The sequence below is a fragment of the Diorhabda sublineata genome, chromosome 4, assembly GCF_026230105.1.
Source record: "Diorhabda sublineata isolate icDioSubl1.1 chromosome 4, icDioSubl1.1, whole genome shotgun sequence".
NCBI lineage: Eukaryota > Metazoa > Arthropoda > Insecta > Coleoptera > Chrysomelidae > Diorhabda > Diorhabda sublineata.
The window spans coordinates 31,980,076-32,041,023 of NC_079477.1; the positions used below are offsets into that span (position 1 = coordinate 31,980,076).

The window sequence follows — 60,948 nt, forward strand, 5'->3', positions numbered from 1 at the left end:
TATTAATATATAGGTAAATCATGGATACAATTTTTTCTAGGATTTTCATTTCAAATCTATGTAGTCATTAAATCATTTTTTGTTCATTAGAATGGTTAGGCGTTAACAATTCACTAAATCAATGTATAAGTATATGCCTGATTTGGTTTATAAAATATTCTAATATGGTGGAATTGACATTGATGTCAGACCTCCTATGTTCTAGAAATTATAATGCATTTTTTTTATTTTGAATTTTCAATTGATCATCCTATAGTTTTGTTTCACAAATGTTTAACAAATGTTGAATATTTATTCATGTCAATTTTTCTACACCCAATAATTACTACAATTTCCTAATCAAAGATTCCTGGTGTCCCGGAAAATGTTCCTCATTTATTTGTCAAATATTATACGAGGTAGTGAAAATAAGGACATTTGCGTACATTAAGAGAAAATGCAGCGAAAATCAGCTCAACTAGTTAAATCAATGATGATTTTCCCGTGTATTTATGGTCGATTTTCATAAAAATTAGGTTCTCCGTTTTTTCACGAATAAGTAGAAAAATATGCACTTAATCGGTAAACCAAAATTGTACCTTATAAAAAAAAACAAAATCGTGTATTTACCATTTATGCAGACCCAATAAAAATGAAATTATTGCTTGTAGAAAGTTGATTGGTATTTTCAAACGCCAAAATGGAAAATTTCTACGCACAATAACAGAAAAACAATGCATTTTTCGTTGAAAATATATAGAAAGTCCTTAAAAAACCTTTATTTTCAATTTTTAATTTTTAAAAAAAGTTCCTAGCATTAAAACTAAGCTACGGAGAAGATAATGTCGATTCCTATTTTTGTTACATAATCTCTTTCGCCCCATTTGAAAAAAATCGTTAACACTTTACAATTCGCTTTATTCATGTTCTAATAATATGCTCTGAGCGTTTGATCCGCTTAAAGAAATTATTTTTTTAAAAAATTGGGCTTGAAGTGAGAAAATTATTTCCGTAATTTAAAGAAAAATCGTCTTTTCTTCCGAATAACTCAAAAGCTTTTAATGTTACACCAAATTTTGTGGAGAAGAAAATTGTTTCTTTTTCTTTTCTGAAAATTTTGGTATTTTTTTTTGTAGGATAAAAATTGAGTAAGATATGGCCATTTAAAGTTTGCGTGCGTTCATGCAAAGTTCCTTTTTTGAGCCTTTTTAGCATTAACCTCTTCAAAAATAAGATTTGAAAAAAAATGTTGGATGAGCTTATAGCTCTTTAAAAAACCTACAAAATGATTTTTTGAGGAATTTGATTGCTTAACAAGTAAGAGAGTTATGGGGAAAGAACCAGAACCATTTTTGTAGAAGTTATAACATGTATATTGATAAATTGATGAATACACATACTGGCTATAGTTGGACTTTCACTTATATAAGGAACCAGGAGCAACATTTGAATGTGCCCGTAAGCATGAAAATAAATTCAAATATTGCTCCGTGTATAGTTATTCCAATATCAATTGCAGAAGACAGTTATGCAAGGAACCATCAATATTTCATAAGCACGCATAACAAATTAAGAAATGGAAAATAATGTTCAGTAAACATCTAACAAACCATCAGTCCACGTGGACTCATCATCTCCACTGTTTACCAATGAAAACATCAAATCGTGAACATAAATGCATTTCTATTAGCCGAAGCTGTCGGAAGGCGTATATACATAATTTCTTTGAAATATTCCTGCTAGACAGTCCGCGATAAGCAGTGGCGTGATTGGGGGAGATTTATTTAATTCATAGATCAAACAAAATTGTCAGCAAGGGTTTTTATAATCTGCAATTGATATTGGAAGAATCAAAGGTGGTTTTAAACGTGGTCGAGAAGCTTGGATGACGAAAAAGTTTCACACGTACGAAGATATCTGTCACAAGGGGTGGTTGTTAACGGCCGAAACTGATTAATGTATGATAAATTATAATAAAAATTGACAATTGACGTTTATTTATCTGATAAAAATATGATTTAAATTGATTACATGCTTCAATCTAATTTAAAATTTTTTTTCTTGAATAGAGGTTGTTTTCACCGCTTTTTTACCGTCATTGATTGGACTAAACGGAGAGATTTACCGGCGAATAATTTTATTGAATTTTATTTCTTAGTAACAGTTAATCGTCGAAATCGAACCCTGTATCACCTTCTTGGCATAAATAAGAGTCCTCCGACAAGGTTTAAGAATAAGCAACTCTTTTCATGGTCAATTTTCAAATTGACGTTGATAGAAATACTTCTATCAACGTTAATTTGAATATTGAATTGTATGAGTTTGAAAATTTATACTATCAAAAATCACCAAAAATCTTGATTAATTATTTCCCAGACAATGAATACATAAATATTCGAATGCTCAGAAAATATATTAAAGTTAGTCCACTTTGTTGTTTCATTGACACGTTCCCAATAAGAACTCTGTATCGAAGTCTTTGCCAGCTATATTATGGGCAGTTTCTTATTGGAAACACCAAAGTGGACTAACTTTAATATATTTTCTGAGCATTCGAATATTTATGTATTCATTGTCTGGGAAATAATTAATCAAGATTTTTGGTGATTTTTGATAGTATAAATTTTCAAACTCATACAATTCAATATTCAAATTAACGTTGATAGAAGTATTTCTATCAACGTCAATTTGAAAATTGACCATGAAAAGAGTTGCTTATTCTTAAACCTTGTCGGAGGACTCTTATTTATGCCAAGAAGGTGATACAGGGTTCGATTTCGACGATTAACTGTTACTAAGAAATAAAATTCAATAAAATTATTCGCCGGTAAATCTCTCCGTTTAGTCCAATCAATGACGGTAAAAAAGCGGTGAAAACAACCTCTATTCAAGAAAAAAAATTTTAAATTAGATTGAAGCATGTAATCAATTTAAATCATATTTTTATCAGATAAATAAACGTCAATTGTCAATTTTTATTATAATTTATCATACATTAATCAGTTTCGGCCGTTAACAACCACCCCTTGTGACAGATATCTTCGTACGTGTGAAACTTTTTCGTCATCCAAGCTTCTCGACCACGTTTAAAACCACCTTTGATTCTTCCAATATCAATTGCAGATTATAAAAACCCTTGCTGACAATTTTGTTTGATCTATGAATTAAATAAATCTCCCCCAATCACGCCACTGCTTATCGCGGACTGTCTAGCAGGAATATTTCAAAGAAATTATGTATATACGCCTTCCGACAGCTTCGGCTAATAGAAATGCATTTATGTTCACGATTTGATGTTTTCATTGGTAAACAGTGGAGATGATGAGTCCACGTGGACTGATGGTTTGTTAGATGTTTACTGAACATTATTTTCCATTTCTTAATTTGTTATGCGTGCTTATGAAATATTGATGGTTCCTTGCATAACTGTCTTCTGCAATTGATATTGGAATAACTATACACGGAGCAATATTTGAATTTATTTTCATGCTTACGGGCACATTCAAATGTTGCTCCTGGTTCCTTATATAAGTGAAAGTCCAACTATAGCCAGTATGTGTATTCATCAATTTATCAATATACATGTTATAACTTCTACAAAAATGGTTCTGGTTCTTTCCCCATAACTCTCTTACTTGTTAAGCAATCAAATTCCTCAAAAAATCATTTTGTAGGTTTTTTAAAGAGCTATAAGCTCATCCAACATTTTTTTTCAAATCTTATTTTTGAAGAGGTTAATGCTAAAAAGGCTCAAAAAAGGAACTTTGCATGAACGCACGCAAACTTTAAATGGCCATATCTTACTCAATTTTTATCCTACAAAAAAAAATACCAAAATTTTCAGAAAAGAAAAAGAAACAATTTTCTTCTCCACAAAATTTGGTGTAACATTAAAAGCTTTTGAGTTATTCGGAAGAAAAGACGATTTTTCTTTAAATTACGGAAATAATTTTCTCACTTCAAGCCCAATTTTTTAAAAAAATAATTTCTTTAAGCGGATCAAACGCTCAGAGCATATTATTAGAACATGAATAAAGCGAATTGTAAAGTGTTAACGATTTTTTTCAAATGGGGCGAAAGAGATTATGTAACAAAAATAGGAATCGACATTATCTTCTCCGTAGCTTAGTTTTAATGCTAGGAACTTTTTTTAAAAATTAAAAATTGAAAATAAAGGTTTTTTAAGGACTTTCTATATATTTTCAACGAAAAATGCATTGTTTTTCTGTTATTGTGCGTAGAAATTTTCCATTTTGGCGTTTGAAAATACCAATCAACTTTCTACAAGCAATAATTTCATTTTTATTGGGTCTGCATAAATGGTAAATACACGATTTTGTTTTTTTTTATAAGGTACAATTTTGGTTTACCGATTAAGTGCATATTTTTCTACTTATTCGTGAAAAAACGGAGAACCTAATTTTTATGAAAATCGACCATAAATACACGGGAAAATCATCATTGATTTAACTAGTTGAGCTGATTTTCGCTGCATTTTCTCTTAATGTACGCAAATGTCCTTATTTTCACTACCTCGTATAATATTTGACAAATAAATGAGGAACATTTTCCGGGACACCAGGAATCTTTGATTAGGAAATTGTAGTAATTATTGGGTGTAGAAAAATTGACATGAATAAATATTCAACATTTGTTAAACATTTGTGAAACAAAACTATAGGATGATCAATTGAAAATTCAAAATAAAAAAAATGCATTATAATTTCTAGAACATAGGAGGTCTGACATCAATGTCAATTCCACCATATTAGAATATTTTATAAACCAAATCAGGCATATACTTATACATTGATTTAGTGAATTGTTAACGCCTAACCATTCTAATGAACAAAAAATGATTTAATGACTACATAGATTTGAAATGAAAATCCTAGAAAAAATTGTATCCATGATTTACCTATATATTAATACAAGGGAAGCCTTTTGCATTCACAAATATTTCTACCGATACCCATTCTCACCATGACCGATAGTAGAACTTTTAATTTGAACTTAAAGTTTGGATAAATTATAGAAAAAAGGTGAAGAAATTACATTGATTGAAATCCAAATCTTGTAATGAATATTTTATTATTATTAAATATACTTTTAATATATAGTTGTTTGTAATGCACGTTTTTCATATAAATTTTAATTTTTCTCATTTTTGTTTTATTTTCTTCTCATAATTTGATTTAGCGATTTTTTCGTACATATAAAGTTGTGGTAGTTGCTTATCACTTATAATTTTCTAGTTATTTTTCAACTTCTTCAACGGAAGCAAGTTCTTCTACTGATTGGAATTCTTGATTTGTTATGTTTACGCCTGTGGTTTCTTTTTATAAAAGTCATGAATTTGTCAATGACCATCTTAGAGACTTTGATGTAATTTGTAGCCATTTGCTTTGTTACATCTACGCCAAATGTTGTGCTATTGTAAAGACTAATTTTCTCTCTCTGTGTTATTATATTTTTCCATTTCTATGGAATCATGAATCCAGCTGTGAATCAGAAATTGGTCCAACTTTGGATACCGTCAAAGTGCAATTATCGGCAATTCTCTTTTGTTTGATCGGACTGCGCCTACAATTACAGTTGTTGACTAAAAAACAACACTTAGTATGTGTTGTGTGAATATACTTTCTTTTTAAAAATAATAGTTCATAAATAGTGATGTAAGCTTCTGGCAAATTTAAATGTTTAAAAGGAATTTGGACCGAGCTTTACCTCAAATTGGTTTATTACATTCTTTATTCGATTTTCGCGCATTTTGACCTTTATTGTGGACAACTTGATAACAAATATAACATGATTCCACAACTATTTTTCTTCGAGTGGAACCTATCTCTTGAGAATAATCACCTGGCTTACTTGATATTCTTTGTTGATCTGTTTGTAGGATTTATTGATTTTTCGATCGCAATCCGAGTGGTAAAACTTCTCGTAAGTTGAATCGATTATTCACATAATTATTAACTTGATAGTCGCCAAATCATTCTACGCTAATTTGTCTTTGAGATCACATACATCAATGGCTTTTTTTGTTGGTGTAAAAATCAATCAACTAACTGAATGTCTCTGTACTTCCATGTGTACAGATTTTTGCCTAATAATATTTCGAATTGGTTTGATAATGGTGCTCCAGATCAAACAGGGCTATCTAAACAGTGAATGTTGTGACAATTAACTAGTTGGAACGCTTCAAACGATTCATCATCATCCACCAGAGTAGTATAAAAATTATCCATTGAAATACCTCTTCCGACAAAATATTTTACCATTTATTTCAGTGTTGTGATTTGCCGGTGTAAATATGACCTTCCAATGGATTTGATTACTTCAAATCCATATATTACTGTTTTTGATGGTACCTACTGGGATAATTGGCATTATTTCTATATATTATATTTTTATGGCAGTCTCCATATTTGTTGTTGTAATTATTGAAATAGCTCTCAAATGCTCTTCTGTGAGCTGAGAAGCTTATATATTTTTTCTTTAATTTAGAATTGAGTAATTAACTATGAAGAAAATCTTTTCAATTCGTCAAAATCAGATGGTAAAGCTTGACAGAAAGAGAGTGATTTTACCATTATGGAATTTAGCCGTGACATTATCTTCAGTAGCGAAATCTTCACCATATAACTCATTCAAAGATCTATATTTTTTCTTCACCATTAATCTATAAAGTTTTGTAATTATTGTTAGTACTGACATGAGGGTTTAATTGTAATCTATATACTATTAAAATTATTTTACAGCCTAGATGAAGAAGGAACTGAATGTATTTATGATAAAATAATGCATAAAAGTTACAATATTCTGTTTTGAAGAAAATGTAAAAACACGTCGAACAGATTATTCCACTGGAAGCTACGTTTTTCTCACAATTTGACAAAGCTTGTTTTACTGCATTTAAATAGAGGATGTATGAGAAGAGAAAACGATAAAATAAATATTTTTAATTTTAGTAACAACTGAACAGTCTATTAAACCAAAACTATTTCTAACAGGAATTGTTCAAACTGTATCCCGTTGACTATCTGACATCTCGCAAACGTGCGACCATAATCTGGTAGTGCACCATCTTGTTCAAACTAAATACTGGGAAGTTTTCCTTATTATATAGATCCAAAAATGCCACAAATAGGTCCGTAATCTCTGCCATGCACAGATATCCCAAATATCGCTCAACTGTTGAATTACCGTAAAAGAAATAAGGATCAAAAGTACATCATCTATCCTGATCATCTCATGAGAGTTTTTGAACAAGTTGAGCTTTGTAAGAGTGCAATTTTTGTTTCTTCATTAACTACCAATGACTGACTAACGTTTTTTTGTTAGGTAATTTCAGTTGTAGTTGCGTGAGGTTTGTTTTCTAATGACTGTAGAATATCTAACTTTGCATCGTCGCTTATTTCTTGTCTTCCAGATTTTGGAGCATCCCTCGCTCTTTTCGTTTCACTAAATTTTCCAGCAATTCTATTTATTGTGCTTCTAGCAGTTAGGGGATGAAGAAGACGTAGTGATAAAATTGTAATGTCGCTAATTGTAAAACTGACACTGACAAAATAGTTGAAAAAATTAATAAAAACAGGTGCTCTTACTAGGACCCTCGTTAAGGTGGCCCCCTGATTTATATTTTAAAATTTCGTTAATACTAATCGTTAGAGAATCGTTATAGAGGATAAGATAGAAAAGAAAAATTGTGAGAGAATAATTAGTTTTAATTTATTGTGTGAAGTGTGAAATGGACTTTAATGGATTTTTATTTTTTTTAACGCTAGAACATCTTTAGAGAGAGTAGGAGTGGAAAGCTCTAAGCTCCAATATAATAAAATCCAAACTATTTTGGGATTGCCTAGAAAAATCGAACAAACTAGGCGAGAAAAATAAAATTACCCTACAATGGATTCCGGGACACACCGGAGCGAAGGGAAATGAAATAGCTGATAAGCTTCCTAAAATGGGGGCGGACAAGCCCTTCATGGGATCCAAACCAAACTCTTCTGGTGGTATCAGCTACAGAACAATGGAAAAAGCACTGGAAAATAAGGTAGATAGGAGCAAAACCAATTATTGGAACGTCTGAGACAGGCAAAGACTCTTCAGGGAAACTATAATAAAAATAAATCTGCTGAATGTGTCAACCTAAGAAAGAACAATCTACGAATACTAAAAGGAGTTGTATCTGGCCTCTGTTGCCTCAGCAACAACACCTGAAGACGCTAGACCTAGCAGATAATTTGGCGTGCAGGTTTTATTGTACAGAGGATGAAACCTCCTAGCAGATAATTTGGCGTGCAGGTTTTATTGTACAGAGGATGAAACCTCCATCCACAGTCTCTTAAAGTGTGAAAAACTAAGGAGCTCCAGAGGACTACACATGGGAGCGCTTGAAATAGAAGACGAAGATCTCTGGCAATTAAAGCCATCTCACATTCTATACTATTTAGAGGAGTGGGATTGATGGATCAGCTGTAAACACTGGTTTTCTTGTATCTTAACAAGAAAAGGGAACACAATAGATCGTTTGGGTCGCAGTGTATACGAGTCTCCACATCTATATTGGTTCAAATATTACGATTATTTAATATTAATTGGAATAATCAGTCTCTGTAATTTTTCTTTTCTATCTTACTCTCTGTAACGATTCTTTAACGAGTTAAAAAAATAAAACGTCCAAGAGCATTTTTACGGCATCAGGTAATTACACACAATAAAATAAAAACGTTTTTATATAAAAACTAATTACTCTCTAACAATATTTCTTTTCTCTCTTGTCCTCTCTAACAATTCTCTAATGATTATCTAACGATTGGGATTAGGGAAATTTTTAAATAATTAAATCAGGGGACCAACTCCACGGAGGTCTTACTAGGTAGTTTTACGTTTCAATTCAATTTTTTAATTTGTTTTTTATTCAATCTCTCAGTTTTTCTTGTGTCGTGTTTTGTGATTTATTTAGAAATGAACGTATATTTTGTGAATTTTGTGCATTACTTTATCATAGTCTATATAGTCCAGGAAAAATCAGCTCATGAGCATCGAAAAATATTCCACCTCAATTTTATATATTGCCATGGGGCAACCCCGTCCCATATTGTTTATACAATTGCAAAAAATTAGTATTTTTCAACCGGATAAGTTTTTTCATATTCTTTATTGAAATACAAATAAAAGAGGTTCTATGACTTTTTATGATAAGGTTAATATTTTCAGAGATATGAATTTTTAAAAGTTCCAATAATCTCAAATTCAAGTTTTTTTGACCCATGAGAAATATATTTAAACAATTTCGGCTTACGGGGTTGCCCCAAGACAACATACATTTATATCATCAGAAGGGCAATTTGAAGGGGACCGCATGAAAAAATTGAGGTGGAATAGTTTTCTGTACTAATGCGCTGTTTCCTCCTGGACTAATAGGTATTATGTCGAATATTTTAAAATTTACTAATCGAAATTATTTTTTGTTGGTAATACAATGTGATATATATAATAATAATTGTGATTATTTGACGTTTTTTAGATGATAGTGGATATATTTGATGTATAGCGTGAGTTATTATATTCCTAGAAAACAAACAGTTATTTCGAAAAAAAATTATACTCAAATTTTGAATTTATTTTATAAGCTGAAAACATTTAATAAAAACTTTTTCATTTTATTGATCATAATGTGTATGTTAATAGAAAATTTGCTCAACAAAGTTTTATTTACTGTACCAGGTGTTTCGTTATTGAATAAATTTTTTTTCATCGAAATTGTATTATTTGGGAAAACATTGTAACTTAAGTCGAACAAACTAAAAATCAAATAATCATAAACTACGATTGATTATTATGTTTTTCTCTATTCAATACATCTTATTTCATATACAGGGTGTGCCACGACGAGTTAAAACTATCTGTATATGGCAAAATACTTATAGTAAAATAATGAAAATTTCTACGCTTGGGATTTCGGATACGATCTTTTTAACTAACAACTTAACAATTTACGTAATATGAAGATACAGGTAGTGCTATTTGAAAAATGTGTTAATAAGTTATTCTGGAGTAACGGTAGATATATTCGCCTAAGTTGTTTGAAAAATTTTCGATCGAAATTTCTTAGTAAGCCAAACAGAAATCACAATATTGAAAAACTAGACGAATTCCTGTCTCCTTATATTAAATTCGAAAAACATATTAACCGCTGACTACCGTTATATGGTCGCTATTATATCCTGTGGTTTTCTCAAAAACTAAGATAATATTCAAATAATCATTTCCAGATACAGTTTTGCCAGTGGTCTAATCAACTTAAAGATTCATTCATCACGTTTTTAATAAAATGCTTTAATTTCTCGATTAAAATACGATAAATACATTTAAAAAAGTGTGTCATTATATTTAATATTAAGAATGTCATTATTAGAAAAAATTCGAATGTTGAATAAGGAACAGTTAATAATAGTAATTAGAGAGGTAAGTTTAATAACAGTTAAGTAGTTATAAAAGTAGAAATATTGAGTACAATCTGTTTTATTAAGCTATTTGATATTATATTAACATAAAAAGAGGACTGATAATATTGCGTGTACTATATGAAAGTTTATAATTCCAATAGTCCGAGAGCCGACCGCTGAAAATGGCACTTGATCGTTAAAGAAAATATGCTATTGGAAAAGGTAGTATTCAAATTGATCAAAATAATGATATTTGAAGTTTTCTAATTTTTTATATTTTGATTATTTAAGGAATAAAAAAATGAATCAACTATTTTTACATTCACTTTTTTTTTTATGTTCACGTACATAATTCAAATATTGAAAATATAATCAAAATACACCAAAATAAATTAGACCAAAATATTATTACAAATATATTCTGAAATTGTTAATATTTCCGAATATTTTTTTAGTATATTATTATTCTTTTTAAACGTAGAAAATATTATGAAAACGAAGAAAATGAATTGGAGAAAAATATATTTTCAAAATAACGATTTTTCTGAAACTTCAATTTATTCGAATTTAGATAAGCGCATCCTAATCAAGAAGTGGGTGTTGGTCACAACGAATAGCAATTATTGGTCATGATGGTAAGAAGGGTCTGAAACTTCCCTTTTGCCAACTATTGCTCGTCCCTTATTCATCATACTTCTCTTTTCTATTTATTTATATTTTATATGTATTCGTTCATGTACATACAGCATCAGCTTAAACATTCAAAAATTCTAAAGTCATTCTATGATGCTTCAATAATATTCTCTGTTTTAACTATGCTTTAGTTATGTACGTGCATATTAAAAATATTGAGTGTAGAGAAGATTACCTAAATTATTTAGTTCATAAATATTCAATTTCAATGAATTAAGATATAACGTTCTTACAGAGTTTCTTATGGAGTGTACACTCGGATTACTCGTGTTCAAAGTGAGCCGCCAAAATTTATAGCGGTTAGAGGATAGGCAACAAGTTTATTTTTTCTAAAACTAATAAGCTTAAGCTTTTACTTGATGCTTGAATTATGCTTCAACTAATGAGCTAAGCAACTACTACTACCAACGTTTTAAAAATCAAAAGTGACTGGCTGGGACTACGACTCCTACATCATTATTTTACTATATACTATCTTTTTCAATAATATATGTCCTTAAAACGATCAGGTGCCATTTTCAACGGTCTTACAAACTTTTATATTATCTGGAAATGAAATATGCGGGCGCATTTTAATGAGAGATGTGGACGTTTAAGCCGGGCTTTAGAGCAGTATTACTCAATTTACGATCCTTTCTTATTTGCAAACCAGAAGTTACAAATTGTGATAATATCTTAACATTTACAAAATGTAATATGTATGTAACGCAAAATTCAATGATTTTACCTTTGTTGCGAGGTATACATCATCTGGAGATGGAAATGTTTTCGATTTCTTCGGTTGATAGTTGATATTTAGTTAAGTACATGCTCCAGAAAATCACAAAATTTTGTTAAATAAGCCAAGGAAACGTTATCAGGAAAAGAAGTTAAATTATCGATATTCATCTATTCCCTGAAACCCTTTGTATTTCCTTAATTTTTCGGATAATAAATTCATCATTATTATCATTTTCCTCGTATTAGAATATAATCTAATAATGTGAGGTATCAGCAATAAATATTTGACTTTTTAAATTGTGACTTATTCTGAAGATCGCCCGCAGGCCATGGATTCCGAAGTGGAATCGACTGGGCGAAGAATTGATAAAATTTTTCAAATCAATATCTCACATGAATGTATTTATTGTTACATAGTCGTGAAGAAAACTATGCTTTCAATATTCCGCACTGAACTTTTAAATATAGATGACCATTTCTATTTTTACAGAATGGATTTGAAGGCATTGCCGAGATTCTGGAAGATAAGGACATAACTGGCCAAACGTTTCTTGTAAGTGGAATCTTGGGAAATGAAACTAATGTATACCTATCAATATTCTTTTCAGAATCTTCCTACATTTCAGCTTATCAGTTGGAATTTATCAATAGGAGCAATGAAAACTCTCACTAAATTTATAGAACAAGTTAAAAATAATCCACAAATCCTCAACAGAAACAATTTACTCAAAGCATATCAAGAAAAACAGGAATTTTCCACAAATACGAGTGTAAAAGTAAAATCATTCCAGAATATTGACGGTCAAAAATCATCTCATTTGAATGATTTTAAAAATAAATTAGCGATCACATTAAATTCAGAAAAATCACACCGGTTTCAAAAACCGCCAATGATTGATAGAGATCTATTAACTAATGAGGAATTTAATACAATTTCGAAAGATCCCAGTGAATTTCATATGAAACCAAAGCCTGTACTTCCACTTCCCAAAGTGAGAGAAAAAATACCAACTCCAAGGATACATCAAATACCTTTTGTTAGAGGAAAAAACTCGGAATATCCAGATTCCGATTTCATTGTAGATGTTAACGACACACAAAATAATTATACTAGATATATAATAGATCAGAGTAAAAGGTCTGCAATGTGCCAAAAACCTTCAAGTTATCCAGAGGATAATAGCTCATCTCTAAATATTAGAAAACGACTACTGACTCCAACAGAAGTTCAAGGCAATCTGGAAATTCCCGAAGATATTAATATGTCAACAGAAGACTTGAAATTCATTTCTCATAGTAATAATAATACATATCCATCGAGTTACAGACAAAATCTGCCGGCTCATGTTGAAGTTTCTATCAATAGATTTAAAAATATTGAACCACTTCCATCGAATTTAACTAAAATGATTCCTGACCATGAAGGCATTACTCGTTTATATAAGGTGAGTATTACATGTGTTTAATATGTGTTTTTAGAGTAGCAAACAATTAGAATAGAGTCGGAATAATTTAGAATGGAGAGGACTCAATATTTTACATTTTCTTTATATCAAGAGATAAACGCTTGTATAGAAACCATATAATATTATCATTATTAAACAAATTTCATAGTATTGTTACTTAGACAATTAATTTTGAAGTTATAAAATGTTTATAATGTTGTAACACAAAATTTTATATAGAATGAATGAAATCATCCCTCAGTAAATATTTTATTTCAAAAATCGTGATTATTTCTGAATATATTCCCCCTGTATTTCCACACACTTTTCAGAACCTCTGACTTAAGCTTCTATGCCCATAAAGGCATGTTTAATTTCATTGTCGCTGTTAAATCTTCTACTTTCAATTTTACGTGCAAAAAATAGTCGGACGGGGCCAGATAAGGGCTATATGTACCCTTGAACAGCAAAGCAGTATGGATAGGAGCATTGTCATGAATCAAGCGCAAACCTCGGCTGATTTTGCCTCGCCTTTTTTGCATAATTCCTCAATGTCAATTAGAAAGATACCTTCGAAGTACCATCATTTTGTTAGTGATTTTGTTGAATCCGAGCCTACAAAAAAAATTCAAACCGTATTTGAAGTTACTAAACTCGGATCCAAATATTGAAATGGATTTTTAACAATAACAAATTCATATACAGGGTCGAATAACAATTATACATTAGGGTGGGTCAAAAAAATCAACTATAACACGGGCAAATGAGTTGTTAGACACATCAAAAAAATTTTCTCGATATATAAGCTCTTCATTTTAATAGGATCCATTTTTATTTTTTTCTCAGTTCATTAGAAAAAAATTCATACCCAATCAAACATAGGTGAAGACCCATATATTTTTCTCCAAAACTGTAAGTTATCAAAAAACTTTAATCGCAAAAGTTCTTTGCATTTAAAGGAATTTTTAGATTATTGACTTTTGGATTATACAGGGTGTCCCAATTCTTCAGTATCGATATCAATTAAAAATATGGGGTATACAAAAATTGAAATAATTATACAGTGGCAGAACAGAAAGAAAAAATTCGAGAGGAAATTAATTATCTCAATTAAACTGGTACAATGCGAAACATGCATTGCAGAAAATGGGGGATAACTAGAAAACAAACTGTTTTTAAATGATTCGGGTATTTTAATTGAGTATATTTTATTAATTTTCTGCATATTCATACTTTAAATCTCTCGAGATGGAAGTAAAAGTTTTTTTTTAAATTATTCTTAATAAAAATATTCGTTTGACGTACGATATTTTTATAGTTTTTTGTTTTTGATTAACATTTTCTCTTTAGTTTTTTTTTTCAAAAATACAATACTCAGAGTAGAAGAAATGCAAAAAAAAATAGAAAAAATCAAATAATTCGACAATCATTATATATAGGTATAAAACGTGTATGCATTCTTATTTTTATGCTCATTTCTATTAAAGGTATAATATACAGGGTGTGCTATTTCAAAAAAAAAGAGATTTTGTTATCTACAAAATTTGAAATTCATACAGTAAAAAAAAGATTCTAGACCCGAAAATCACAAAAATTCATTAAACCAAAGTTTTATATTTGTAAATTCATTTTGCAAATGATGCCAGTTAACCTACTTTACATTTTGCGGAATTTTCCAAATATAATGATTTTTCAATAAACATTCAAATAACCTTAAATATTTCCTAAAGCCTTGTTCGCACTATGCTAGTGATTTAGTCTAGTAGCAAGTAATTTAGTAGCTAAATGTGTCTGAACACTAAAAATTTAGTCGAGTAGTTTAGTAAGGAATTTAGTTTAGTCGATCCATTTTACTCTATTCTTCTCGGGCGAGTAGCACCCCCCACCACGCGTCCATGCTCACTGGCTCACCGGCTAAACAAGTGCGAACCCGTTGAGTTTAGTCGAGTTCATTAGTACGTAGATAGTAAACATGACGTTTCGCTAGAGTGAAGAAACGACTTTAAAATTTGTTTCCAAATACCTGGAAGATGAATGCTTGTGGAATATTAAGTCCCCTAATTATAAAAACAAACTAGTGAAGCAATCCGCTTACTCGGATTTAGAAAACACCATGAATATCCCTGGATTTGGTGAAAAGGAAATCAAATTGAAAACAAAAAACATCAGGTTAGTGCATAATTTTATTATTTTATTTCAACAGCATATTTATTACAATAATATAATAGGTTCTTAGTTATTATTACTACTATTGTTTTTAGAATTAGTTTTACCTAACGATAACCATTCCTTTTTAGATCGACCTACTCGCAAAAGTTAAAAAAAATAAAGGACTCCAAAAATTCACGCTGAATTTGAGATTGTATTTTCATTAACAGAAAATTTACACAACTTTCAGACATTCTCAAACTATCGAAGTATTCTTTGGGATCTTCCAATGCTAATTCCTTCAGAAGACAATTAGTAGCTCCTAGTTTGTCTCTTCTATCGATCCATTTTCTTATCCACAGCTTCTTTTCATCAATGACACAAATTTCCTCTTCTACCATTTCTAAAATCGCTGATAAGATTAACTTAATCAGTTGATTCACTTTATTACGCTGTAGGCTGTTCATCTTACAAGACACCACTCACCTGTAAACTGTACTGGAACTAAACTAAACACTAAAGCAAAGTGCGAACGATTTTGGGCCAGTAGCGAGTAATTTAGCTACTAAATTACTTGCTACTAGACTAAATCACTAGCATAGTGCGAACAAGGCTTAAGCCCTGCAGAAATCAAATAGGTCGATCTTATGTAAGTTGCCTTTGTTTTTACCACAAAATCAAATAACGAAAATTCCAAAGTTGATGTCGACACTGAAGATTTGGGACACCCTGTATAATCCAAAAGTCTGTTCTTAAGACCAATCATGCTTTTAGCGGTTGCAACACCACGTCGTTTTATTATATTGGAAAGTCAAAATTTATCTCAATTCTCGAGAGAAATCAGTAGAATTTATTAAGCGAGAAATGGCTGACCATGAGGTTCTAGTTTGAGCTGGAGAGCGATCTCTCATCCATCGCCTTCTATAGCTATTACAAACAGGGAAAGAAATTGAAATCCTTTTTGAATTTTCTGAGCATATCTACGAATATGAAAGTAGTTTGGAATTTTCGAAGATTAACAGGAATGGGACAGAAAAAACGAATCACCACAACCTGGTCCAAGTGGTCTGTGTACTTATAGTAATGATAATGAGTCAAGTCCGTATTACATTTTCACGGAAACAAATTTTACCAGAATATTCAGAGACGTGATAAACAAATTCAAAACAGAAGAATCACAATCTAAATTAACTATAACTGGATATCAACACATCTCATCTGAAGTTTGTAAATTTTATAGTTAAGTATAGTGATTATTGACTTCGGTGGTTATTTTATTTTAGATCAACACAGCGAAATTCTTGATCGTGTCTGTCCATTACCAAAAGCAACTAAAAAGCGGTAAAAGGAAGGCTACGAGCGAGAAGTCGGAAGTTTTAACAAGCACACCCTACAAGACAGTACTTGATCAGAACTTAAGCAATAAAAAACTAAAAACCAAAAAGAAACAGCAGATTTATCCCAAGCTTCTAAAAAAATAGCAATTGTACTCTATCAAGAGAAATTACTGGAACATGTCGTGTTTGCAATGAAGTGTACTATGATCCCCAAGAAACAGACTTGATACAATGCAAAACCTGTAAAATATGGTTTCATGAAATGAGCACCGCATATGAAAGACTGTAGGATTATTTTTGCGATTTGTGCCCGAGGGGTTGACTACTCACTCTTGGATAATACACTGCGTAAACTTGAGATCCAAGGGGACGCATTTTGAAATTTTTTTTTCCTTAACCTAATAGAAAATCGTTAAGTTTTGATTCGTTTTTGTATTCCTGTATATTCCTCACATATTTATTTTCGAAAATTTATTGAGTACTAATTTATAGCCCAGAGAAAGTTATGTGCGTACTCTTAGACAAACTTACCCTATATTACCTGCAGAAATATCTTTATGTTAACATCAATCAACGTTTCAGTAGAACAGCAGATTAATGGGAAATAATCTTGAATGTAATATAACTTGAATAAATTATTATTAAATATATTCTAATATTTTAGAAACCATTTGCAGAGGACACTGATATTCTTAACAAAACAAAAAACGTATCAAAATCTCCAGCTAGGATTTTTAATACACCAGGTAATCTCATTGAACGAAGGCCTCTCAAAACTTATGAAAATCACCATATCGATGATAACAATCCGAACCGACTTGACCAAGATCCAATAGAATTTTACAAAAATCGACCACTGCCTCCAGTTCCAAGAGATGAAGAGATAATTAGCTGTGTAAATTCGAATAAAACCGACCGTAGAGTACCAAAGAGTCTTGATGATAATTTAATAAGACGAAATGTTATACATGGAAATGCGACACGTAGATCAGGTAGGAATTACAATTTCCTGTTCTTTTGTTCCCGACTTATATATTATACGGGTTAGCAAAAATCTAACAAAATATTTTTATTTAAAGCACGTACCCATCTGCGACAGATTTCTGGTCTAGTTTTCTCTCATTAATGGGCCAAAACCCATTTCTCATTAGAGAGATAAAATGCTGAGCGTGATATGAGTTAGCTAGGCTCTTGTATAAAAATAGTTATTTATTTTACAAGGAAAAAGATTTTAGCTTCAGAAAACCGAAAGCTAGAATCGAATCCTTTTTCCCTTGTATAATAAACAATTTTTTTCTGTGACAAGAAAAACGATAATTTAATATTGAACAATTATATTATTACAATAATCGAGTCAGAAAATTATCGATGTGAAAGTCTGTTTTTTGGTTTTCAGTAACTATGTTCATATTCCACTTTTTAGTTCTATTTATTGTGAAAAATTATTTTTTTTCTTTAAATTTTAGTAATTAGTGCTGTAAATATCCAACAGAGGGCAAAGAATTATGAAACTTGTTTCGATGTAAAGAGAAAATTTGTAGTGATAGTTTATAAAAAAATTGGCCAAAAAACAATTTTATCATATAGCGTGAACCACGACCGGCGAATTCGGACATTGACGCCCGATCAGCTAGCGAACTTAATTAAGTGGTGGGATATACTAACAGTAATAAACCACAAAGGGGAGGTAGAAACAAACAAGCTCACTAACTCACATATAGGGTATCCAGCTCTTATTTAGGTATCGTGACATAGACTCATCATTGTTGTCCAAAACTTTCGCAAGATTATTTTTGCAATAATATCATTAGAATTCAAAAGATAGAAGATTTCACTTAGTAATTGGAGGATAGTTAATTTATGTTATATTTGAATAAATCAAGACAAGAAGACTAGAATATACCCAGAGTTTTAGTTTATTTATAATCTCCTAGCTTGAAAATATTCGATTTTTTCCCAGTAAATCGCGCCAAGTCAAAAAAATATGTTTTTATTGGGCCACATGCTAGAAAGTTGCCGAACTAAAGTTACATCCGGCTCAATCATCCTAAAAAATCTGCTAATGGCTCTTCAGTCAGTTCCTATCCACTCCTGGTCCAGTATTCTTTAAAAAACAATTGAAAAAAAGCAAATGAGAACCATTCGTACAAGAGGTTGAACTCCAAGAAGTTAATTCTGACTATGCACATGATCGATTACCGAATGGTAATGAGGCTAAAGTTTAAACACGACATCTAGATCCTAGGGGAAACCGAGATATGCGACAATGGAAGAAAAATCAACAACAAGGCCCGGAAAAAGAATACCAATATGTGTTTTCATCGGATCCAGATCAAGAGATGGTGCCAGTCCCTTCCAACAGTAGTGATCAGTCAGTCGCACTCACAACGGGCCCAACGTGAAAAAAGACTACTCAAGAGACTAAATTTAAAGCTGAGTGAAAAAGTGACCGGGAAACATTTAGGCAGAATCTACCATTAATTAGCAATAGGCTATAAATTAAGGTCTTTCAATGGTTGTTGCTAATCGCTGATACATTTTGTACAAACATTGCTAATCGCGGGTAGATTTTGTCTCCCTGGGAATATTATGCGCACTATTTCCAATTGGAGGTAGGATTTGCCTTGACGTTGCTAATCAGCAGTATGTTTTATCTAAACATGTGCACGTTCATTCATGCTAATAGAAAAGGAAAGATATGGTAAAAGGAACAATTATTATTTATACAAAACATTTTAAATTATTACAGTAACATTTTTATGTTTAGTGCGATTTCGCATATGGTACATTTTTATTTACATTTAGAGCGAGATTTCTTTTCCTTTTTGAGTGTGTTTTTTCACCAGTTTCTGGTCGACCTGCAGGTCGACGCTTACTGCCTGTAGTTACACCTGGTTTCCTTCTGGACATGGACGTCGGCTGAACTCTTATTGAAGCACCAGCTCGATTGCGTAGGCCGAAGGTACTACCGCACGTACTTAAAAATGTATCCCAACTATTTTTTGTTTTAGCTTTATCCAGCCTTCTGTTCAAAAGTACTTTACATGTACCAAACTTAGTATGTTGTTCTCGTAGTGCATCTAGGAAATGTTTAAACTCATTATCATTAGCATTTTTGCTTTCTGGTACTGACAGTGTTTCAGTATTTTCATTTACTGCATCATAATTTTCATAATTTAAACCTATTTCATTTCAATCTGGGTTATTTGAGCAGCTGATGGACTTACTTTCAACAAGCGGTGCATAAAAATCCCTTTCCTTAGGGTTATCTCCTAATGCCAAAACTGCCATTGAGTATCTATCATTAGCTTCAGTTGCAACAGGATCCGAGGATTCCACTTGCACATGTGCAATGCCCCATGCATTAATTTGAATTAAGTTGTCTTTGGTCAAGTATGACGTTTTTTGCAGCAGATTATGAAGAAGATTTTTTGTAGGTACACGTCCAAAGTTTCTGAAACGCCGAACATAATACTGTTCTAGAACAGTGCACGTAAAATCTACTAATGCCACGATATTGTAGGAAAATTTCGCGCAGAAATTAGAGTTCAACCCTGTCTAGCTAATGTATTACGTGACCCATGCATCCAATTGTTTACGTCATTGCATTCTTGGTTTTGATCTTACTTTAGTACTAACCTGCATACTAACTTTGATGCGGTCTTGTATCTGCGTAATACCCAAGAAGTATTTGCTTCGGTACAAAATTCCGATATCCACTGAATACATTCTTCACTAGACTTAATGTCAGTCCATAACACTGTTTTTTCTTTCGATTGATTTGCCACTTCATGGTGAAAATTTGTTGGACATTTCAAATCAGTATCCATATTGGAATATACAATAATAATCAAGAGCAACTGACTACACCACGCGAAAGATAAAACAGGAATGCACGACTCACAAAACAAGATAATGCAATAACACAAGTGTAGACAAAACATACCGCTCATTAGCAACGTCAAGGCAAATCCTACCTCCAATTGGAAATAGTGCGCATAATATTCCCAGGGAGACAAAATCTACCCGCGATTAGCAATGTTTGTACAAAACTTATCAGCGATTAGCAGCAACCATTGAAAGACCTTAATCTATAGCCTTTTCTAATCAATGGTAGATTCTGCTATATTTATTGTTACATTTATTTGTAGTTACCCTATATTATTATTTTGTCACTGTCAGGTCTTATATCAGTACATTAGTTTTCAGTTTATTGAAGCCTTTATTTCCGTGGTTTTTTATTACAATTAATTTTATATGAAAGCTTATCACACAGGAACTTTGAGCTTGAAACTCATTCATAAGTGTCATGATTGGATTTTTGAGCAACCAAGATATCGTCTTCAGAGAGCGAAGGTAAAAAAACGTTTTTTTGTACTTTTAGTCTCTGAAGACGATAACTTGGTTATCGAACCGCGTCTCAGACGGTGTAATTGTGAGTGTTGAAATAGAGGTAGTGTAAACAGTATGAATATGAAGAATTTTTTATGCCTTTGATTACCTCGTTTGTAGAATTTGGTGGTTCGAACTTGAGCATACGTTATTCCTTATCCAAATATTTTTCTATTATATTATTTTATTATTATTATTATTATTATTTTTCAGTTGACTTCAACAACGAAAGATTCTTCAGAAATACCGATAGAAAAGGAGCTGAACGTCTTTTAATGAATTTGAGAGATGGAGCTTTTCTATTCAGACCGAGTAAAAAATATTATTTGGCTTTGACTATTAAATATAAACAAAGCTTTTATAATTTTGGAATTGAAAGAACGTCAAAAATGACAATTCGTTTAAATGCCGATACAAACAATGTGGCTCCAGAATTTAGAACCCTTCGGGATTTTACCGAATATTTCACCATAGAACCAATTTCGTTCAAAAACGAGGATGAATTAGTTGATATAGTACTAGAACCAGTTCTTCCTGACAATTTTAATTAAGACTTATTTATGCTAACTTTATTAAATATATCTAAGTAAAAATGCTTATCATTAATCTGTATTTTACTCAAAAGTTGTGCCATATTTTCCGATTTCTTAAAATGAAGCCATCAAGAATACATCTACCGAAGTTAAGGATGACAATGGCAAGAGAACAAATTCCAATTAAATTAATCATATGGCTAAAATGGTGTATAATAAATACTAAAGATTTATATGCAAAGAAGTTACTTCATATATATACCAATTTTTGGCAAAATATCCACTAGAGTCTCGAAATATCCAACAATATTATCCTTTCCCCTCTTTTTATAAAAAATCTCCTACAAATGAGGCTGGGAAACAAGAAAAAGTCGCCAGATCTAGTGAATACGGTATGTAGTAAGACAATTCGAAATTTGGAAAAATTTTAACTATAACGATCACGGAAGAGTGAGAAGGTGGGTTGTCCTTATGAAAAACTTTTTTCCTCCAATGCGGTCACTGTTTTAGAAATTTTTTGAAGATAGTCTATGAACACAGTCCCATGACTACCCCAACAAACGGTCACCATTACTTTCCCGTCTTAGACTTTTTCAGAACAAGTTCTTCCTTCATAATTCACTTTTTTTACTGTTATTTCGTTGCAAGACTGTAAGGTTTCATCAACGGTTATGCGATGCAATCGATGCAAAAATCCGGCTCGCTTTTATTTAACCCGCGTCAGTAAGGCCTGGAAATGCTCATTCGAAAGCGCTTTGGTACCAAAGTAAGCAATCGCAGCACCACCAGCAGTTTCTAGTCGTCCCGAACACTCGTCATCAGTCAAATTGATACGGCCTCGATTGAATAAGCTGCCCAAAATTTAAAGGACGTAAACGATCAGCCCCCGTACATAATGTTTGGTTACTAATTCATTTCTATAGGCATATTGCCATTCGAAAAGAAATATTTAATGACAGATTAATAGTCAATTTTTCCATTTTCAGAAAAATCTACACAACGAATAATTGTTAAAATTTTAGTGAGACGCGTGCGTAAATGTATTTCCCAACTTTTATTGACAAATACTGGCATCTTCCGGTTGAGATTAGAAACTTCTCAAACAATCCTCGAAATTATAATAATTCACATGTTATTATTAGATACTATTAAAAATAACTTCGTTAACAATTACAGCTACATGTTTTTCTGAATTTTTGACTTTAAAGAATTACGTTCTACGTGAACCGACGTAATTGGTTAGATATTTCAACGCTGACAATAATACAGGTTAAATATTTATTTCTGCTGAAAATTCGACTAAACTTAAGATTATGAATCGTCGAATGTAATGTTCATATTTTCATGGCAAATAGTCCATGAGGTAAGGAGTGTGTGCTTTCCAGCTTTATGTGAAGCGGAACGTAACTTATTCAAGACGCCATTTTATATTCTGTGATGCATGGCGTATCCATTGTTGCCAATAATCATTTAGAGGTCGGAATATATCTCAATGTAATTTTCTCAAGTATACTATTACAGTTACGATGCCATAGTTCAATTCAGTTTGATATTTTCATTTGTATTTCAAAAATTTTACTAACTGGCCTTTTTTAAAACACTGTTTAGCCTAAAATTTTGACACAAAGTGGGAGGCCGCTTTGCCGGAAACAGAAGAATGACTCGGGAAAAAACACACAAAAAATGATAAAAGCTAATAATTCAATCAAGCAATTATTGAATCAATTATCTATTAAAGCTTGACGTTCTTATATTTGACACTGCATTAATTTAAGATAGCACCAAGCTTAAATTATACCACGTGACCTCATTTGTCGCTCTAAGCCAGCGTCGAACGTCAACATGAAAATGCACCTTAATGCAAGATATACGGATAGTCCTAGTAGTAAAGGATCCAAAGCTTTATCAACCTTCAGCGGCCTCATAACCGAATGGAACATAATTTTTAATTTAGTATAATAAAAAATATTGGGTTGGCTAAAAACATCCTGAACATGCTATTTATAACTATCTATCTATTGCTTCTGTAAATTGATTTCAGCATAAACATATTAATAATAATACACTGACCCGATATTATAATAATATAAAGTATACCTAATCGTTTTTTGAATAATGAACCGTAAGGTTAGGTAAGAATTTCGAAATACTTGCTAAAAGGCGTGTTCAAAATTACCATGTTGCTTCTTTATATGACTAAAGGCTAAAAGGCAGCAACTTTATTCACTTCCAAAACTCACTGAATTCACTATTTGATAAATAATTGTGTGAAAGATGTTAAAGGCCACTTTTAAGACAAAAAGAAGAAATTATTAAGACCAATTAAAAATGAAAATGTCAACAGATGTCAAAAATCAATTTTGTTAGCTCGTAGGAGACCATTTTTTACAAAGTACATTAGAAAAAAATTGTTTATTTTACAGTATAATAGCATACTTCTTATACATTGAGATAAACATTTCGTTTTTAATATATTCTTTTAAAAGTATGGCTTTGTGTTCCCGACGTATGAAATATATTAGGTTATGTTCACATATCAATAATTTTATAAGATTTTCTTCTACTCTTGGTACTGCTAAGGTAAAACTTTGAGGCATTCGTGGAGAATTTAATTAACTCAATGTTTTTTAATAGAAAGGATTAGTTTTGGGAGCCTATTCAAACGAAAACAATGGAGTATCGCTAACTCCAGTAGCTGCGAAATATAATGAATTATCTGGAGGCAAATTATTGGAACAAATTAAACTGTAAGTATTGTAATATCATTTATTGTGTGTTATATCAAATATTCAATTTTTTGTTATAATGGTAGATAAGGTTCATAATGATATAGTATTTATCCTTTGTAACAATTATTTTTTTGGTAAAGGATGGCTATTTGAAGTAACATTATAATGATACGGTAATAAATGTGCAAATAATTGCTTTTAAAGCACATATCTTGATATATTGAAATATACAATAAATATAGATACAAAGTATAAGTATTGCTTTAGCTTTCTACATTGATAAAAAATATATATATATATATATATATATATATATATATATATATATATATATATATATATGAAACATTAAGAATGTAATCACTTTTTGTTCTTGAAATAAAAATATTTGAAGAGAGAGAAAAGTGTGTTAGTTGAAAAATGGTTTTCCTGTTTTTTGGAACAGGAGAAAAATGAATTATTAATAAGTAAGTCTATTCTAAATACAATTTTATAATGAGGTTTATATCTAGTTGTTTGTTTTACCACATAGTATTATGATTTAGTTTATAAATTATGTGCATTATTTTCATTAATTGTATTATATTCTTTTTGTCTCTTATATCAGCCGACCTGAAACCAACAAAGTTATTTAAATACACATGCATTCAATTTTTCATTTCAACATTTCAATTTTTTTCTAGATGTATGTTTATTAAAAATGATTACTAAAAAAGTGTCTTGCTTAGTTCTTTGTTCGACAAGAAATATATAGAATTATGAAGGAAGCTACATTTTCTTTTTTTATGTTATTTCTTTCTATATGATTATGCAGTTATAGAATATTAAAAGTTTCACTAAAATAATCTAGAACTGTTCTCAAAGACCTAGAATATAATAAAATAAATAAAATAAAATAATAAAAAGGTTTAAATTTCATTTTGGCCATCTGTAGCATCTGAAATCAAATAATTGATCCACCTATTGGAATTTCAAAACTATTCATACTCTACTTGATCTTGCTTTATTGAATAAACATTCCAGTAGACAATAATGGTAATCAGATATATGTATGTAATGGTGTGTAGTTATTACACCAATTTTTTATAGCTATTTTATCTGAACTAATATGGATCTAATATTCATATTACTAAATGGTATTGGAATGTTTATTAGCCCCCAAAGTTACTGAATTGATCTGATTAACCTGTAGATCAAATAATACTCTTTGCCAAGCTTAGCTCCAATATCCTCCTATTGTATCCTTATTTTTGATTACAAAAAATGTTTCAGATTTGTCACAGATTTTATATTTTTCCTTCACCATAATTGAGTCACCAAAATAGAAGAAAAGAAAAAGCATAATATGTTCTATTCGCTTCATTTGATTCTTCATTACCTTTCTTTTCTTTATTTTTATTAGATTCATTTTTCGTTTTTATCATAAGGGTCTTGTACAGCTCTGCAGTGTTTCAGATTCTTCTATTTTTCAATATCTTCATCATTTGTTTTGCACTTTTCACACTCTTCATCAAATCATCCCATTTTTTTCCATAGCTGTCCACTTTGCGTCATATTGTTAGTTACAACTAGATAACCCATTTTGTTTTTTTTTTAATTTCCTTTGTATGAGTTATTTTTCATCCAGTTCCTGTTCCATTTGAGTATAATTTGTACTTTCTTGATAATGTTGGAAACATTTTTAATTTTAGTTTTAGCTAGGAAATGATTGGAATCATACATTGATTACATTGGTCAACACTGTTTTTGTTATATGAAGTTTGTGATGATTTTTATTTGTTTTCATATACCCTCATTAAAAAAATATTATTTTGTTTCAGTCACATCCAGTTTTTTTGTGACAGCTTATGTTAGATGTTTACCGTATTTTATAACGGGAGTAAACATTATTTTTCATTTCTTGATTTAGTATGAGTGCCGTGCGTATTTATGAAATATTGATTATTCCTCGCATAACTGTCTTGTGCAATTGATATTGGAAGAATTACAACTATGTTAAGTTTGTTACATTGTTAATATGTCGCGAAAGTGCTTTAATAACCCTGATAGCTTTTATTATGTGTGTGTAGAATTAACTTTTACATATCAGCGTTAAAAATTTACTCCAGTAATATCATCAAATCAACATCTTCCCCAACAACAACGGTTGTTTTGAACTTTTCCATTGTTTTATTGCTGTTTCAATTATATTTTAAAATCTTCATTTAATGTATATAAGTTTTATGGTGTAAGTAACACAAACCAATAGTTTCTTATTTTCATTTATATTTAATGTATAGTGCATTTTAGTGCATATTATGTAAAATATGAATTTTCTAATGATTAAAATTGCTATATCTCACGAATGGTGAGTCGTAAGATAAAAAGTGACTGGACCATTTTTGTAGAGAATTGTATGATCTACAACTTTTGTCTGACCTACTTGACTGGATTAATTGTAGAATTTTGCCATAGAATAATAAGATCTTCCAAGTATATGAAGCTCGGTCTGATGAAAAATTTTGTGAAAGCTATGCCTAAAGATGGCAGTTGATTCGTATACCTGAAAGAGAAATTTCCCAAACTCAGCGAGGCAAAAATGAAAGAGGGAATATTTATTAGTCCATAAATATGGGAATTAATGAAGAATACAAACTTTGAAGGAAAGCTGAATGATCTGGAAAATGTCGTATAGAAATGTTGTCCAAAATTTCATTGGAAATAAAGCGGAAAATCTTAATCAATGTGTTTATTATTTCGTACAAAGCTTTGGGATGTAATATATCTTCGGAAATACATTACCTGCACTCTCATCTGGATTTCTTCCCCGATAATTTGGGTGTGAACCAGGCGAAAGATTTCATCAGGTCCTTAATAGAAAAGCGCTATCAAAGGAAATTTATCCAGGAATGCTAGCAAATTATTGTTGGAGACCTAAAAGGGCCAAACATTTACGACAATCATGGCTATTTATTGTAAATTAAGGAATATTTTGTTAGTGATTTTTGTACTTTTTATAAAAATATATGTCGTGATGTCACAAAGAAACCTGATGTCTCAAAAAATGTCAAATTTTTTTCCATTGATATATTATTGTTTGGTGGCCATAGTACATTCAAAATTTGGTATAAGTTTTCATGTAACAAAAAAAAGTTCAAATTATGTTGAACAGTTGTTATGTGCAGCTTCCAATGTCTGTCTAATAAGAAGTTTCATAGCATGTTCTATCTTTGTGACCCAGAGATGTATTTGAAGATCGCTTTTTGTCGCGAATGTTGAGTTATTGATATCATATAATAGTACAGATACTTCTTTTTGCTCTTTGCTCTATGTGGGCATCAAAATTTCCCATCTCTAGCAACATCAAATTTTTTGCTGATGTCTTTGTCGTGATTTGTTGGAGCATATTACTGTGAACAAATATTTTAGTAAACAATAATTCTTTATATTGTCGAACTCTTAATTTTATTTCAATAGAAACTGATAGATACAAGTTAGATTCAAGTAACCATGTTAGATGTTGTTAAATAATGTTCTCGACATGGTTGAAACGATATTTGGTTGTTTCAGGTCGGTAGTGATTTAAATAATCATACAGTCGTCGCATCACAACGATGGCATCTAGTCGCGATGGTAGAAGTAGTTCTGCTTCCTCTCACAGTGGTTCCAACATACCCCCAAATCGTTCATCAATACGTACCCCAAAACGGCCACGTCCCACTGCGAGTGGAACATTCGACGAGAAAAACTCAGACTTTTTATGTCCTATATGTTTTAATCTCATCGAAGAGGCACACGTCACTAAATGCGGTCATACTTACTGCTATAATTGTATAATTAAATCAATAGAAGCGATAAAACGGTGTCCCAAATGTAACTCATCATTGTCTGTTGATGAAATTTTTCCAAATTTTCTATTGAACGACGTTATTAAAAAACATAAATTGCGCGTGAACGGTTACGAAGCTCTCGGTTTAACAAGGGACAGTTCGGGAGAGTTCGCTAATACAGCTGAGGGTTTACGAGATTTCGTTGCGAGTGAATCACAGAATCTAACGTTGCCAGACGTCAATGTCATGCTAGAAGTCCTAACACAACGTAAACAACTTTTAGAAGCGGAATCATGTGCTGCTCAAAACAAACTATTATTAGAATTTCTTAAACACCTACTTTCTCAAAAACGGGAAAGACAAACACAAATTGCTAAGGAAATAGCCCTTATAGAAAGAGATATAGAGGAAGTTGGTAAAAAAATAAGTGAAGTGCACAGTAAATGTCCAACTCTCGAAGAAGTCGAACGTACAGCAGCAGGAGCGTCTGAAACGGACGCTTCTACGGTTAATGCCATGAAAAAAGAGATGATCGAAATAATTGATAACATTGGACGTAAAGAAGAGGATACTCCGTCACGTTCAAATGCTTCTCTAGCAATGCGACGTAGGCGTATGCACGCCTACTTTGATGATTTCGTCGAATGTTATTTTTCTCATCGTTCTAAAGAAGTATTTTTCGGAAAGGATGCCCTTGATAAAAATACTAAACCAGCCGCCGAATTGAATGTAGGACTAGACCAATTTCGAGAGAGTTTGATTAAATTTTCAACTTACAACTCTTTACGTGTCCTTTCTACACTCAACTATTCCAGTGATCTATTTAATAATTCAACTATAGTGTCCAGCATTGAATTTGATAAGGATAATGAATTTTTCGCAATTGCTGGTGTTACTAAACGTATTAAGGTATGTTCAGATTAAATTATTTTATTGGAATTTATAATTTTACATTACGATGAAAACCTGGTGAAAATTCGTTTTCGTCTTAATAGTAATAATATTCAGAAATTAAACTACAGTGGACTTAATATTCCTATTTTGTACATTCATCGGTAATGTTTAAGGGGGTATTCTGGTCTAGAAGCCAAAATTTTAGGCATTTTTGAAACTAAAGTAAAAAAAACATTTTACTATCCGAGGCGACGAACGAGCCGAGTCAAGAATATCTAATCGAGTACCGTAATAATAACGTCGGACGTATTCGGTATTAAATAAAAAGCAAAATTATATTAAACTATGAAATTTCACATTTGACAATTTTACTTTTCAATAACTCCTTTGATTATTATTTTATTATTTAAAATAATAAAGGTAATATTGTAAACAAAGGCACATATATTGAATTCTTGAAAATACAAAAAATATTTTCGTAAAGAATGTCAGATAATTCGAATAAAATTGCTGAGATAAGTGTGGAAACAGTAGCGCCAATCGTTCCAATTAAGTCTTCTTCGAAAAGTTGTTTTTTAAGAGGCATTCTTTTCAAACGTTAAATTTTCAGTCAAAAACACTTTGACTAAGATACTTTCACAAGGCTGAAACTTTTTTTTGTTATTTAATATATTTAAAGCAGAAAAATCAACTTCTGGCAGGTTTAGCGCGGTTGTAACAATTTATTTAAAAAAACGCATCTTTACAAATATGGCTTTCAAGTATATTTTTAATTAGACAATTTTGAGTACGAAAAAAAATTGCCAGATAATTTGCTCGGTTGCAAGTATCTGTAAAATGGATCGAAAGTTGCTAAGACGGCTGGTACGAACTTCCAAATCTAAATCCTAAAGAAAATATCTTGTAAACTATTTTGTACTGTTAGGCATTTATAATCAAATATCATGATACAGGTAATTTCATATATATTTTACTTCAATTAAAAAAGCTCAATTGTTTAATTGCAATATTTGAGAAAAATTTTTTTCAAATAATTAATCATTTGTCTCCCTCTTCGACAGAAATAATCTCGTCCCTCGAAATTACAACGTCGTTCTCAACATTTTTCCTCGCCCGAAGTAGTATTGTCTAATTCAGTGGATTTTTACAAAAAGTCATATATAGATGATGGTACAATATTTCCATCTTGCAATTGAAAACTATACTTTTCCTCTATTAGCCATCCATTATCGTGTGGTTTCAATGATGTAGGACATTTCAGACGGGCATTGGTCCATATACGAGCCCCGTCCTATTTCAGTTGGCCCACTTAGAAAAATTCCAAATTATTAAACTTTATTTCAAAATGCCAAAAAGTAGCTGTTAGTAAAATGTTTTAAACTTTTAGTTTTACGTCTAAAATAGGTTTTGGACGAATATTGTCAAATATTTGTAATGATATTTAATATGATGGAAATAGATAGGTCTTGTTGATAATAATTTTTTATGCATATACAAGGTTTCATTGTTTCCAAAATTGTGTTCAAAGTTTCGTTAGGTCTAAAATACGCAAATAATAAAGTAGGCTGTGTAAGTCATATTTTCACAAAATGTTTTTTTCAAGTGACCCATAGATTTTTGAAGTAATAATTTTTAAAATGGGTAGAGGAGAAATTATTGATGAAAAAATTCGATTAATCATAATAAACTTATTCAAAAATGGAAAAACGAACTCAGAAATCGCGAAAGTTGTGAACATGTCAAAATACAGTGTTCGAAATATAGTTCTCTTGTATAAAGCAAATGGTTCAGTTGTCCCTAAACGCCGGTACTATGGAGTGTAGAGAAGGAGGAACGTCTCTGGGTTAAAAAATGTGAGCTTATTTTTGATGGGTAAATAGGTGGCGCTGATTATAGAGGGTATTCGCTTGAATTTTACGCGCTGATTTGAAAATAACTGTATAGTAATGCTTTAAATAATGCACCGTGATAATGAAATTAGTAGTATTAAAATAATGAAACGATTAACAAAACAGAATCTCGTTAAATTAACTTTATTATTTAGCTATTTATTTGGTTTAGATAATACATATATTCTAATATGAAAAAAAAAGTAGAATCATGTAACAGTAATGAAATTGTATAAAAAAACATTTTGGTTGATTAAAATAAAATATTGAACTTCATTAGCAACTAATATAATAGTTATAGTCATAAAAAAATATCAATAAGAATAATAAAATAATTGAAAATAAAACATTTTGGTTCATATAAATAAAATATTGAACTCTATCCGCAACAAATATAATAATTATAGTTTTGTTAAAATATCATTGGTAATTAGCTTATGCAAGCAGGTACAGAAATATATCAAGTTCTTAATAAAAAATAAAAATCTAATAAGATATTAAGGATTGCACAGCTTTTCACATGAATATAATCAAACGTCAGTCACAACTTTGATAATTTCTTATACCGTAAGTGTTTAAATTCAGATCTTCAGATCCATATTACAATCAGCGCCACGTATTATCCCTACAGAATTCAGACCATATTTTAAACGTACCGTCCATAAGAGATGTTCCTCCTTCTCTACACTCCATAGCCGGTACGTAAGAAATTGTCAGACAAAAATAAACGAGCGTTAAAAAGAATAATTCAACAAAACAGACGTGCTAACTATGGTCAACTAAGTGTACTTTGTAGTAATGCAATGGATAGGCGGGTTTCAAGATCCACATGTCACAGAGAGGCTCAAAAATTAGGATTTCGGACACACAAGGTGAATTTTGTTTAGTTTAATGCATATTTTTCTATATTTAAATTTTCTTCACGTATGCCAAGGAAAATCCATTATTGACTCAAATCCAAAAGAAAACTAGACTTAAATGGGGCAAAGAACATAAAAATTGGAATTTTGAACAGTGGAGCTGTATACATTGGAGTGATGAGTCTTGTTTTGAAGTTTGCGTGGGTGACGATCGATGTAGTTCGACAAAAAATGAAGCTTTTCATCCAGATTGTTTGAAGCGGAAAGTAAAATTTCCGGCATCTGTGATGGTGTGGGGGGCTCGATATCTGCAAGAGGAGTGGGAAAACTGCATTTCATAAACGGAATTGTCAATACTGAATTGTACCTGGATATTTTAGAAGAATCATTGTTGTCAACAAGAGAATTAACTTTAACCGCTGGGAAAGCCTTTATTATTCAACAAGATGGAGCAGCATTCCATAAGTCAATAAAGGCCTTAAAATGGTTCTCAGACAACAATATTCCACTTTTAGAGTGGGTTTCAAGTAGTCCAGATTTATCACCAATAGAAACACTTTGGCATAAAATGAAAAAGCAGTTGCGTGCAAATCCAGCTAGAACTGTCATGGAATTAAAAGGAAGACTACAAGAAATTTGGGATAATTTTACTCCCGAATACTGTCAGAATTTAATAGACACCATGGCTCAAAGGATTACGGCTGTTATTAAAAATAAAGGAGATGTTACGCAATGGTATGTTTAATATTTAAGCTTTTTTGGTTTTTGCTTTTTTTGGTTTGTGATTATAACATATGTTAAGACTTGTAACTCATGTTGTCGCTCATAATCTTTTAGCGATGGCGAGTAATGTTGATCAAATTTAAAATAAGCAGAGTTACAACTGACAAACCTAACGAAAATTAGTCTTACTCCCCTACCTAAGAATGTATTACCTGTATGTCAACCTTATATTTAGGTAAAAATTCTTTAGCTGGAGGGTCGGCAAGGTCGGTAGACTTTTGTGACGAAAATACTGTATTACCCGTCTTAGCAACTTTCCATTTTACAGATACTTGCAAATCATCTGGCAATTTTTTTTCGTACTCAACATTATCTAATTAAAAATATACTTGAAAGCCAGATTTGTGAAGATATATTTCTTTAAATAAAAAATTGGTCATGTGCAAAAAACAGTCGATATTGTTGCGACCGCACTAACCCTGCCAGAAGTTGATTTTTCTACTTTAAATATACTAAATAACATATAGAAAAAGCCTCGATCACTGCGCGCCGAACGCAGGCGGTTCTGTTCTGGCGCGCATTTTATGTCGTTAATTTACTATCTGCCTCAAAAAAAAAAAGATCAACATCAAAACTTTGGCAATAACATTAACAATATAATTCCATTACATAATCTCCCTAATTATACGACCAAATAAATTACAACTTGAACTCATTTAAACGAAATGTAATAGATTTTTTCATAAAATGAAGTACTAGTATCATTTATATTTTTCAATAACTTTTAATTGTTACGCTACAAGCTCAATTTATTGTTATTACTCTATAAATTCATTTAGCCAAAATGAGAAAATGAAATGGAAACGTTTGTTGTTCAATTTTGATTAATTAGTCATTAATATGAAATAATGAAAATCGATATCAACGTTAGTAAATGAAAACATAGAAGTGTGGAAATTGAACAATACGAATGACACTATTAAATATTAGAATTTAATTTTAATATCAAAATTCACAATTTTTGCGGGTTTCCATTCGCGAGTAGCAGTGTACAAGACAGTTTATCACGACAAAAAATGTGAAGTCACCTTTCTACGTAACATATCAACATTTTAATTGTTTAAATAACAGCATATCAAACTTGGATCCACGTTTGTATGGATATAAAGTTCAAACATGATTTATTAATTCCAAAGAGAGTGCACATATTATTGCCTTCTATCGATGAATTCGTACCAAATTGTCGATGAAATGCTTACATTTCCGAAAAATCTTCCTGTTGCGTCAGAGCTGGCATTAAATGTTATTCATTCAGTTCTTGTCATATAATAAAAACAAAAAAGTGCCAAACGCCGAACCTGAACTAATATCGAAATATAGATATTTTAGATCAAGGTTCAAAGAACACGTACGATTTTTTTATTTCAAAAAATGTTGGTCAAAAGTTATTAACATCGCAAATTAGTAAAAATCATCGATTTTTCGATATTGAAAAATTTATAAATTGTTGAATATGCATTATACGGAAAAATGACAATGGAAAACGTACGAGTTTTTCGTAAAGCCGCCAAACATATTCGGATTCAGCGGCTCAAAATACATAAGAATAAAATTGTTTTATCCTTGGCCCTATGATTGCACACGGCAGCATTGACCGCTCCCGGACTATTTCAGGATTGGTGGCTCCTCACATATTTGACCACTTCTCCTTAATTTAGTGGATTAGTTATACAATATTAATAAATAAAAAAAGAAATGTGAATACATACATGTTTTACTAATAAAATAGGCAAGTCAACTGAATGTTAATTTATGTGAAATATTTGCAAAATTATGGACAAGTGCCTTTTATTCAGATTTAAAAAAATTTCTTTGTTGATTTTCATGACAATTTTAAATTTTTTCGCCAGGTTTACACACGTATTCTATTTTTGTTTTATTATCAGTACTTCTATAAGTAAATCAGAAATGTACCTAATAAAAAACAATGAATCTTTGAATCAAAGAGATGTATTAGTACCCTCAATGACTTCTATGTGGTTGTTCTTTTGTAAATGTTATGAATCAGACAATCATTAACACGGTTAGATGCCAGTGACTTTTTGGTTTTTAATCCTCATTTATAATGTCCTCTGTTAGTCGTATTTCCATTATTAAACTTGTTCTATGCAAAGAGTTTAATACTAAGAAAAAGAGAATGGGGAATTTTGTAGGGAGAGTCAATATAACTGGGCATGAGCTTTATTTGGCCAATCTGCTGATCTACAGAAATAAAACATAATTTCTTTTATCGAAGTGGTTGTTAAATATTTTTCTTGTAATCTGTGGGGCATTAATCCCTACAACTAATTGCAAAATATAGATATGTACATTATTTATCAACAGGGTTACAAAACATTGCTCACTTGAAGATCGTTTGTGCTAGTTGACAAGTTCGCCTTTTAGTCTTATAACTCTGCAGTATCTAGGATGGCTTCAAAAGATTAGCTAAACAATACTGAGTTCCTTTGAGTAATGACTTTGTTTTAGGAGAAAAAAGTCACAGGGAACAGTGTCGAGACTATTGGGTGGTAGGTACGACATTGTTGGAATGCATTTTTTACCCAAAACTCTTGCACAGTCAATAAGGAATAGGAATATACAGAAAGTGCATACCATTAGCCATTTCAGGAACATACAAGGGCTATATTCGGACGACGTAACTAATTAGTAATTATTTTTTAACAAAAAGTCTATAACAGTGTTTCCCAACCTTTTTTTGAGCCATGCCCCATCTTAGCCTTTCTAAAATTCCTATGTAACAAACATAATATTTTATATTGGAAAACTGGTCTATTGACAAGTTTAATCGATAGTTTTTAGGAAGAAATCACTATAAAACACATTCGATACACTGCAAAATAATATATTTTTCCTCCTGACAATTTTCTGGAAAGTTATGCTTCTAAAATTAAAATAAACACAATCAAATACACTGGAACCCCGCTAATCCGACATCCTTTTGAACAGATATACGATTTATTGAGGTTTACAACACCACTAATTTTGCGAACGGCTCGTTATGACGGTCAATTTCAGTTGCTTTAAAGAAGAAAACCTGTTTGACGCTGCAATGTTGTGCCATCACCGTAGAAACAGGTTAGTAGTTGTAGACATAGAGCTCTGCTCTGCGTAGCGCAATACAACTTCATTACTACTGCTTTCCTCGTCACTGCTATCGTTTCCTCTTCTCGGCGGTTAACTGCAGCCCTAATGTCCTCGTCGGCAAGCTCCTCGTGGGCTTCGGAATCTTGTGCCATCCACTTATCGATGTCTGAGTCGTTCCCCACAACCGGGAATATCTCTTACCAGTTGAAGCAAAAGTCCTTGGTTAGAACTGTATCTGGCGAACCATTTGAATGCAAATTAAAATAGTCCGGAGCGGAAGCGAGTTAACTCGAGTCGAATCCCATTATCAAATTGTCCCCCTTAACAACGATATTGCCCCTCTATAGGAACGTGGGCCTCACTTTGGGAAAAACCTTTTTAACTCTTCCAACGAATAGTTGCTGTCTTTTTTCTCAAATGAAGCGTTTACGTATGATGGAAATCTCTCTCTTACAAGTTAAATTTTAGGGTTAGGTTATGAATGAACGCAAAAAAATCCGATTCATTCTGATTAAACCGGGTCAATAAACTCTTGGAAATGTTCATTTGAATGAGCTTCTGTTCCAAAGTGAGCAAACGCGGCACGCAATGTACGGATAGCTTACGCATGCGTAATTCTTTAGACCTGCCGATAACTTCTTTCTTTATAACCTCAATTCGGCGGTCGTATAGTAACATTCGGTGAAAGTTTTCGATGATATTGCTGCTTATTGCAGTTTCTGGTCGTCTTGAAAGATCGTCGTAAGTCAAGCTGACATGACCACGATCTTCTTATATGACTTATACGTTTGTTAAACAGAAACTGAGCATTAAAATTTCTACAATTTTAATGAAAACCTGTTAACGCATGCAAAAATTTATTTCTCCACTAACATTGCTGCACTGATGTTTTCAGGTCGATATGAGAAACTTTTCAGACAGCCCTCGTGGTCACGATAAACGGTATCGTGAAAATCCTTCGCAGATCGCTTGTCTCATTTGTTTTTGATCATGTGTAAGAACTTTTGACACCATAGTTGTGCAAATCTTTTGTAAATTTAATAAATAACAATAAATTTTCTTTCAAAAAAATACGCACAAAATAAGAACAAAAGTGCTATTGCTTTCAGAATTGAAGTAAACCTGAAAGAGGGAGCTACTATGTTAGGGAGATGTAGATGAAGTGACGCATCGTTGCCACGAGATAATTTTGAATTTTCCAGTATAGAAACATTACATTTTAACGGATATCTTACTTAATTTCTGATTTACTTATTATAAGGTTGGCAACAAAGTACTTTCGTTTTTTACTGATAGAGACTTTTGCTTTATTTTTTGAATAACTTATGTTAGTGCAGTACTTTGCCTTTTATCACGTGATCCTGGTCACATTAACGTAACTTTAGAAGCAAGTAGTGCGTAATTTTTATTAAAGCTATTAGTTGTGGATTAATTTTAAATGGAGTGCAGAAACGAACATTTCACTTTTTTATTTCCGTAAAGGAAAGAAAGTTGCTGTGACTCACAAAGAAATATGTGAATTTTTTGATGCTGATTGCTTAACAGAGCGCACGTCTCAGGATTCCCTTCTGGAGATTTTTCCCTCAAAGATGAGAAACGTTGATGATTACCAAATCAAAGCCATCATTGAAGAGGATCGTCATACGAGAAATTGATGAAAAATGGGTCTTGTACAGTAACATAGTTCGAAAACGATAATGGAGCAAACACGATGAACCAGCACAAACCACACCGAAAACTGAAAAACAACAAAAAAGGCTCATTGCTGACGCTTTGGAGGGATTACAAAGTTAATGTATTTTTTGAGCTGCTTCCAAGGAACCAAACGATCAATTCTGATGTTTACTGTCAACAATTAATGAAACTGGCCAGAATTGTCAAATCGGAAAGGTTTAGTGTTCTACCATGATAATGCAAGGTCTAACACATATTTGGCAACTCGTGGGAAACTATTGGAGCTTGGCTGGGAAGTGATGCCACATCCCCCGTACCGCACTGATCTGGCACCATCTGATTACCATTTATTCCAAAGTTTGCAGAATTCTTTGAATGGTCAAACTTTCACAATTGACGAGACCTTCAGTCACACCTGGCTTAGTTTTTATCTGATAAGGACTATATATTTCATGTACGCTGAATCATGAAGATGGTAAAAGGTCATTGAGCAAAATGGAAAATATAAAATTGATTAAAAACTATATTTGTTTTATTTTATATAACAAAAACGAAATTACTTTGTCGCCAATCGAATAAAGAGGTTTATTATTAATATCATTAATTCAAAGTTATGTTTAAGGTATTCGATTATGGTGCAGTCATCAAAGATATAGTTAATGTTCACTACCCTTGTATCGAAATGATTTCAAGATCGAAAATATCTTGTGTCAGCTGGCATACATACCATAAAAGTACTCTGGCTTCCAGTGATTATGAAGGAACTGTTACGATATGGGACGCATCGACAGGACAAAGAACAAAAACGTTCCAAGAACACGAGAAACGTTGTTGGAGTGTAGATTTCAATTGTGTAGATACTAGATTAATAGCATCCGGATCGGATGATGCTAGAGTTAAATTGTATTCGTTGAACGAGGAACATTCTATTGCTACTTTAGAAGCAAAAGCGAACGTTTGTTGTGTTAAATTCAATCCGAAAAGTTCATCGCATTTAGCATTTGGCAGCGCTGATCACTGTGTTCACTATTATGATTTAAGAAATATGAAAGAGGCTGTAAACATATTTAAAGGACACAAAAAAGCAGTAAGCTACGTTAAGTTTTTGAATAGTGAAGAGATAGTTAGTGCATCTACAGATTCACAATTGAAAATGTGGAGTATAAATAGTCCGTACTGTTTGAGATCGTTCATTGGTCATGTTAATGAAAAGAACTTTGTAGGATTAGCTACTGACGGGGATTATGTAGCATGCGGTTCAGAAAATAACGCCCTTTATATATATTATAAAGGATTGAGTAAAAAATTGTTTAATTATAAGTTTGAAGCTGTTGAGGGGGTTTTGGAACAAGAAAGGAGAGAAGACGATATGAATGAATTTGTATCGGCTGTTTGTTGGAAACAAAATTCGAATGTTGTGGTTGCAGCTAATAGTAGAGGAATCATTAATATATTGGAGTTGGTGTAATTCTGTTGATTTTTTTTTGTTATTTTTTATTGTATCAAATTGTTAATAATGGAAAGCATCATGTGTAGAAATTGACGTATATTAATTTTTGTAAAAAGGATATTCGAGCAAAACTAAAATTAAATCTACTACATTGCAATATCCATATTCTATAATATTTTGTCCAAATATACCTTAAAGGGTATAATTTTTGTTTATTCAGATAAGTACTAATTATTAAATTATGTGTGTATATTATATGCAGACCATTTGGATCCATAGCCTTGTAATTTCAATCCACTTCTTTCAGTTCCTTGCTTTTTCTTTTCAGTGCTGGAGTTTTTTCTCTCCAAGGTCTCTTCCCACTACTACCCTTCACCGTTTTTTTGGCCTACCTCTTTTCCTTTTACCCTCTGGTATCTTCCATGCAACTCGTTTCATAAGTTTGTCTTCGTTCTAAGTGGCCTAGCCATTGTAACCTTCTTGTCTTTATAAACGCACTGATTGGTGACTTATTGAAAAGTGTGTAAGTTTCATAGTCCGGTCAATATAGACATTTAAAATAGCAAAAATTCCCAGAAAGCCAAATATTGGTGGAGAGCTGGGGTTTACCATTAAAAATAAATTTTTAAAAATCCCCATCGATCCTATGTGTGCTACAAAAGTTATTCGGGGTAAAGGGTCAATTTTTTTTTGGATTTTTCTCGAAAATGGTAAGTTTTGTCAAAAAAAAAATTCAGACCAAAGCTGTAGATCTTAAAATTCTCTACTAAAATGGTTTTAATGTTTTTAGAATAATTTAAGGGAACAATACCCCTCTAAATCTAGATATGACTTTATTATTGATATTGATTATTGAGTTGAATATTATTTTAATTTTCTCAGATATTTTAATCAGATTCATACTCTTGAAAGTCTACTTCAACAGTCTTCTTTTTCCTCTACTCTTGTTGGATGTTCATAAATTGTTCAAATGTGACTAAGTCATTGGTCTCGTCATTAAAATCACAGGAATCTTCCTCTATTGTACTCAACTGGACATTTGAGCAAGACTGACTTGGCACTTGCTATACGCTGGAGAACACAGCAACCTCAGCCACATTTGGGAATACAACTTTTTTGCAATTGCAAAAAAGCTTGTAAAATAATTTTTCGAAACATTACCTACCTTAAGAGTTTTTTGTTAATCCAGTGGAAAGTCCATCCAAGAATGCTTGCCTTGAGGATTGTATGGAAAAGTCCACCCAAACCTTATCCTTAGGCCCCTTTCACACCAAACGAATCCTCCACACAGAAGTTATGAGATTTCTGTTGCTATGATTTTTATCACTGGCGTCGCACTATTTTCTTTAACTTTTAAAATTAATAACTCCACGTCCATCTCGTATGGTTGTTGATTCAAGACTGACCGGACGAGGAATCTGACAGGTTGAATCAAGTGAGACCTCGAATCAAACCTGATTGAACCAGATTCGTCCGGTCTGAAGGCGGGAAAAGAGTCCCTTCACATTTAAACGGAGCGCTCGAAGCCGAATCTTGGTCAATCGGATTCAATTTGATTCGGAGTGATCTGATTGATTCGGATTCGTTTGGTGTGAAAGGGCCCTTAGTATATCCAGCGTTTACCAATATTTCATCCAGATATTGAATTTGTGTATTTTCTTCACGAAATTTCTTATTTCTTCACATATTTCCTTCACACAATTATTTCTGCTTTTTCTAGTAATAAACTGTTCGTTTCTCGTTTTTTGCATTGAAATCCCATTTATTTTAATAAATTATGAAATGTTGATCCTTTAAAATCTTCGTTAGCTACTTTCAGAACTTTACCCACTGTAATAACTCATTTTGAAAGAAAAAATTGCTCCTGATGGCGCTCCAGTCGAAATCATCAATTGAATTGTTAATTTGATGGATACTTTTTTGGGTCGGTCGCTGAATGATTAGCTCTGTACTCACGAACGATTCGGTAGACACTTGAAGAAGATACTTCCGAAATATTTGCCGCTTTGGAAATATCTTGCATTTCATTTTTATAAAAATTCACAATCCTTTGTTTTTCGCTAGCGTTGAAATGAATTTTTCTATCTCTTGTCGATGGACTATAGCTAATGTCAACAACTTCATCAGCTATACTCGTGTTAGACATGTTTAAGAAAATTACGCAACAGACAAATACAAACAATCTCTTTGCAGTATGATAATACGATGCCCTCCCTGTACTACACCTAGAAGCTTTTGCAGTAATGCGGTACTTGTCCCACTTATGCGGCTTTTCATTTGTGGTATACCTAACTTAACCAATAACGGTGCCGCGCCTCGTTTCGCACAGGATGTTCACGGGATGATCGTGCACTGATCATTATTTTTGTTCGGTAAATGGACTTTAGACGCAACGTAGCTTCATTTTTGTATTGAGTTTTTTGGATAAAAGACAGGATTTTATGTGATATCCAGGTTCGTGTTTCTACATGACTGAAACATCTAATGACCTTTTTTTTGATGTTAACATGGCTAATCATCTCAGCTCACCATGAACTTTTATCAACTATTATTCTTTTTAAATATTTCAGTCGTAAAAATATGAGTTAATTATTTAATTTATCGTTATTTTCTTTTTGTTTATTTTTGAAATCTACACGAAATTAAACATTATTTTTTTTTCGAAATTACCGTGTTTGATTATTGTGGTGAAGAGAAAAATGTCGAGAATGTTGCACCTAAAAAGGTACTTTTAGGATACTCCTAAACATAATCCAAGAAACCTAAAAGGTTAAAAAATTTGTCTACATAAAATATGTTACATTTTCATATAACCACCCAATATAATGGTGCCATATTGATACGCATGTTGTTTTAAATAAATTTTTCTTAGTTTTGTTAAAATACCTAAAAAAAATTTCCTACCCGGTACTCTAATGTTATAATTACACAGTTTAAAAAAATGTCACATTAACAGATAAAATGAAATTCACATCATATTATAGTTCCTTGAATAATAATATTTGCTCTATACACTATTTGTGTAAATATGCAAAACTATGTCAAAGCCGTAACGAGCTGAGGACATCTATATTTTTGAAAATGATTACCAGTAGTTTTCAATATAAATGTCGGTCCCATTTATAGTGGTATACAATGTAATCCAATTTGACCCGGACTGTCCAAAAAAAAAATTTCCATTTTTAATATAAATAGTCATTATTGCCTTAAAAATAGAGTCCATTTCGAGCCAACACAAGCATCCCAATTTGAATGACTTTCATTCCCTTAAACAAATTACTTTTTATGGCTTCAATGAACTCGTGACGCGTTTCCCGAAGCGAATTATTGAGTTTTGAATAGAGGAAAAAGTCACAAGGAGTCAAATCTGGCAAATAAGGTGGTCGTCCAAAATATCAATGCCGGAATGTGACGGCGCATTAACATGAATCGTTTGCTCATAAATTTGGTATTATACTTCAAGTAGACGCCTAGAAACGACTAAGTTGACCCTTTGGTACAAATTTATGGGGAACGACACCACGGTAATCGTGTTCGACCGACGTGGTATTTTCGGTTTCGGCTTATTTTTGAATCACCAATCGCTAGATTGTTGGGCATATTCGACATCATACTCATAAACTCGTGTCTCGTCTCCACTTGATAAATGTGGGGTCCTGAGCATATCTTTTGCGAATTCGACATTGTTTTTACAAAAGATATTTTTGTGGAAGTTTAGCATTATTACATGACGTCAACTTTTGTTCTTATCGCTTGCATTATACCCCCAGCAAAAAATTCGACGGTGAACTTCATTCAAGTAACGTAAAGAGTGAATCATTCCACGTATCTAGTATATCTGTAGATGTACCTCAAAGCTACATCGTATCAGGATATCAGTGAAAGAAAATACGTAGAACAAAGATAACAACCAGGATCACATGGTTAACAATGATTTAAGAAAAGGAAGAAAATAAAAAGGAAACCTTGAGATTTAATAATTATTATCCAAGCTGGTTTGGAAATTCATGGACAGGTTAAATGAGGTTGTCAAAAAGAATAAAGTTTCTCTTCAATTGGTTCCAGGACATGAAATAATAGATTTGCAAAAGTTGGGGAAGTTAAATCCTTTTTCAGTACCTAAACCCTTATGTGGAATCGTCTACAGAGCAATAGAAAGAACACTATAAGATGAGGTATTTAGGAATTTTACTGGAATAATATACATGAGTTGAGACGGGCAAAGATACTCATGGAAACCTATAACTAAAGAAGAATGTATCAACATGAATTATGTCACTTCAATGGACACCTGAAGACGCTAGGTTTACAAGAGTGTAAGATCCTTCGTGCCACCCAAAGTTACTGGAATAATTTACTGCGGTTGAGGCAGGCAAAGTTACTCATGAGAACCTATAACTAAAGAAGATCTCTTGAATGTATCAACATGAATTATGTCACTTCAATGGACACCTGAAGACACTAGGTCTCTTAGATAACGGTCTGACGTCCTGTCGTTAACAGAGAGGGATTCGCGTAATGCAAGTTTTCGACTACTTGAAAACCTTCACTGTATGCTTTGTACCACTCAAATACTTTTTAGCGATAAATTAGAAGTGAACTCATTGCTCAACTTTTTTTTATAGTCAATATCGCCGGCCAAAAATGTTTCACCAATTTAGAGTAAAAACTGTTCGATTTACACGAGTAGTTTCAATGTACCTGTCCGAGTCAAATTTGACCAGACTATGTATCATAGAGTGTAAAAAATTGTTTATATCCTAGATTAGCTCAAAATTGTTTATTGATTGTGATCATTTATCGTAAATGTAGTGATCATATGACCCAGTATCGTTTTAATTGAATTGAATCAACTGTTGTTGTATACTAAAGTAAAAATCCATAATGCGCACAAAATTAGATTTATAAATTAGTATTATTAGGTATTGGACCAATTTGTAGAATAAAAGACGGGGAAAGTAAGGTGAAAAATCGAATCAACTTTTTCCCATATTATGGCATAATTTTCAAAATTGAAAACACCAACACACTAAACTACTAACACTTATTATCTAATTTATTCAAATTCGCCGTTTGGTTTACTTCTTTCCCGATGTTTTCACCATGGCATCAAATTATTTCTTACTCTCCGGCTGTTGAATACTATCTCACTTTCGTAAATCATCAATTTCCTGGAAAACTTTAATTTGCTGTAAACAAACAAAAAGACCTTCTTAAAAATTGTCTCTTTAAACAATGACAACGTAATGTGAAACAAAGAAATAGTCGCCACATAAACAAAACATGTTGTAAATAGGAACAGGACCGGCTTCACGATCTATATCAGTAATCTAGTTCGTTATTAATTTCATTTTGTTATTTTGAATGAACTTGCCGTATAAATAAACAAATTTTTATTGAGAATTTAGGAAAACGATCGTGGGAAATAGTTGATGATTGTTTCCTAATTTCCCCTTTTTGATTCATTGAGGTCGTTTCGGAGATTTCTGTTATTACAAACTATTAATTTGGTACTGAAACGAACTACGTGAACTTGTACAATTCCACATATTTGTCCACTACAGTGCCTAGAGCATTAAAAACGGGTAATTTTTTAAAATATCAAAATCTTGAAAACCGATTGTTCCAGATACAAAATGATCCAAAATCCATGCTTTGTGTCATTTTTGTTGATCTTACCTTTTTTAATATTGATAATAATTATGCAAAACAAGGAAGAATGATGAATAAGCAATACCTTAACAATAAGTAGACCAAAGTTGTCCAATTTCAAGTTCCTGAAAAGTCGTATTATAAAATACAGGGTGCGGCAGCATAACTTCCTTTTTTCAAAAGTTAATAAAACTTATTGTATGAATCAGAAAATTTTTATTCGTTTTTTATAATACAGGCACATACATAAAGTTTTGTTTTACTGAGTTTTGAAGATCAAATCAGTTAGGTGACGTCCCCCATTCTCCATATACTGAGTAAACCGATTTCTGGCGTTTGTCATGACTCTTGCCAGCATAGCAGGCGTTATGTTGGCAATTTCTTCCTGGATGTTCGTCTTCAAATCTTGTAGGGTCCTTGGACGGTTCACATACACACGGGATTTCAAAAAACCCCATAGGAAATAATCACAAGGGGTCAAATCGGGAGAGCGGGCTGGCCACTCCAAATCGCCCCTAATTGAGATAAGGCGCTCTGGGAAGTGTTCCCTCAAAACAGCCATCGATGTTCTTGAAGTGTGTGCCGTTGCTCCGTCTTGTTGGAACCAAGTGTCCCCTAAGTCCAACTCATCTAGCCGTGGGAAAAAAAATTCCTGTAACATGTTTACATACCGGTGCGAATTCACTGTCACTGTGACTTCATTTTCCTCAAAGAACCAGGGACCAATAATTCCACGTGAGTAAATTGCACACCACACTGTGACTTTAGGTGAATGCAAAGGCCGTTGATGCAATTGTCGAGGATTGGTATCAGCCCAGTAGCGCATGTTTTGTTTGTTTACGGATCCACACAAATGAAAATGGGCTTCATCACTAAAAAAAAAAACAATAGCGTCCTCAGGAACGACTTCCAGAAAAACCTCACACGCGTTCCTCCGAGAATTGAAGTCACGTTCAGAAAGTTCCTGCACAATTGCCATCTTGTATGGATGAAAATGAAGATCATCATGAAGTATTCTCCTCACAGAACGATCGGAAAGTCCAAGGGCAGACGCATGTTTGCGCGCAGAACGCCGTGGTGATCGCAACACTGAAGTTCTAACTAACTCAATGTTCTCCGGTGATCTAATGGGCCGAGGGACTCCAGTTCTTCGTCTTGTCACACTTGCAGTTTGTCTGAACGTAGTGACCCACGTAACAATTGATTTCCGGTCCGGGACAGGGGCCAAGGGGGCTAAATTAAAGCGATTCCGAAAGGCGCGCTGGGTTGCGATCACAGAACATCCGCTCGAAAAGTAAACCTCAACGGCAAACGCACGCTCCTCACTGTTCCAACGCATGATGGCGACTGAACTGTGCCGGGACAAAACTTTATTGTCCCCCCTCTCGAACGAGACCACTAGCACTCCGTTACGACATCTACCGACTAAATGGCGAACTTTTTAAAAAAGGAAGTTATGCTGCCGCACCCTGTACTTCCTATGCAACTTTACTATTTTTTAATTGGTATTGTACACCCGGAAAATATGGATTTGTATCTCATTATTAATTCGATCCCCCTTCTAGCCAGATTTTTAAATTGCATCGCACATTTTAAATGTGAATATCCAGAAGCGCTTAGTACTGCTTCTGTTGTGGAACCTAGACGCCGATTGAATGCTGCGCTTGCACTAAGATCTACCTAAGCAGAGGTGTCACATGGAACCGTTTTACATTATAACCTCTGAAAATCCCTTAAAAAAGGGAGAAGGTATTCTGTCAAATATATGATAGGAACTTTTTTTAGCTAAGGGCTCGATAAACTTTTAATACCCTAGATTCAAAACCGGCTACATCCATTTCGCCCAATTTTACAAAACATCCAAAAACTTGAGGTTTCGTGAAGCTTAATATGATTCAAATTATTGCGTGAGCTTTACTAGAGATGGCAGAGTAGGTAGAGTTAGCTTACAGTGGCTTAATAGAGACAGAGTAGCCGCCATGTTTAATCCAAAATCTGCTAATTTAGTATTGGCAAAGTCTGGACACGAGCGGTCGTTTACGCGATTGATGGGCCTCGAGCTAAAAAATTGATATGCTAAGGGCAAAAGTAGAAGCAAACCAATATCGAACAATCTTTAACCAACACTGCTCTACAATTCAATGACATTGGCCGCATATTGGAAAAATAGCAGCCATTTGGAAAGGGAACAAAGCCACATTTCATGTGGTTTATTCCTCAAATGCGTCCGTCTGAAAACAAAAATAATACAACGCGCTCGCAAGCAATTCGAGGATGATCTTAATTTCAAATTATTACTTCATAAGTATGAAACACAAAAAACTATCTCATCGTTTTTCGACATACAGATGTCGGCATAAATTAAACAACAAATTAGCATTAAGAGAAAAAATGCAGTGTCAAAATGAGTTTACTACAAGAAATTACAAAAGGCTTATGTAAGTGTTCAAATTGATGCCCATCTTGATCAATGCATTTATGGCATGTCAATATGTCTGCGAAAAGTTTCAAATTCTCCTTCAATTGCATTTCGGAGATCGGAAAGCGTGCGTGGTCCTCTTGCAAAAGCGCAGTCCTTGAATAGACAGGATGAAATCTCAGAGTGTCAGGTCGCATGACCGTTTAGGCAACTCAACGAATCCTCGTCTGACTATCCATTCTCCAAAATTAACATTAAAATACTCCCCCACACATAACGCGTAGTGCGGCCAAGCTCCATCCTGCATGATCTCCATATGATCTTCGAAAATTTCCAGATAACTATGGTCCATCATGGGACCTTCAAAAAGTACGGAACCCACGAGACCTCCCTCACGGATACCTTCCCACACACACACTCCAGTCAGGTTTAATTCTTCTTCTATGAGGACGTAAGGATTCTTATCATTCCAGTTCACGTAGTTATGTCAATTGACCGTACCGTTCAGCTTGAAGGTTGCTTCATGTGACCATAAAATGCAATGCTGGAAATATACGAGACATTCATTCTGCAAAAGCGTTTACTCGACGAGCACGTGTTATCATGACACAGACACAACTATCTGAAACACGAACATGCATCGATCGATAGCGTTGCCGGACTTATGCCGATATTTTGAGAGCGTTATCTGACTTATGTATTAAAATACAAGATATTTGGTCTCTTATTAATGTTGTCCTATTCTAACAATTATCGGTACTTTGTCACAAATTTTAATATTATTTTTAAGTCCAAATGCAAATATTTATGCCTAATCGCGTTATATGGCACCAAATTTGATTTAGCAGGGATTTATAAAGATAATCAAATTAGAAAAATAACACATTTAGTCACAAAACGTTCTCATTATACACGGGAGAATAATCCTGTTTGCCCACAAACGCCATATTCACAAAATTATGAGAGGCGATTGAAATGCCTGATTTTATTTATTGATTGTAGTGATTTGGATTCATTTCGTATTATTTTCAAGATCTTATTATTAACGCTGTTTTAAACAATTACAAGCGTCATTTAAATGTAATTAACCCCATTTTGCTGTACATTCAAGAAAGCATTGCTCATTATTGTAAAATTAGACATAGTAATGTGTGTGCCAAATTTAAGTATATTAGACGTCCATCAATGATTATGTTATCCTTGTATCATATAACAATTAAAGAAGTGAGCCTCAGAGACAGAATGGAAAGTCGGGATACTAAAGAAGGACTAGAAATTCAGGATATGATGAGATGAGTTCGAGAACGAAAACGATGTTGGAGACATTATGTCGAAAGAATGCTAGGAAATTAATGAGCTAAAACCAAACATACGCAGAAAACTAGAAGACCGCCCATAGCTGGAGCTCAACGATTCAGGAAGCAAAACAGGATTCTGTCAAAAGAAGAATACTGAGGTATATAAATGAAGCAATTTTTTGCGAGATAGGAAATAAAATTACAGTATCTAATTTGGTATTGTAACTGTACTGAAATTACCTTAACAACCACCCAGAAAAAATCCATTATTTAAAATATATGAAGCATATTCAACTGCATTTAATGAATTACAGTGAGAATAAATATTTTGAAAGAAAGGGATATCGAATTCTGTACAAGAACAACCGAAAGTATCGATTAACTACGCATATTGGCGCCAAACTGATCCTAGTCATTCGTTAATATTGTACAATCATTTAGCGCTTCAGGGCGGCTCTATAAAATAAAAGTATATTCGTTTATATAGTTTTATGGTATTTTAGCCTCACTACATTTTACGCAAATATGAAACTTTATATTACTTATTCATCGATGAGGTCTAAGCTCTGAAATCTACAATACAATTGATTTCTGATAGTATATCAATAGAAAAACAAGCGAAATTTTATCATTGACCTTCACAAAAATCTCCAATCAACTCTTAATCCGGTCAATTTAGACATTCGAAGTTACATAAATTCCCATCAAGCTGAAAATCAGTAAAATTGCTTAAAATACAATTGAAAATAAAATTTGAATGTTCCTCGCCATCATGTTTCACCATCATGCCGATCGGCAGTTATTTGTTGGCTGTCTGGCGCAGTGCCAGATCAGAGAGGTTCCACTGTATTTTTAATTGGTCGAAGTTCACTTTACACTCCAAGAAATTATCTTGGTAACTGCGGAGATCTACCTCCCAATATCAAAATCATACAGTCTCCAAAATAGGGTTCTGAGAATGTGATACGTGCTGAATTCTATAGAAAAGTACTTTCACAACCCCACCTTTAAAAGTAAACTACCATGCTACACTGTGAGATATAGAGACATTTGATTAAATAAGAATCAAACGTGCTTGCAAGTGATTTACTCAAGACGATAGATTAAGTGCTCCGTTGAAAACGTTTCAAACCAACACATATTTTGACTAGGTTCAATTAACTATTCATCCATGTAGTCCCAACGGCGGAATAACTTTCAATAGGGAATATTTGGATGAAATTATTGTAATGTATACAATCATACTATTTCTTTCTTCTTTAAGCATTAAACGCACAATAAAAAGCTGAATGAATGAATTTGGATCAACAAGAGAAGCGCTAAGAACCCGAAAAGCTTAATAATTAAATATTTCAACTTATGGTTGTGCTGGAAATGAACGCAGAAAGTTACAGGTATATAAAGAGTCGAAGTGGTCAAATTGAAATACTATAGAACCTGATAAATGTGAATATGCATTTATTTTAGATGGAGCCTCATCCTGTAGCACCTTATTTGTATTGCTTTCATTTAGGTGATTTGCTTCGCTAAAAGATTGGACCACAAAATTATTTGAATGCTGTAACTCAGTAGAGTTGTGAGATCTGTTACAAAATCTATAGGATTTTTACAAGTAATTGATGATGATGGCGATGACACAAACAGGATTCTTTCAAAATATTTATATTTACAGAAAAGTCTATGTGTTGATCATTGAATTGGAAACTTTACAAATATATTTATTATCAAAAATTTAATATAATCCATTCCATATTTTGTATAGTGTTATTATTTTGGAAATTATACATATATATTTTGTAGAAATGTTGGAGCATATGAAGAACATTAGTTTTTTAAAATTTTGTATGTATATAAATAAATCGATTATAGAAAATGATGATTTTGAGAAACTTATACGAGGACTGATCCTTTAGCTCAATCCCTAAGCTCACTATTGTATTTTTAAAACAGACTAAGCTGACACTAAATAAGTTCAGATTTTTTTCTAATTACCCGAATTTTTACAATTTATTTTGTATTCTGGAAACATGTTAGTTATTATTAATTTTACTTCCCATTTGGGGATCATGAGAAATGTAGTAAACATCCTAAATAAATTAAAAATTGTATGTCTATATTAGTTACATATTATGGTGACATATTATTTTGAATGGAATATGGGAAAACATTCTACATGCAAACCTATATCACTTCGGCACTTTTTTTCTCACGTTTGTCTTGCATACTCCACATTTTCTTTACTTTCCTTCAAAAGCTCTTGTCAAAAAATGATTTTCGCTGTTGCTGTTCGGTATAAGGAAGCTAACATTCTTCGCATGTGGTCTACCCACATTTTTCGGATCTGACGTAGAAGAAACTTTCAAATAGTGCATCAGGATTTCACGTCTAAAATCCAGAAGTGGCATTTTACCATTTACAAGACAAAAATGCACATACTCATTGATAAATGCTGTATCCTAACATTTGAGTAAATCTACTCCCCCCAACTTATTATATTCTAAAATCAAATATGGTTGAAGAATACTTTTTCTCGCTTTTTGTGTTCTGGACCATCTTTTGACAGAGGTAATATGCTTTCATGGTTAAAAAGCATTTTTATACAATTATTGTCTTTCCATATTACCCCTAAAACTTTATTTTTGGTATCAAACCTACTGTCATATGCGCCTCGTTCACTTTTCTCATATCTCTCTCAGTTTTTATTGGGCAACTATTTATTCTTTCAAATCTACATGTGCCTGTTGCGCGAATGTTCATTTCTAGAAGTTTTTGGACCACCGAAAAACTCGTTAAGAAGTAGAAGCTATTTAGTTGAGGATTTTCAACTTTCGAAATCAACCTCATTACGACGTCTCCTCCTATTCCGTGTGAGGTTCTGTCGTTCTTTTTCCTTCATAAACCTGAAAATGGTAACAATAACCACTAACCGAATAACATCTAGTCCACATTTTGAACCCGAATCTTATAGGTATTCCTCTGATGCATTGTTTGAGGTAGTAGCGTCCGAAGTATCTTACTATTTGCTCATCAATACTCATGAACTTATTATTTAGATGCTCAATTAACGGTCGTATCTTGAACAATTTGTCTGTTTTGTCCTTGGGAGAATCATTTATTTCTGCATTATTTGCGAAATGGAGATTTTTTTATATCAAGGTAGCGATTTCTACACATACATTTTGTAACCATTGGTATACAAATATCTTCATCTTCGCTCCAGTACATTTTTCCTGTGGTAAGCTGTAATAGCCAGACAACAAAAGGATACCCAAGAATTTTTTCAGACTTTGAGCTTTCACTGACGATGTGCTCAAAAATTACGTCGTCAAAGAATAAATCAAAAATTCCATTTTTATATTGTTGTGTTTTTCTGTGCTCGTTCTTTTCTTTGGTACAGAAAATAGTAGTTAGAGCAAATCATGACCTAGACCACTTTCACAGCTCGATGGCACATACCATCCAGTTCTTGATAAAGGTGAAGACATCCGGTATCTTCGGAGGAGCTTCTGGTAAATTTTACAAGAGGTGAAAAATTGAATATTGTAAAAAGCCCAGAGAGAGAGAGAGAGAGAGAGGAAAGTGTTGGACATAATTATATGTGCAAATCAGTCAAGGGCGCGGAGAAAAGGGATCAGCCTACGTACTAAACAAAAATATAACTGAGGTTCCTTCTACTTACATAACAAGCCAAAAAAATATTTACGCCTTTCAAATTCATAATTTTTGAAAACATTTTAGAAACACGTACAGATCAAAATTAAAATGAAATATGTTATATTTAATTATTTGCTAAACAACGTTAAACAAATTCAAGAACATACACTTTGGCAGATACAGGAATGAATGTGAAATAGCCTGTCAATGCGCTTTACTAGATGATGGTAGTAGGGATTAGTACGGTCCTTCAAGCAAGTATACTTGACTTCTATTGGATAGTGAAGAGCACTGCGTGGGTATTTACTTTCATTATTTTTACTAGATACCAGATAGAATATATATTTTATTCAGGGGTACAGAATGTAGTACTTTAATTATTTACCGTACTAATTCACCAAGCGCATTTTACCCCCTTTATGATCCGATACTTTCTCATTTCTTGTCTCTCGTACGTTTCTCGACATTCACTCCTGTATTTGCCAAACTGTACTTGTATGAAACAGGATTTTAACTTTGCGGCACTTGATCTTACAAAATGTTAAATGAGCAGTATGAAATCACATCTAAGGGTCAGCGTCGGATTTAGGGAGGCTCTAGCGGGGGTTGAAGCCCCATGCACGTAGAGGCCCCGCAGAATTACTAATTTAATCATTTATTTCAGAAGCAATATTGAAACTATAGCAAAATTTACATTTTTTCCAAAAATTATTTGGAAATTTGAATGAAATGACTGTATTAGTATAATTTAATCCACACACTAATTTTTTACTATATAAATATAATAATTTTATACTCTAAATAATAATAAATTCTATATTCCACGCATTCAAAATGTAAATAATGAATTAGAAGTGCGAGTGATTTCTAGTAGATATATATATTCGAATGATCTCCAATTTGAATTATTTTGTGAATCACGGCAATTCATTCCTCTTATCAAACTTCAAACCGAATTTATTAATAATACAAATAATTTATTAATAGCATTGAAAATGCTCAATTGGATCGTTGAATCAGATATGATCAAAACTTTTTCTATTCATTTATACAGCCTACCGATTGCTCGTGACGATACCTATAGCGAATTGTGAAACAGAAAGGTCATTCTCAGTTTTAAAGAGAATAAAAAATGTACATCGCTCTACAATGTTAGATGAGCGATTGTCGTCATTAACAAGGCTGTGCATTGGAAATGAGTTAATACAGAATTTTATTGAGATAATTGATAATTTTGCCACAACTAAATCGAGAAAGAAGTTTATTAAATAAAAATTTTATATATGAGGGCCGTTTTTTTTCAACCTCCGATAGGCGCTAAATAAAAAACAAGTTCATATAAAACAATAATTTTATCATCAAAAGATGGGTACACTTACCTCTTCAAAGAAAGTTGCCGCCAATGAATTCGAGTAGTCCTTATTGGTTTCAAAGCACTTCCCACCAATCCACGTATTTAGTTAAGGAAAAGATGAAAGTTTTCTTTAACCATTCTGCCAACTCGTTGGACCAGGTCATTTGAGTATAATATTGTGGAAGTATGTTCTACTCTACTTAGTTCGTAGCCCTTTGCAAATAATTTAAATATTTTTTCGCTATTTTTAAAATTAAGTATACAGATTATTATGTTAAGTGTAAACGCAAATCTTATCATAAATACAAATGTGGATAACCTTTCAGATCTTGAATATACATGCAAATAGTACCAGGAAAAATGATCAACAAAACTTCTAAGTTTAAATATAAAAATAAACATTTTTTTGTTAACTATGCGTAAAAGATAACAATAAAAACCATCTTTTTGATTTAAAAATAATTATTTTGAAACTTGAGAAGCCTAGGTCCATAATAATTCAATTGTAAATTAGTTGACACAATAGAAGGAACCACAGTATGCAACAAAATCGCACTATTCGTTAAAGTACTTTTTTGTGAAGATTATTTTATCGCCAAAACTAATATTTAACGAAATGTGTGAGAACAATGTAATAATTTTGGGAATATACATAAATAATGACCCCATAATATGATTGGAATACACTTCACATGTAAATCGCACCCTCATATGAATGTTCATTTTCAGTTAGGTCTCTAGAAGGACCAATTGTGATAGAGAAATATGTTGAAAATACTAAATAAATGTAATTTGTGTGAAGTAGCTATACAAATGTAGCAATAAATATTTCTCTTGTAATTTGTTTTTCTCTCATACATAACTGAAACGTGTCTATAATAATATGATGGTACAGTGACAAACAAACCTTCTACTCCACTTAGTTTCCGAGGACCGTTTCTGAACATAGTAGTTCTTCTAGGCCAGTGATATACGGCCTAGACGAAGTTCGATCCGTGTTTTGTCCGAATTCAAGGTAAAATTTGTAGTACTGAACGCAAGACCTCTATAAACGCCCGGTTTGTGCTAGGAACTAATTCAACATCGATAGTCTAGCAGTCTTTTTGCAAATATGGAATTATCAAGACAATTCTTTGTTCATACTTTGTTACCGAAGAAAGAACAATTGCTTCAGAAACATTTTGGCTCTATGAAGTTCAAGGCTCAAGACCAAGAAACCATCATGAGAAACAGTTTTGTAAACAAATCTTCATCTGTTTCTGTTTTTGTTTATCCTTATAAAAATCTGTCCTACAGTTCAAGCCTTTCGTTTACAAAATTCAATAATAAATCTAGATCTGTGTCCCTAGATACCATTATTAAGCACCACTATATACGGACTCTGCTATTCAAACGACACCAAATTATTATTTTGGAACACACTGTGTGAGGATTCAACAGCGACAAAATGTTGGATAGGCGCCGCTCCGGACGATCATCCGGGTTGTATGTTCCCTTCCATTTAGTACGTTGACTGTTTCGAAAAAAGCCCGGTCCGGGCGTAGTGTAACCTTGTCTAGGTATACCTCTCAATATACTCGTAGCTTCCCTGGATCGTGAGTCCCGGCGTCAGACTGTGTCTTCAGTGGCCGCGACAATTATATGCGATTGCATACGAAAGTCTTAAGTGACACCGAAAACGATGCCAGCGGACCCAAGCGAGATTTGATATTTGAGTTTTTACGTGCGATTGGACGCGCTTATTCGACGCAGAGTTTCATTTAAAACTGAAATCATGAACGATGTCCAAAAAGAGTATCGGTTATTTGTTTTCGCGCCACATTCGAAAGGGAGCGGGGAGGGGTTGGTGGCATCTGCCATTTTGTGGAGCTTTAGTCACGATGGAACAGTACTCGGGGACGCATCACGCATTTTGCGTACGAGCGTATTATCAATAGTGACTGCTCAACGTCTGTTTCGTGCGGAATATCGTACACGCCACGTGCCAAGTGTCGATATCATTAGGAAATGGATCAGGATGTTCGAGAATACAGGTGTGACAGTTAAAATTAAAACTCTGGTCGCCCTCGTTCAGTGCGCAATGAAGAAACAATTGAAGAAGTTGTGGCGTCGGTTCTTCGAAATCCATCTTTATACATCAGAAAGTGAAGCCAAGTGTTAAACATCAAAAAATCGTCCTTGCATCTAATTTTAAAGGAATATTTGCATTTAAAAGCCTATAAAATTCAATTAGTTCAAGAATTGAAGGATACGGACTATGCTAATCTAAACTAAATTTTGCGAACGAAATGATGCAGCGATTTAACAACTTTGAAAACATATCGTTCAGCGACGAAGCAAATTTTCACCTGAATGGTCATGTTAATAAGCAGAATTGTTGGTACAGGGCAGTCGTGAATCCGAGACGAAAGTATGAACGACCCCTGCACAGCCCAAAGGTCGTTGCTTGGGCCGCTATGTCTGCTAAAGGAATGATTGGTCCTTATTTTCATGAAGATCAACGAGGCCGAGCAATCAATGTGAATAGTGACCGTTACTGCGATATGTTGTGAAATTTTTTGGTTCCAGAGTTTTAAGAGTTTGCAGGTTTCAACTCAAGAACGTGGTTCCAGCAATATGGGGCCACTTGCCATACGTCGAATGACTCGATGGAAGTTGTGAATCAATTATTCCCTAAGTCAATTCGCGAAGGGGTAACATCAACTACACCTCTCAGAAGCCCCGACCTTAGCCCGCTTGACTATTTTGTATGGGGATACCTTAAAAGTAAGATTTATCAAAATAATCCAACGAACCAAACCCAATTAAAGGAAAACATCAGGTCAGAAATGGCAGCAATATCAAGAGCTTTGTGTCGACGTGTTATCGCTAATCTTCGTTCCCGTTTAGAAGAATGCCAGCAACGTAACGGTCATCATTTGGATAACATTATCGCTTCCAAATAATTTTCCAATTCATATGGTATCAAAAAACAATAAAAGTTTTTATTGCTTATAAATATTTTTTGTTTACTTGAACTTACAAATACCCGATGCCATTTCTGGATACGTTGGAGATATTGAATTACTTTTTGAAACAGTTTCCTGATAACTAAATGTCAAAACGATTTGATTCGATTAGACATTATATGAAGAGTCAATCGGATCACGTTCTACATTTTTTTCGTAGACGTTCACAATTGGATTATGTTTCGATATCGTCCTCAGAGACCGATGATAAAGTTTACGGAACGCGCCTCAGACAGTGTAATATTTTTTATCCGAATGAGATTAGAAACATTTTCCAATTTTCTAGGTTTTTAAATTAAATTGCATCAATAACATTGCATACGTTATATTAAATTTTTTCACAGTAACGTTTTAATGAAATAAAAGTCGGTCATAAATTTGTAGGTATTTTAAGTTTGTGAATTTTTTTGCAATTTGAATGCAATAAATTTGAATTGATATATTTTGGTAGTTAAGGAAATTACTCTGTTTCAGAGCTGGAAATGAAGTTAAAGCTGGAAAATGTTTCGTGTTTTGGGGCTTAGACAAGGAATATCATTCTGTTGCAATCGCGGGACTAGGTAAAAAATCTGTAACTCATAATGAAGACATTGAATTGCTGTGCGAAGATAACGAAGCCGTGCGGATAGCTGCTTCAGGTAATTAAAATTTCAAGTCAGTAAATAAAACACTTCTTAAATGTATGCAAAGTGGATTAACGGATTCCCGAAATCTTCTTAACAGGCTTCTTTTCAGACTTCTTACTGATAAAGAAAAAGAAAATCATGTTTCAGTTCCCATTAAAGAACAAAATTGTTATTATAGATAAAATTTGGGTCTATATCTATAACCTTGAGTCAAAAATACGGTGCTCTCAGTAAAAAATTAGTGAGTTACCTCGCACCTCAATCAAACTCGACAATCAAGGTCATTTGTCAGTTTTTTCTTTGATTATGAGGGCAGATTTTGATTGTGCTACTCGAATTTATCAAGTGGGTATTTGGAGGTTTACAATAGTGATTACATTTTTTGGATTCACATACAGTTTTCTATTATAATTTGACCCCTGTCTGTCAATAGAGATACAAATAAATGTTTTATACAGAAGTTATGGAAAACCAACAAAATGAAATGAATGGGTGGACACAATATTCAATAAAACTTTTTCCATCTGAGTGTATTGAGTTTTAAATTTTAAGTACCACCTGAAAATTCAGTAGATTTTATAGATTTTGTTGAAAATATTTGCACCGAACTGGCAACAATGAAAAGATTGTTGAAATACAGTCAAAAAACTTTGACTCGGTCATACATCTAATTCAAAATTATTGTAATTTTGACCGGATCCCCAATCACCCTTTCTCCAAAATCATCACCAAGTCTCAGCCATGTTTCACAGGATTACACATTGATCTAACATACGTTCTTTCTTCGAATTGTGCTCAAATATATTCTCAAAAATATTCTCTTTGACCCATCACTCCATAAAACTCTCTCCCACTCTTCATGCGTCAAATTTTTAGTTACTTTAGCCTACTGCAATCTCTTAATTTTATTTTGACGTCATAAAAGAGGTTTTTTCACTGCCACCTTTCCAAAAAGGCCAGCTTTTCCCAATCCCCTTTTCTCTGTAGAAGTATTCAAATGCAGATTCCTAGATTCATTAATCTGAGCTGCTATCTCTGGGCCCATGGGTCCGTCGATCACGTTTACTGATAGATACTATTTGCTTATCTTCAGCAGTTGTGGTTTTCCGAGTCCGCTCCTGGTGGATGTATGTTTTGTCACGTTGTAGTCCACGGTACGACGAAGTATTTTTAATTTGGCCGCAACGGTACCGTCACTTTTACCTAGACTATGAACACTTAATACACGAGTTTAAAGCGATAGTTCCGTGGTTTTACTCATGTTCAAACTTACAAGTCTGAATTTGTGAGAACGAAAACAATTAGTATACGAACTTCACAAAAAAATTTCTTGATCCAAAAAGTAAAATCGAAACAGATTCTTGCATGTTTTAACTTGTCGCACTGTTTTGATCTTCGCTTGACAATAGGAGAAAGAAATTTGTTAAAATGTATTATTTTGAAATTTAACGAATGGATTTTGGGGTGGGCAACAACTTTTGGCCGGTAGTGTACATTTCTTCAAGATTGGATTCCATTAATAAGACGAATTAAGGTTAATATTTATTTTCAGCTGGTTGTCGTGCTTTGGATTCAGTCGGAATTAAAAATATAGATGTAGAAGATTTTTGTGACGCAGAATCAGCTGCCGAAGGAAGTAACTTGGGCATATGGAAATTTCAAGAATATAAAACTAAGAAAGAATCTCTTCCACAAGTCTCACTTTTCAAATTAAGTGAAAACGCATCTGATGATTGGCAAAAAGGAGTTATAAAAGCCGAAGCTCAAAATTTAGCTCGAAGGTTGGCTGATACACCAGCAAATCTTTTAACACCAACTATATTTTCTGAAGAAGTAACGAATATGTTGATGCCTCTAGGGGTAGATGTTAAAATTTACGACAAAGAATGGGCTACGAATCAAAAAATGTTTTCTTTTCTGGGTGTAGCTAAAGGTTCCATCGAACCACCAAAGTTTTTAGAAATTACGTATAATAAAGGTAATAATTCTGATGCGCCATATCTTTTGGTCGGCAAGGGAGTTACATTTGATGCTGGAGGCATTAGTTTGAAACCGGCCCAAGGTATGGATGAAATGCGTGCCGATATGGGAGGTGCGGCAGCCGTAATTGGTAAGTTTGAAGTTATTGCTTTGAATCGATTCACTAAAAAGTAATCTGCTTTTAGTTCATATCGTAATTATTGTAAAATTTCTTTTTAGGTACAATATTTGGTTTGGCGAAACTTTGTGTGCCAGCAAATGTTAAAATCTTGATTCCTCTGGTAGAAAATCTTCCATCTGGAAGCGCCATAAAGCCGGGAGACGTTATTAGAGCCAGAAATGGTAAAACTATATGCGTGGATAACACTGACGCAGAAGGACGGTTAATTTTGGCGGATGCACTATGTTATAGTGCCGAGTTTAAACCAAAATGGGTATTAGATATTGCAACTTTGACTGGAGCCATGCGAGTTGCATTAGGAAATGCAGCAACAGGTAAAAACATTATTTAGGAGTTGAAGAATCTCAGAAAAATCTTATTATTTTTGTCTCTGTCTCTAATGATAATATTTTCGAAAAAAAAATCCTCTCACCTCCATTTGAACATAAATTAAGGCTAGAAATATCCAAAAATACACTCGTAAGCAAAAAAATCGACTCAAGTCCGCATGCTTGCGGTCAAAACTTCCTACCAAAAAATCTGTAGCTTCCATTCTGTTATTGAGTTTTTTTTGTAAGCCGTTCAATTTCATACAAAAATATATATTTCTTTTTACTACACAATATTTCGTTGAAATACATCAAAATTCCAGAAGGCCAATTTCGGTCTTCCAGTTCAACAAAACTACCCAGTTATTGAAGATAAGAAATTTGAACTTATTTTGTCATGTTTGCTTAAATTAATTATGTAAAACAATGTTATATGAAATACAAATTTTTAGGTGTGTTTACCAACAGCAATAGCCTGTATACGATCCTTCAAAAAGCGGGCTCGTTAACAGGTGATAGAGTTTGGCGGATGCCCTTATGGAAACATTTCACTAAACAAGTAGCTGAAAATACCGCATACGACCTTAATAATATCGGGAAAGGTAAAGGAGGTGGCAGTTGTACAGCAGCAGCATTTTTAAAAGAATTCGTACCCGAAAAAACGAACTGGTTGCATTTAGATATCGCCGGTGTTATGGGACCTCAAGATGACAGTCCTTATTTACACAAAGGTATGACCGGTAGGCCTACAAGAACTCTAATCGAATTTATCAGAGCTCAAGTGTAATATTATTCGATAAGGTAATTTAAAACATTGTTATAAAATAAATTTAGTTGCCACAAATTTTGTTTCATTACCCAAATCATTACAGCAATAAACGTATAACAGGGAATTTCAATTTTGATGTCACTAGTTTATACATACAGTAGAACCTCACCAATTCGACCTCGGAAGGTCCGACTCCCCGCTTAGTCCGACCATACATCCCCCGCTACAGTCAGATCTGCATTACCGATGACTCATTGTGTGCGATATGGATCAGTAGGCAGCTGATTGTCGATTGGTGAGGTAGTATGTACAGTTTCGACATAAAATAACTTGTTTTGGAGTCGATATAATTGTTATTGTGCACGCAGTTGTGTTATAAATTAGTTACAGTGTTCTGCTATAGCATCAGAGAAACCTAAGCAAGTGACGCTGTCTTTAGCGAAGAAACTGAAAGTGCTTGTAAGGTTAGATAAAGGCGAGCCTCTTAAAAAAGTTGCAAGTGAGTTACGAGTTGGGATAACAACTGTTAAAGACTGGAGAAAAAATAGGAAAACTCTTAAAAGTCGTACAGTAAGGATCGATGATGAGAAAGGACTGAAAATGCGCAAGACTTTGAAGAAGCCTTAAAGTGAAATTCCAGACAATGTCTTGTGGTTGTGGTTTGAATGGAAAAGAAGAAAAGAAACTAAACTGTCTGGATCCATTATAAAAGAAAAGGCATTGGTTTTGTATAAAAAGTTAGGTGAAGAAAATAAAAAGTTTATAGCGAGTGAAAGGTGGCTAGATCGGTAAGAAAAATGACACGGCGCACGAAATATAATTA

The 60,948-nt window shown here is 32.9% G+C and overlaps 3 protein-coding genes and 1 long non-coding RNA gene across 6 annotated transcripts; all 4 read left to right on the forward strand.

The window, feature by feature from the left end:
• Positions 1-5,114: 5,114 nt before the first annotated feature.
• On the forward strand, positions 5,115-9,747 carry LOC130443063 (uncharacterized). The gene is made up of 2 exons (XR_008909822.1): positions 5,115-8,236; positions 8,287-9,747. It is a non-coding gene; the product is annotated as an uncharacterized LOC130443063 (long non-coding RNA).
• A 540-nt stretch (positions 9,748-10,287) lies between these two features.
• LOC130443064 (uncharacterized) lies at positions 10,288-13,371 on the forward strand. Of its 2 annotated transcripts, none has more exons than XM_056777522.1 (3): positions 10,288-10,452; positions 12,337-12,399; positions 12,455-13,371. In XM_056777522.1, the coding sequence occupies exons 1-3, from the start codon at positions 10,390-10,392 to the stop codon at positions 13,310-13,312; spliced, it is 984 nt and encodes a 327-aa protein (XP_056633500.1). In that variant the 5' UTR covers positions 10,288-10,389; the 3' UTR covers positions 13,313-13,371. The 2 variants fall into 2 exon arrangements, with proteins under 2 accessions (XP_056633500.1, XP_056633501.1); XM_056777523.1 differs by having other exon boundaries at positions 12,473-13,371.
• Positions 13,372-16,303: 2,932 nt separating this feature from the next.
• Positions 16,304-21,764, forward strand: LOC130443354 (uncharacterized). The gene is made up of 3 exons (XM_056777926.1): positions 16,304-16,318; positions 17,441-17,768; positions 21,382-21,764. Exons 1-3 carry the CDS (start codon positions 16,304-16,306, stop codon positions 21,717-21,719), a joined length of 681 nt encoding a protein of 226 aa, XP_056633904.1. The 3' UTR covers positions 21,720-21,764.
• Positions 21,765-24,021: 2,257 nt separating this feature from the next.
• LOC130443066 (E3 ubiquitin-protein ligase COP1-like) lies at positions 24,022-60,200 on the forward strand. Of its 2 annotated transcripts, XM_056777525.1 has the most exons (6): positions 24,022-24,281; positions 24,336-24,448; positions 56,736-56,899; positions 58,440-58,997; positions 59,087-59,362; positions 59,809-60,200. In XM_056777525.1, the coding sequence occupies exons 1-6, from the start codon at positions 24,189-24,191 to the stop codon at positions 60,141-60,143; spliced, it is 1,539 nt and encodes a 512-aa protein (XP_056633503.1). In that variant the 5' UTR covers positions 24,022-24,188; the 3' UTR covers positions 60,144-60,200. The 2 variants fall into 2 exon arrangements, with proteins under 2 accessions (XP_056633503.1, XP_056633502.1); XM_056777524.1 differs by lacking the exons at positions 24,022-24,281; positions 56,736-56,899; positions 58,440-58,997; positions 59,087-59,362; positions 59,809-60,200 and adding exons at positions 27,980-29,148; positions 38,049-39,148 and having other exon boundaries at positions 24,332-24,448.
• Positions 60,201-60,948: the final 748 nt, after the last annotated feature.

Bases quoted from the DNA above. Each gene is read 5' to 3' on its own strand.
- LOC130443064 (XM_056777522.1), top strand. From the start codon at position 10,390: ATGTCATTATTAGAAAAAATTCGAATGTTGAATAAGGAACAGTTAATA. The intron at 10,453-12,336 runs GTAAGTTTAATA...CTATTTTTACAG, and splicing joins TAATAATAGTAATTAGAGAG to AATGGATTTGAAGGCATTGC. The intron at 12,400-12,454 runs GTAAGTGGAATC...TATTCTTTTCAG, and splicing joins TAACTGGCCAAACGTTTCTT to AATCTTCCTACATTTCAGCT.
- LOC130443354 (XM_056777926.1), top strand. The intron at 17,769-21,381 runs GTAGGAATTACA...ATTATTTTTCAG, and splicing joins AAATGCGACACGTAGATCAG to TTGACTTCAACAACGAAAGA.
- LOC130443066 (XM_056777524.1), top strand. From the start codon at position 28,024: ATGGCATCTAGTCGCGATGGTAGAAGTAGTTCTGCTTCCTCTCACAGT. The intron at 29,149-38,048 runs GTATGTTCAGAT...GTTATGTTTAAG, and splicing joins GTGTTACTAAACGTATTAAG to GTATTCGATTATGGTGCAGT.